The 62,723-nt window shown below is 41.4% G+C and overlaps 2 protein-coding genes across 3 annotated transcripts; both read right to left on the bottom strand.

The window, feature by feature from the left end:
• Positions 1 to 513: 513 nt before the first annotated feature.
• Positions 514 to 19,415, bottom strand: CPLX4 (complexin 4). The gene is made up of 3 exons (XM_033087812.1): positions 19,238 to 19,415; positions 14,317 to 14,404; positions 514 to 741 (listed from the first exon to the last, which is right to left on the bottom strand). The coding sequence occupies exons 1-3, from the start codon at positions 19,402 to 19,404 to the stop codon at positions 514 to 516; spliced, it is 483 nt and encodes a 160-aa protein (XP_032943703.1). The 5' UTR covers positions 19,405 to 19,415.
• A 3,402-nt stretch (positions 19,416 to 22,817) lies between these two features.
• LMAN1 (lectin, mannose binding 1) lies at positions 22,818 to 44,676 on the bottom strand. 2 transcript variants are annotated; one of them, XM_033087222.1, is made up of 14 exons: positions 44,397 to 44,676; positions 40,986 to 41,140; positions 40,795 to 40,902; positions 39,837 to 39,898; positions 38,742 to 38,841; positions 36,517 to 36,640; positions 34,869 to 34,927; positions 34,301 to 34,433; positions 32,767 to 32,960; positions 32,562 to 32,632; positions 28,003 to 28,156; positions 26,390 to 26,511; positions 26,034 to 26,096; positions 22,818 to 23,813 (listed from the first exon to the last, which is right to left on the bottom strand). In XM_033087222.1, exons 1-13 carry the CDS (start codon positions 44,632 to 44,634, stop codon positions 26,060 to 26,062), a joined length of 1,557 nt encoding a protein of 518 aa, XP_032943113.1. In that variant the 5' UTR covers positions 44,635 to 44,676; the 3' UTR covers positions 22,818 to 23,813; positions 26,034 to 26,059. The 2 variants fall into 2 exon arrangements, with proteins under 2 accessions (XP_032943113.1, XP_032943112.1); XM_033087221.1 differs by having other exon boundaries at positions 22,818 to 24,698.
• Between the last annotated feature and the right edge of the window lie 18,047 nt (positions 44,677 to 62,723).

Genomic DNA, 62,723 nt, shown 5'->3' on the forward strand with positions numbered 1-62,723 from the left:
CTCCGTTCAAGTGCCGCACTCTAGAAGCATCAGTGACGTCAAGGAGCCTGGGCCTGAGAGGTGGAGTGATCTTTGCTTGCCAGTGAGCATGCAGCCTGGGGCTCACTGAGGACACCCTGTGCTATCACGTCTTTCTCGGAAGGGACCTGGAGTCATGCTTATGGGTAGACAGGGTGAGACCTTGCCCTCTAAGGAAGGAAGTTGGAGAGGAAATCCCATGTGCTTTTGTCTCCTCTTGGCTGACCTGAAGATCGTTAAGCAGATAGGTGTTCTGCATGGTGCACAGCGGAAATTCCATACGTGGCCACATGTCTAATGAAAAGGACAGTGTGTTTCCTGCTGCCAGGTGCTAGCTACGTGCTCTGCTGGGAACATTTGGACCCAAGTTGCTGTCTACATGTTTAGTCATCATGGTTTTTCTAACTGTGTCCACTACTTACAGTATACACTGCTCGAAAAGCTGCACACCTGAGTGGTCACCTCCGCTTTGACCTGGACCCGCCTGCCTGCCACTCACATCACAGAACACTTCTGCTCGGCCGTCTGCTTGATTTCCGTGAAGGTGGCCTGGGCCTTTTCTTTTATGGTATCCAAGTCCACGTTCTGAAGATTCTGTAACTGCCCAAGAATCGAATCTTTGTCTTCTTCCTCTTCTTCGTCTTCATCTACCATTTTCCGGAGATCTTCTGGTAAATCCACGCCGTCTCCAGCCATCTGGATTTGGTTCTCATCCATGTCACTCTGTGGTAAAACAAATACCGAGATAGAGAGACCCCTCTAACACTAACAAACAAACAAACAAACATTAAAAGCAGCAGGAAGAAGAAGTTCTGTTGAGGAAGTGAGCGGCACACGTGGCTGTCTCTCAGCAGAGCCTGGTAGCAGGTGTGGAGGCTGGAGGCCCCTTTTTCAATGCATATGGGTGCATCAGAACCGCTAGCACAGTGGTTTTCAAAGTGTGGTCCCCGGACCCAGCATCCGTGTCACCTGGGAATGTGTTAGAAAGACACATTCTCCAGCAGCACCCTAGACCTGAGGCACTCTTGAGTGGGGCCCAGCAACCTGTCTTTCAAGAATTCCCCTCTGTTATGCTGATACTGAAATGCTTGAGAATCACACACCAACTTGGCCTCAGGGCAGCTCTGCAAACTTCGGTGTCTATCAGCCCCAGGCTGTGACTCAGTGGCCCTGGCTGAGCCCAGTATGGAGGGTGGGGATTGGATTCATGGTGGCCTGACAGTGGGCCCCCATTGCAGTCGTCACTCGTCAGCGGCAACTTATGCTTAACCATTGCCCCTTCCCTCCCTTCTACTAGACAGGGACCCCTTCTGGGCAGGGAGTCATGTCAACCTCAGACTTCTGTCCTTGGCACCTGGAAGCACGTCTGGCACATACCACATATCGCGTGACTCGTCGATGGCATGGCTCCTACTTAGCCTCCTGACCGTCTAGCCTTGTGTTGCCGATGCTACCAGCACAGGGTGCCTTCCCAGTTCATCCTGTGGTTCTAGGCATGGCTGTCCCCGAATTTCCTAGTGCATGGCGCCCGGTGTTAAAAATCCCTTTGCTTTGTAACGAGACAAGGGAAGCTAAAGAAAAAGTTTCTCTGGGAATGATAAGGGCCATCAACATTCCCAGATGGCTGCTGTCAGATAATTTTCTGAGGTCAGGTTGTAACAGGAGGCACACTGAGCTTTGGGGGCCAAGAAGATTAACGAGAGCATCAGAAACGAAAATGATCTAAGCAGACAGAAGTTCCCCCTCGATAAGTTGTAGCCAGCCTGGAATTTGTTAGCAAAGCACATGACAAATCACAGAAAGAGAAAACGATCATCTCAGTCTTAATCAGACCACATTGATTTGATTTTAGAAAGATTTCGACACCTGCTGAGTCCACAGGTGGAGTTAAAGTCAGCACTTCCAGAGAGAGAGAGAGAGAGAGAACTCCCCTTGCCTGGGTGCTGAGTAGAGATAATCATAAACAAATATCGGTTGTCTCTAGGTCCAAATGGGGAGCCAGGGTGCTGTGTAAACTTGTCTCTCCATCCGAAGGCCTTTCTCGTTCTAACAATCCATGGCTCCATACTTCTCCAGGCTGGAGGCCACAGCCTTTCCCCCAGAATTCCTTTTATTTTGTTCTCTGGGCAGAGTGACAGTGAGCCTGGCTCCAGAAACAGCTGGACAGGCAGATTTTGATGCACAGGAGAGAAGGCCTAGGGAGGCATGGTCCTCACCCAGCCCCTCCTGAAGACCTCCAAGTAGGACCACTCTCAGCGTCACCTCCTGAGGTCAGAGAAGCTTCTCCCTGCACTTGGCCTTGTTCCCTCAAAGCGCTTAATGGATTAATTAGTTCCTCGTCAAACTATTGTGGGGATTAATTAGTGAGCTAATCCCTAGGGGCTCTCAGCCAGTTCTCTGTGTCTGTTTATTTTTTATTTACCTACTCTAAAGGTTGCCTTCCTTGCTGATCATCCTCTGAGCATTTTTCCGGGGAGAAGAGGAAACACAGGATCGCTGCCTGGAGATTCCCAGTTCGTATAAATGCAGGACATCTGCCTTCTCTCGTGCACCCCGAAATAACATGTACATGTTTTGAAAAGGCATTCCTGAGAATTCTGGCACCCTCACCCCTCTAGGTGGTAACAAGATTTCTGTGGATGTCACCAGGTTCTAACCTGGACAGAGTGGCTGCTGTGAGCCTGGCGGGACAGACTGACTTATCTTCGTATTCCCATTGGCACAGTGTAGCCTAGAGCATTGGCTTGAGAATCAGATTGCCTGGGCATGAAGGTTACCTCCATCATCTATAGGCTGTGTGACCTTGGCCACCTTACACAACCTCTCTGAACTTCATTTCTTTATCTATAAATTGGAATTCTATTATTTGCCTTAGAATTGTAGAGGATTAATTAGATGATAACTGAATTATTTGGACTATATTAAGCACCCAACCAATGGTAGCTATTCATAAATGTAATAGCTCTCAGAGATGGACAGGGGATTTGCACTGGACAATTGTGACTCCTGCACATGGTGGTCAGGCTTAGCTTTCCTAGCAAGCTGGACCTATTTATTTCCCTTTTGGCACTAGGTCCTCAATTCTGGGAGAATGCTACCAAGAGGGCCCAGCTTCCCCTACCCCTTGTCAGGTCCATCCTAGTGTTTGTGGGACCCAGAGGATGAGTACTGATAGAGGGCCTGGCCCACGACCTGGCTCCGTCTCTCACTGGGAACCTTGTGTGGATGGTTCCCAGTATACAGACCTCCTGCCCTACTCCTCAGCCCTAGCAGTACTTGGGGTCAGCAGCTCGGTGTCCTCTCACGACAGACCTGAAGCAGAGGCCTCGGCACACCCCAGAAAGCTCTGAGGCAGAGAATTCAGGGTCCTGGGCAGGTAGAGTGTGGTCTGAAAGAGAGGTGTGGGCTCTGGGTAGGTCTGTCCTCTTGGCCCTGCAGACTTCTCACCCCAGGTAAAGGAGTGTGGCTGAGGAGGGACAGAGGGGTGCCCTCAGAAGCATGAGGTCCCCAGTTGCCCAGTCTAAAGGCAGTATAGGATGTGGTCAACGGCTGTAGTCAGAGTCCTACAATCATCATTCTTCTGGAAGGACGGTGTTGCTGACCACCTATCAGTAGCACAGATGCTTCCGGTGGTGATTCCAATACTGGAATTGACTTCCCTGGGCTGCAGCCTGGCCCATGGACACCTTATGACTAAGGGTCGGACAACCAGACAGGGCCAGGGAGTGGTTAGAGGGGTTCTGGAACCAAACCTGGGCGCTTGGCCTCACTCGCCCTGGGTCCTAACCCAGTGGGCTGGCTCAGACCTAGGACAGGCCAAGGGCCAGGGTCTCATTTGTAAAAATCCACACCCGAGCCAGATTGCTGCCCTGCAGAGATGGCCAACGACGGTGGGAAGACTGTGGGGTTTGGAGTCAGGACACATGGTTCGAGTCCCAGTTCTGTCATTCGCTCCCTGCATGATCTTGGGCAAGTCACCTTACACTTCTGGTGCCCAGCGGGAGGACCCTTCATAGGACGATTGAGCAGATTGAATGAGACATGTTATGAAACAGGCTTGTACGCGTCTAAGTGTGGGACAAACAGTAGCTGTGGTTATTAATATTTCAGAGGAGGAAAAGCAGGTTGCTGTCAAGATCCCTGCTGAAAGGGTCCCTGGGATAAAGAAGGCATGGACAGTGAAACAGAGGGTGGGAGTGTATCAGCCCTAAAGAGACAGGTCCGGGACAGAGCAAGAAACCAAGAGAAAAAAATGGGATTTAACCAGCGGATCCCAGGCAGCAGGCTGCCTAATGAACCGCCCTGCTCATGGGACTGTCTACAACCTAATAAATGAATGTCTTGTACAGACTCTCTGCTGCCCACTGACAGATTCCCCTAGTTGGGGAGACCAGGGATATTTTGACACAGTTCACACCTCAAGGAAAGGCCGTAATGCCTCATTACACCCTACAAATACAAGTGCAATTACAGCCAATATGAATCAGCTCCAGGGAGGGCGGGGAGGTTTAGCACTGAGAACCATGGCATGAATGAATGAATGAATGAACGAGTGAAGTGAAGCAGCGTACAATTAGGGGACTTACAGGCTACACTTTATTCTCAGAGTGTCTTTTTCAGAGGGCTTCTCATACCTATAATAGAAATCTTATCAATTTCAGATATTGTTTAACGCAGTTAAGAGCTCATTATTTTTATGCAGGCTGACCAGAATCAGTTTTAATCTCCTGGTTTTTAACCGGATTTATAATATTAATTGCCAGTGCTGAATGCCCCATTATTTAAATAACCCCGGACCCTGCCTTTGTTATTCCCTGTGACTAATTTCTGACTTTTCCCTGAAGGGTAAGCACGACCCTGGAGTCAGAGTTCCTATGCCCTAGATCTTGATAAACTGGCCTTCGTCTTGTAGGAAACGAGATATGATGACAGACTATCGTAGATGGTTATATTGTCAAAAAGGTGAGCATTCACCACTTGCTAGAGCCTCGTCAATCCAGGTTGGTGTATAAGCAAATACCAGTGTGTTTGATGCTACGTAGATTTGATTTGTTTTTGGTCTATATGATACCAAACAGCCAGACGAATGGATTTCGTTCCCTTTGGCGAGTTGCTCTAACATTTGGTATTTACATACTTGGAGGATCAAGGACTTCAGCAGTCACTTGTCTTCATAACCATCCCTCATTGTCCTGGTCATGAGTGAGGGTGCTGTACTGGCCTCTAGGCAAGGTGACAGCAACCTCTACTTCCTCTTCTACCAGAGCTTACAAGACATTTGGGGAGTGAGGATATAGAACAAAGAATACAGCCAGTCAACAAACACCTCCATACAAAGTAAAATCGAGCATGGCCCGTTATGCCCAAACTCAGGGGGTCTGGGCCAGACCAGGAGGGGGCGCTGTGAAGCCTTCAGGACCATGTTCCCACACACACTGATCCTCCTTCTGACCACTTGCTGCTGAAGGACAGAGCCAACTTTAGGTTCTGTGCCCCCAGGACAGTGTTTTTCAACTCTTTCTGTGCCTCTGAATCCCTTGTGAAGTGTAGAAAGACACCGATGGCCAGACCCCATCCCCAGGATTAGACTCCAGTGGTCTGTGGCGGGGGACCAGGTAGAATTTTTAAAAAACTTCCCCCAGGTAATTGTGTGAGCCACGTTGAGACACTTGTGCGGGGCTTACTGGTGGTTCCTTCTGCCATACCGCACTGTTCTTCCCTCCTTAGCTACTTAAAGAATTCTCAGAATATCCAGATTAGGATAGACGATGAGGATTTGACTTCTCAAATAATAGGCATCAGTTTATAACATTGAGAGTGTGCACGTATACGGCCCTACATGGAATGAGAATTTCTAGAAGCCGCTGAGAACATCTCACACTTCTTTCCTTTATGCAGGCATTTCATAGGGACTCAAGAAGCTCTTCGAGGTCACTTATCCAGGCCTCCCTTTACAGATGATGAAACCCAGGTCTGGTGAAGATATTGAATAAATGTAATTCCGCTTGTTAGGGGATGAGAATCCGGCATGGCTGCCAGGTCTAGCAGGAAAACATGGCCTCTGGGGTCAGATGGGCTTGGGGTCTTATCTTGCCTTGCCATTTACAGGCTGTGTGACCTTGGGAAGTCACTTTCCCTCTCTCAGCTGGTGTTCTTATCTATGAAGGGGAAATAATATCTACCTACTTTATGGGGTGGTTGTGAAGACTAACTGGGAAAGCTGGTGTGGCTAAAGAACATGTAGTACGTTCCTACTGTGCTGGACCAGGGTCCCGGGGCTCTTTCTTCCCATGTCCCCTCAGAACACTCAGTCCATGGCTCCTTCAATGGGGTGAGTAGAAGGAGCAAACTGAACTGAGGCAGGATGGAGAAGGGAAGGAACAGAGGGCCCCTGGTGCGGCCCTGATGGCCTCCCTGCCCTGCCACCAGAAACAGCTGCTCGGAAGCAGGAGGTTCCAGCATCCTGCTGGGCAGCCCCAAAAGCTAGCTCGAAGGAAGTGGGCAAAGAAAGGTTCACAGCATCACATCCTTTTCTAAGAGGCAAATTTTAAATTCAGTTCTAATGGAGCTTTCAATGTGACACGTTTAGAGACAATGCTATTGATACACTTTCTTCTATCTTCATCTTTATTCAAAATGAATAATGCCCTTATTACAGCAGACAAACACCAGGTGTAACAAAATCATATAGCTCAGCAGGGGGTACGACATTATTTTTCAATGACTAACCTAGATTGACAATTCCGTTAATAGGATTAGGGTTCATTGTGGAACTGTTTCTTCTTATTAATTTGGCTTGACTTACATATACATTTTGAATTGGCTAGGAAGAGGGGCACCTTTGTTTTCAGAAATAATTTTGTGGCTTTATTTAAAATGTACTACTTCCTCTACTTGAAGAAATGTGACATCTTAATTATAATGTAAAGTAGCCTTTGCATTTTATACAAAAATCATAATTTTGTACTATAATTTTATGATGTTAGATCTAGACTTGTTCTTTTCATGAAAATGTATTTTCATATAACTCTTATAGCAGATAGATTCTTTCTGCTGTTTTTGATACTTTGTTCTTTGCATGTGTTTCCTTCATTTTTTTTTTCCTGTTTCCCAATACCATTGATCGTTCAGCACACTTTTTATGTGTGTGTGTGTGTGGATGTGTGTGTGTGTGTGTGTGTGTAATTTCTACAAGTCAGGCACCATACAAGGCACTGAGGACAAAGATGAAAAACTCAACCCCTTTTGTTAAGGAGCACACAGTCTAGTAGGTGAGAATTAGGGTGGTAATGATGTAAGAGACATGCACCAATTATTACATAAACATGGAGGAGAATGGGGAGAGGAAGGTCATGGAAAGTTCTGGAAGAAGTGGCACTGGACTAAAGGCTTACAGGGAAGAAAGGAGCCAGGGGAGCAGGGTATAGGGGAGAAAGTGAGAGGAAGATACAATCATGGCAGGGAGAGGCAAAAGGTGAAGCTGGAAAAATAGGAACCACATCATGGTGTATAGGCCAAGGGGTTTGGACTTCATTCTAAAAAGTCATAGTAAGCCTTTTCCACAAACTATTCAAAGTGATGAAAAGTAATGACCTACAACCAAGATTACTCTACCCAGCAAGTCTACCATTTAGAATCAAAGGAGAGACAAAGAGCTTCCCAGATAAGAAAAATCTAAAGGAGTTCATCACCACCAAACCAGTATTACGAGAAATGTTAAAGGGTCTTCTTTAAGAAGAAAATAGAAAGATTAAAAAACATGAATAACAAAATGGCAACACTACAGACCTATCAATAATTACTTTAAATGTAAATGGATTAAATGCTCCAATCAAAAGATATAGGGTAGATGAATAGATAAGAAAACAAGACCCTTATATATACTGTCTACAAGAGACAAGAGACTCACTTCAGATCCAAAGACGCACACAGATTGAAAGTAAAGGGATGGAAAAAGATATTTCATGCAAATGGAAACAAACAAAAAAACTGGGGTAGCAATACTTATACCAGGCAAACTAGGCTTTAAAACAAAGGCTATAACAAGAGACAAAGAAGGGCCTAACAATTCTACTTCTGGATATTTATCTGAAAAAGCCCAAAACACTAATTTGAAAAGACATAGGGGAGATCCAAGATGGCGGAGGAGAGAAACACTGTGCCTGCTTCATTCTGTGAACAAATGAAAATTACAACTAAATTATAGAACAATCAACCTGGAGAACTATATGAAGTCTGGCTGAGCAGAAGTTTTACAACTAAGGATATAAAGAAGCCACGTCGAGACTGGTAGGAGGGGCAGAGATGCAGCACTGGCGAACCCCAAACCTCCGGGTGGCAGGTGAGAAGTGGGAGGGATATCTCAACCTCAGAGGTTCCCCCCAGAGTACTTGTGCCGGGAAGAGGAGCCCCCACAATATCTGGCGGTGAAAAACAATGGGGATTCTGACCATCGGGTGGGCAGAAGATGGTAGGAAACCCAGGCATCCTCTTAAAGGACCCGCACACAGACTCTCACACACCCAGGTACTCACCTTAGGCTCCAGCGGAGGCACAGTATCTCTGGGGTGGAGATGTTGGAGACATATGGGGGGGCAGACTGAGTTGTGTGGTTTCAGGATGACGGCTGGGGGTGGGGGTGGGGAAAGTTGACTGTTTCCCTGTGAGGGGTGCTTTTCCTGTGCAACTGGCAGGCGGGTGCCATCTTTCCTGTGCTGAGCCCTCCCCCTATGCTTCCAGCCAAATCTGAATCTGATTGGTCTGGTAAGCTCCGAAGCTCCACCCTGCTGACTCACTGGGACCCTACCCCACCCAACTCCCCCAACACTGGAAGCACTTTCTCCAAGAGCAGCCAGGACTGCCCACATTGCACTCTTTCTCAGAAAACTATCAGAGTCTGACAGATCCCAGGTGTGCGATGACTGGTGTTGGTTTGCTCTGAGACTTTTGCTGAGTAGCTTCAACACAAGAATTTACATTAATCTGGTGATCACAACTCTTCCCACTCTAGCGACTCCTTGAGACCCTGCCACACTCAACTTGCATACCACATGAGACTTTATCAGTGGCTGAACCTTAAGGGAGTTGGCAGGTAGCAACCTGGTGATTTATTGGAAGAGGGAAGCAGCAAGGGTGACTTCCAGTTGCTGGCCTGGGGGATGAACTGGCCTGGGAGCCATCAATGGATGTGAAACATACAGGAGCAGTAGGTTTAGGGGATAATGACAGAGTCCGTTCTAGATATGAGCTATAAGGTGCCCAAGTAGAGGCAGATGTAGCAGTGACATTTAGGAAGAAGGTGTGGGCTGGAAGTATAGATTTGAGAGTCATCAACACACAGATAGGTGATAGCTGAAAGTAACAGCCACATGTAGCCATCCAGAGAGAACATGTAACTTGAGTGGGAGAAGGAGCAAACCATGGGAGCACCCTGTAATATTCCAAAATTTGGGGGCAGATAGGGGAGGGGAACCCATGAAGAAGACAGAGAGGAAACAGTTTAAGAGAGAACCAGAAGGCTGATGTCCAGAAGCTGAGGACAGAGAAGGCTTCAGGGAGGAATGCTAAGCAAAACAAAGAGAAACCAAGAGGTCTAAAAAGAAAATAAGGAAACCATCTGGCTGAGTGTTTGAAGGAGGGAGGTGTCAGCAGAGCAGTGGGAACCAGTCATTTAGGGAAAACACCTAGAAAGCCGTGTTTATTCAGGAAGTGTTGTTTGTTTTCATTGGGAGAGACTTGACTCCTTTATAAAGGAGAGACCAATAGAGAGAAAAACCTGAAAATACAGGATTAACGGAGTGAGATCCAAATCCAACATCAGCATCATAGATTACTGTATGTATTTGAAGTTCTCTAATTTCTTGCAAATCGAAAGACAGAGAAAATCAACAGAGAGTGGATGTGTGTACATGAACGTGACAATGACTGATATACTTTACTATCTATACTTCAGATTATGGCAATTTGATTATCATGCTTACTTGACTCCTGATGTCATTACTGCAATTAAAAGTGGTCATCACAGAGAAAGATAAGTACCATATGATCTCACTTATTTGCGGATTCTAAAGAAAAGAATAAGTGAATGAACTAATCAGAAACAGTTTGGGAGACAATGAGGAAAAACTGAGGGTTGCTAGATGGGCGGGAGGGGTGGGGGGTAGGGGGGAGGGTGAGGGGATTGGAGGGCAGTCGGTGACCACAGGATGGCCACGGGGTTTGAAAATTAATCTGGGGAACGTAATTTGGTGGTTACCAGAGCATAAGGGGGTTGGGGGGGGGATGAGGGTGAGGGGGATCAAATGTATGGTGATAGAAGGGGAGCTGACTCTGGGTGGTGAACACACAGTGTGACTTATGGATGATGTGATACAGAATTGCACACCTGAAATCTATGTAATTATACTAACAATTGTCACCCCAATAAATTAAAAATAAATTTAAAAAAAAATAAAAAATAAAAATAAAAAAATAAAAAACATAAAAAAAAAAAGTGGTCATCAAAATACATGGCACAACAGATGGTATTGTTATTGACAGTGAACAGTAAACTCAGAGAGGAAGCCTTTTACAGTTTGTCTGCTGGGTGAGGGCCCACATTGCTCCTTCTTGGAGCCCAAACTTCTTTTCCCCAGTCAGCAATTGGGTGAAACGCTTTTTCAGCAAACACCAGCCAAATAATTTCTTTAGAAAACACAGTTCTAATTCCAAAATGGGACATCGTTAGCCTCATTAGAACTGACACCTGCCAGGAAGACATTTTCCTCAAATCTGCACTCTGTTGGGCCCAGGACAACTGTGGTGACATGACCCTGGGGAATTGTGAATGAGGTACCCGGGGCAGTCGGTCGTTCGCTGAAGGACATGTCAAATGTGTCCAGCTCCCGGTGAACTGTTCATACTATTCGTGCAGCCGCGTTCCCAACGTGGACTTTGTAAGATGGCACAGGGCTAAGAGAGGGGAAGGCTTTTATTAGGAGCCCAATAAGGCCTTGGTGACCTTTGTCTTCTGCTCAGAGCCATTTTCTTTGTTAGATAGTTGTGTTTGTTCTCCAGTCCACCATCCTGGGTGGAGATACATGGGATAGGGAGGGTGTGGGGGAGGGGAATGGGACATGAAAAAAGTACCAGGTGAACAAGAAGAAGTCTCAAGTCTCCACTGGTCACTGTAAGCTTTGTGATCTTGGGCAAGTCCCTTAATTTACATGAGTTTTATGATTGTGCTTTGAGTATACACCTATATCATGTGTTTTTGTGTATATAAGAAGTAAGTTTAGTTAAAAAGAGAAATACCACACAGACACTGGATTCCAGGAGCCAAAGCTCTATGGTGGCCCAGGAACCCCCTTCTGCTCTAGGAAGAGACTTAGGAGGTAGAGGAAGGGCCTCCAGTGTGCTCCTCAGACGACCTGCCTAGCCCAGGGTTATCGCTGATTCTTAATGACAATAGCATTTGTCCTACTGATGTCCTTTGATGACCATTTTTTTATAGTCATCATGCTGTACCTGATATCCACAGGGCTGATTTACCTTCTAACTGGAAGTTTGTTGTTTTGACCCCCTTCACCCATTTCACCCAGCCCCACCTCCTGTCTCTGGCAACCACCAATCTGGTCTTTCTATGAGTTCAGTTTTTTCAGAATCCACATATGAATGAGATCATGCATATTTCTCTATCTGACTTATTTCACTCAGCATAATACCCTCATGTTGTCACAAATGGCAGGATTTCCTTCTTTTTTAAGGCAGAGTAAGATTCCATTGTGTGTGTGTGTGTGTGTGTGTGTGTGTGTCTGTATACACACACACACACACAGAGGGTGCCAAAAAAATGTATACACATTTTAAGAAAGGAAAACTGTATTAAAATTGTAATACTCAATATATACCTATAACAAAAGATGAATACAAGTCGTATTTGACTTCTGCAATTATAAGAGGTGTTCAAAGTGGTTACCATCAGCATAATTTTAATACATTTTTTTCCTTTCTCAAAATGCGTATACATTTTTTTGGCATTCTCTCTGTCTCTGTCTGTCTCTCTGTCTCTCTGTCTCTCTGTCTCTCTGTCTCTCTCTCTCTCTATATTTGTCCATACATATACATATAACCATGATGCCCATTTTTAATTGCAGCAATCAGATATGTGATCAATTAAGTGTAGTGATCAAGATGCCATGCCGCATGAAGGAGATATAGATAATGACCTGGTCACCTGTTGTCCATCTCCGACCTAGAAGCTCCTCGCGGGCCCAGGCCTCTGGCAGCCCTCCTCTGCTGCTCTAAGGGTGCAGCACTGGCCAGCCGGCCCCTCGTTCCTTTCCTTCCAATTCACTGGAAATAGTACCATGGCCTTGAACTTTCCCAATCACCATGATGCCCATGGACACTGCCTAGCCTTCCAGGGCCTCCTTGCTTCTTGTGAAAGCATCTCAGAAATGAAAATCTACAACTTACATTCAGATGGCACTCTAGAGGGTTCTTCTGCTTAATCCAAGAACGACCTGAGAGTTATATACAGTTCCGTAATAGCCAGCAGCATGAGCCCCTCCAGATACAGTGACTTTAGATAGAGCATGAGGTTCAAAGCATGGCCTTCAGGGCCTGGGAAACGACCTTCAACTCTTCCTAATTACTGGCAGTCCTTTCAAAATCCCTCACCATCCTGGTTGCTGTGGAGTCAGCTAAGCCTATCCGTCCTGACAAACCACAGGAGGATCCCGCTGCTCAGATGGTCCCCTCCCAGCCTTGTCCTATCGGATCCCTCACTGGCGCTGTCACCTCCTGCTTTGTGACCGCCCAACCAAGCCCTTCCAGACTTGCTAGCACAGCAACCACTTTAGAATAAAACGCACAATCTGGTCTTTAGTATGAAAAGAATAGATGTCAAAAATAAAAAAGTCACTTCCAAACATTTCTGTTCCCGCCCACCGCCACTGTCCCTGCTGCAACTCACAGTCCCCGCGGAAGAACTGACAACACCCAAAGCGACGGTGCGTCTCCCTAGCGCTGCCCGCGCCCGCGCCCGCTGGGGACACTAGAGGGCGCGAGGGTCCCGATTCCTGTGCCTCGCAGGCGGCCGCTGCTGCGAGGTCCACCCTGAAAGGCCAGGGTCTGGTTCCCACAGGAGTGGCCTTTCTGCACAGACAGGAAGCGATCTGGGGGCCTGGGAAATGCGGCTGTCCCCCAGGACCCCTTTTGACATGGAGGCAGCATATTATAGAGGTTAAGAACCTGCACTCTGCCCTTCCTGGCTGTGTGACCTTTGGCAGGAGCGTATTGCTTTCTCTGTGCCTCTGTATCTTCTACTGTAAGAACCTACCTTGTCATTTGAGACAGTTAAATGAATTGATACATGCAAAGCACTTAGAACAGTGCCTGGCACTTAGAGGTCAGTGGTCAGCTGTGGTTATCATCCCCATATGTATTTACTCGTATGTAGCTCTACAATTTTTAGATAAATTTACATAAAAAGGTCACCTATCAGCATTAACTTCACTTTGTTCAGATGAAATGGAAGTTCATAGAGGTAAATGACTAGCATCTAGTCTTTATAAATTAGCTCAATGCTCTTTTCACTATATCACAATGACTCAATTAAGATTAAGACATAGGTGTATGTGTATATGTATTTATGCATTCATATATATGTATGTGTATATAGTCCCCCACTTATCCACGATTTCACTTTCCATGATTTCAGTTACCCATGGTCAACCATGGTCTGAAAATATTAAATGAAAAGTTCCAGAAATAAACAATTCTTAAGTTTAACTCTTGAGCCGTCCTGCTCCATCCCTTCAGGGACATGGATCATCCCTTTTCCTTCATCTCCACGCTGCAGATGCTCCCCCCCCATTAGTCACTTAGTAGCCAATTCAGTTATCAGATAGACTGTTGGGGTATTGTGGCGCTTGTGTTCAAGGAACCCTTATTTTACCTAATAATGCTACGTTCACATAACTTTTATTACAGTATATTGTTACGATTGCTCTGTTTTATTATTATTGTTGCTAATCTGTTACCATGCCTAATTCATAAATTACATTTTATCATAGGTATGTACGTATGGAAAAAAACAGTATCTATAGGGTTTGGTACCATCTGTGGTTTTAGGCATCCATTGGGGGTCTCAGAACGTATCCTCCACAGATAAGGGGGGGATATATATACAGTAGTCCCCCCTTATCTGTGGAGGATATATATATATTCATGAGCATGTCCCTTTGCTGATAATCAGTCTTAATTTTTTATTATGTAACAAGTGACCAGATGTTTACTGTGTTAAGAGTGTCTCACCTTTGGGAGTCTGTACTTTTCTCGGAGATGACCTCTCAGGCATGCTCTCTCTGCCTTTCTTTGTTTAAATGCAGCATCTCTTTCCATCCTAAAAGGAAAAGAATAGAAGAATGGATCAAACAACATAGAAAGCTAAGGACATTTCAGTCCCTGCTTAGAGGATCCAGACACTGGAACACAACTTCTGAGTCCCCACTGCCCACAGACATGGGAGGTGGGGCACGGGAGCTGCATTTCCAACAAGCTCCTGACAGACTCTTCAGCCCGCTAAAACACCCAGGCCTGGGCCACATGGTATTTGGGGATGTAATGTAAAGCTGTTTCCTTTTATTGTCATCCCAAGACCTCAATTTAGGTTCAGTGTCCTGTTCCCCGTTTGGAAGGAGGCATCCCAAACAAGATGGAGAGGACTGCACAGTGCTCTGGGGAACGTCTAATTGGCCTCATGACTATGCTGGTTTGCAATAAACTCCCTTGCTCATGTTGATCCAGACAGAAGCAGACACCTTTGGGGAAGTCTGCAAAGTTCCCAGTACAGCTGCCCACAGAAGTACATTACTGGGGGCTAAATGTATGCACATGGCCCTACCCTCTGGCTGTTCTGGATTGGACCAAGCTCGGTAAACGAAATCTCTTCTCTGGGAAGTTGGGATTGGAACTGAGGCGCACAGCATGGCTGGAGATGTAACAGGTGAACATGGAGGTCACGGGCTGCCGTTTTCCATCAGTCTTGGGATCTGGGTAACGGATGGAGAGAGCAGACTGCTGAGAAAGAAGAACAAAGCCACCAGACAGAGACAGAAGCAATGGCAGCAGATGGAAAAGAGTGCTCGTGGCTCCCCAACAGCTTCCATCCCTAGTTTAGGCCCATGAGGGACCTGGCAGGATTTCCGCTAATGGGTTTTGGTTTGGTGAAGCATCTGTGCATGAAACATTATTTGCATTAAAATAAACTCCCTGTTTTCATTTTCAGGTGGCTAAATTGGTTTCTAGTTCTTGACCCCAAGTTTTGAAATCATCTTAATCATTACACAGAAGGCTGACTGAAGGAAGGGCTGGGTCTGCAACACTCAGATTAAACTATTTACCACTGGGCCCTGGGCTCAGGCACTCAGAACTCAGTGCCCTCCGCAAAACCTCAGGCTTGGAATAGGCTGCGGAGAACACTGAGTTCAATCTTCTAGTTTTGGAGAGGGAAATAGAATACGTGATTTACCCAAGAGATCAGTGACCTGTGGTGCGGGCCGAAGCAGGTCTTCCCCTTGCCCAATATTTTATTATGAAAAGTTTCAAACATACAGAAAATTTGAATGAATTTTACAGTGAAACCCGTTTACTCACCATCTAGAGTCTACAACGTGCATCTACTAGACACGTTTTATCACATATCTATTTCTCTCTAAACATTCAGTTATGCATCTTATTTTTTTGATGCATTTCAAAGTTGTAGACATCAGTATTCTTCCCCCAAACACTTCAACATGCATGCCGTTAACTACGGTTATGTATTTGTTTAAGTTTTATCATCTATAGCTATTATCTATTGATCTATCTATCTATCTATCTATCTATCTATCTATCATCTATCTATCAATCATCATCTATCTCCTATTGGTTCTGCTTCTGTAACCCCTCTTAAGATATAAAAACATTGCTCCCTCCTCCCCATTCCCAATCATTGCCTGCTCCCCAGACCTAGAGACAACCACTATCTTTCCCACCATAAATTGGTTTTGCCTGTCCTAGAACTTCATATAAATGTAAACACGAATTATGCATTCTTTTGCGGAAGGCTTCTTTCACTCAGCATAAAAAACTCTTGCGATTTGTCTAGGTTTCTATTTATCAGTACCTTGTTCCTTTGCATTACTGACTGTCATCTGCTATACGAATACATCACGTTTGTTCCTCATTCTGCTTTGGTGTGCACCTGGGCAGTTCCCGTTTGGGGCTGCAGTGAATGAAGCTGCTGAGAACATTGTTGCACAAGCCTTTTTGCGGGACCGTGTGTATTCATTTCTCTGCAGTAACATCTAGGCATGGAATTGATGAGTTGTAGGGTAATTGGGGTTAGTGTAGTTTTGTTAGAAACTGTCAGACCTTTTCCCAAGTGATTATATTATCTTACATCTCATCAGCTGGAAGAATTCTAGTTGGTCTGCATTCTGGCCAACATTTGATATTGTGTCTTTTTCATTTTAACCATTCTAACATATGTGTAGTGGAACCTTAGTGTGGTTTTAATTTTCATTTCCATGATGGCTAATGGTATTAAGCTGTTTTTTGTGTACTCATTGGCTATTAGTGTATCTTTATGAAGTATTTGTTCAACTCTTTGGCTCATTTTTTTTTATTATTATTGAGTTTCAGAAATTCTTCCTATATCCTAGATCCCAGTTCTTTGTAAGACATATGTGTTGCAAATATTTTGTCTGTGGTTTGCCTATTTATTTTCTTAGTGGTGCCTTTTGATGCACAAAAGTGTTTAATTTAAATAACATCTAATTTATCATTTAAACATTTTATGGTTATTGCTTTCAGTCATGTTTAAGAAATCTACCTATTTCCAAGTTGCAAGGATGGATAGTCTATGCTTTTTTCTAAATGCTTTAAAAGTTTAGCTTTTATGTTTAAATCTGTGATGCATATCAAAGTTCAAGTTACAAATGGTACTGTAGCAATTGCACCATAACTAAGATAAAGGGACATTTTAATATGATTGAGAGACATGATGGCATAAACAGATTATTATTTTATTTATACCTTTCCAAATATTCTATTTAGGTATAGATTTCATTCTAGTACTAATGTTATCAGTAACAACAAAAAAAATCTGAACGTAGAAGTAAAATCCAAATGAATGTGCAGTAGAGTGCATTGTTAAGTAGTTTTTAGTTTACAATTAGTGGAGTCAATCCCACAACTTTTCTAAAATGATGAGGACAGGTTCAGAAGGCTTTTATTTGCTAATACTCATTTTAATGATTATACATACTATAATGTCTGTAGCTCTCTCTACATGTAACTTATGATGAACCATTTTTGATGCCTAAAATTCTTTATGTTGTATTCTAGGTGATGAAGCTCCTGAAAACTCAAGCAATGGACTGGAAGTCATGCCTCTTGTGATGGGGAAGCAGGTTGGCCCTATTGTCTTGCTACAATTTCTTAAGTTAGGTGACTACATAAATTTGTAATACACACACACACACACAGTGAAGGGTAGTTGGCAAATAACCCAATGCATTGATGGATCACACCATTTGGGCATTTTGATCTTTGGTCTGTCTAGATATGAAATTAAGGAAAACTAGGACATTAGTTAATCAAACAGATGCCATATCTGTGACCAGATTTATTGCTTAGACATATTAATGATATTTTACATGATCAGGTGCATAGTCTAAATTTCTGACCATTTTCTTTTTATAAGCCCACTTGATGTGAGAACATTGGTGCTATTGTTGTACTTTTATTTCTTCATTATGCTTGTTTTTTTTACACGCCCTGGCCAAAACTAGCCAATATTCAAGAAATGCTGCCATTTTTTTGCCCAAGTATTATTTCAGAACCAACACAATTTTTGCAGTTGCATTTATTTTTTAAACTGACTTTAATTTACTGCAGAGCCAAGCATAATATATTCTAGGTAGTTTATAAGCCATGATTTCTTTCAGAAAAAAATACAATAGACAAGGTTTCCATTACATGGAGGACTTTTGTACTTTCTTCGTTTCCTCCAGGTGATGAATCTTTTCACTTATAATCATCTTAGCGATAGGGCTTAGGCAACTATTATGTAATTGATCGTTAGCAAAACAGCCATGGTGGCAAAAAGAAATACTTCTCTCTTGTAACATATGATGAACATTTAACCTCAAGATTGATGCTTCAAATCTTAGCTGATTAAAACTCTTAAATTAATTCTATGTTAAACTGAAAAAATTACATGGAGACTGCACTTATTTGAAGATCAGTCTTCAGCAATGAAAAATTGTTGGCGATATTCAGTCCATATACTGAAATACAATGTTACCAATATTTTATTTTTATTACATTTTATATAGCCAGGAGGATGTCCTTATTTTTTGGAGGTATATGGTTGAAGTATTTGGGAGTGAAGTATCACGATGCCTGTAATTTACTTTGAAAATTGTTCTCTATCTCATCTATATCTATCTATCTATCTATCTATCTATCTATCTATCATCTATCTATCTATATCATCTATTTATCATCTATCTATGCAAATAACCTATCTATAAGCAAATATGGCAAAATGTGAACTGTTGACTTTATGTCATAGGTGGATATAGGTATTTGTTATACTGTATATAGGTATATATTCATTATACTGGTCAACTTTTCTGTATCTTTAAAATTTTCATAATAAACAGTCCACAAATTTATTCATAGTATTAGAGAAGCCAAGTCTTATGACACAATTGTTACGTTGTGCTTTCTAAGCTTTTCTGCCCACGTGACATCAAGAAGTGTGCGCTATATATTGTGTAAGGCCCTTCTAGGTGCAAAGTCTGGATTCTTACCATTTGAAAGCTTGTTACTTGCCAGGAGGGTGAATTTCTGAAAGGCTGTACAGATAGTTAAGCTCACAGTGTTTCCTCTGAACAGTCAAACTGAAGTCAATTAAAATGTGCCTAGATCCGAAAATGCTAAGCTGCACTAGAAACGACATGTAGATTCATTTTGTCTTCATTTCCATTCAGACGAAGAGGACATAGTAACTGCTGATTCCACAAACTTGTTCACTTTTACAGAACCCATTTTCCTAAGGTTAGAGGCAAAGAGCTCAAGGAAAGACACTGAAACAGCAAAAAGAGAGAAACTGGGAGCGGAAGGAGGTAAGGCCAGCCTTCATTTCTTTTTGCTTTTAAAGGGAAACGAAGCTGCATGTACTCACTTCTCCTCAATCATTTGCTTTTGATACTCCTCATATTCCTCTCTAGTCATTCCTTGAGCGGCTGCAGGATCAGATGCACCTCCTTCTTCTTTTCTTTCTTCAGACCCACCACCAAATCCTAGATTCTTTATCTGGTTACTTATCATAGTTTTCATAAAGAAAGCCATTGTTTCTGCCCCAGAAAAAGAAAACCAAAACTCAGACAAAACCTAAATTAAAAAAAAAGGACACAAATCTCCAAATATCTGTTAACGACAGCCACACACTTAAGAGCAAAGAACCTTGCTCGTCCTCATCTCTGCAAGGGCATAAAGATAGAAAAGGGTGGCTTGTGGGCTGTAAGCTGGATTAAAGAGGTGAACTACCTCGGAGACAGAGGCAGATGGTCCAGATTACTAAGGCATACAATCAGATGGAAACAACTGCTTTCTGAATTAATACACTAAGCTAATTTCAGAGGGAAAGACATCCTCCCCATTATCTACCCTTCCCTCCCCATCCGTTTCTAAATTTTAAATTTTAAGCACAGCAGGGCTTCATCCAGAGTCCTGCTTCAATTAAATTAATCAGAGCTGACATTATGTGGCGGTAGTGGAATTTCCAAATTCCAGCCTTCGAACACAACATCCTGTTGAAAACTGACTCCAATGAGACGCAAAACCCAAAATGCTCATTAAGCAAAAATAATCCTTTGACCCATTATTTCCTCTCATTGGATTCGAAGCACTATGTGAGGATTTGCCTTTAGTTTGTTTGGATTCTGAACTGCTTCAGTGATTCTGGTGTCCCATATGCAAATATCCAACTGAGCCGAGTTCAAAGGGCCGAGCAGTGGGTCCTTAATTTACATGTGCAAGATTACCTCAGCTTTCTGCCCTGAAATGTGACGTTTCTGCATGGAAGTGATGCGCTCGGCACTTCCAAGGCTCCCACCCAGAAGGTAAGGACAGATGTGTACAGGGTCACCTTTTTCTCTTACATACCGTCCACTTCCTCAGTGCTCTACTGAAGCTCACTGGTGTACTTGGAGAAAACCTTTGACAGTGTTTTGTCACGCAGCAGATTCTCCATGGTGGTGGTTTTCCGCAGGTCGAGGGAGGAATTGAGTATGGCTAAGACTTTAGTCTACGTTAGTATCTTTCTAATTAAAGCATCCAAGGCGGTACGCGTGTGGATGGGGGAGGGGTAAGAGATGTCGGCTCTTTGTAAGCTATGCTTATTATTTTATCATAGGCAGGAGCCCTCTCAGGAAATAGATGACTGTCCTTCAGATTGTACAGAACTATATGATCTGGATTTTTGCCTCAACTGCTTGTTTTATGTATTTTGAGATCTGCTTTCCCTTTTATTAACCCATTTTAAAATGTTGCTAACATGGTCTCAATTTGAAAGACGAACAGATTTAGGGTGAAGTAGAAGTGCTGTTCAGAGCTGACTGAGAAGGTACAACGTAGCTCCACTTTCGCGTTTAGGTGCATTGCTTAGAACTCAGCGCATTCAAACCGTTATCGCTAAGTTACCATTTATCACAAATTATATTTCATCTTCATTGACGGGATACTTATTAACAAGGTTTTACAGAACTTTTCAGATAGAAAGCCAGAGCGCCTGTGCTTCTGTCTGTTGTTTTGTTTTCCCAGTTCTGCACAACTCTCTCCTTTAGAAAATACTGTACAGGTGTTCCATGACATGAAAAAAACGCTCATTTTCCAAAGACAAGGACAATGTGATGAGGGTCTGTCCTATATAATAGTTTTGGTCAGAAAGGGAAATCCCCAAAGCCAACTTGGATTTGATAGGTCTGAATCAGGTTAGTATTATCCCTTAAAGAATAAAACCCCCAAATAATAAAAATCCATTTTATATTTTATTGTAAATTATTATTCATATTTATTGTGAAACTCTGTATTAAAACTCCATTTGATTAGGAATTAGGAACTATTATTAATGGTGATGGTGTCAATTCTAAACTCTAAAGCCAGTTTGTAAAGCAGCCGGTCCCGTCCTTTCCTGTGTGTGTCGGGGGCGGGAGACCTTTAGGTCATAGCTACACTCCTGTGACAAGTGAACATTCCCGCTATTGCTTTGTTTTAGAAAATCAAGTCTCTCATTGTCTCCCCAACAGATAATTCCACTAAAAATGGAATCATGTCTTTTAAAACTTTTTATTCCTCTATTTACTAGAATGGCCTTTCAACTTGGACAGCTAGCAACTATTTGCTGCTGTGTGTAGAACTGTTCACGCCTCCAGAAGAGGAAGGTAAGTGTCATGCAGGGAGCCATGCGGGTCTCTGGTCCTGCTCCCCACACAAGAACGCAGGACATGGTGAGGCCAAAAAGGAACACCCACGGAGCCATAGGTAGGGGAGTCATACCACTATATTCTCGCTTAGCGGCTGGGTTGGAGACACAGGAAGCAGGAGCCACACTATCCGCAACCTGACGTCCACTTGTCAGCCAACCAACCTCACCTGCCAGCTGCAATCCGTCGTGCTAACTGCAACCTGCTCTTGCAGGCTCAGCCACCATCTCCTTGCTAGCCCCCATTTGCTGCTAGCGTAGCCACAGCAGTTATATTAGTGGCCAATGGCTCACTGGTTATAGCTGACGGCCAACTAGCCACAGCTGATGGCCATCCAATCACAGTTGATGGCCATTTACTACCTGAGCCAGCACCTTTCCACGTGAGGCCGAGAGCCTGGAAACTGCACTCCTAGCTCTGTCCCCACAATAAGTACCCCACTTGTGAAATGGGCCCACTGGGTGTTACCTCTCCAAAGGCTTCTCATCACCTTGAATAAGATCCCAGACCCTGACTATGGCCTGCAAGGCCAAGGCCACGTCCCCAGTGCCCAACTAGTGTCTAGAGCTTCCACAATCCCTCGTTTCCACCGTCCCACCCCCGTAGGCTCACTGATCAGGCTTTAAGTTTCCTTTGATTTCTTTCAAACCTATCGATTTAAATCTTTTATTTTATCCAGTATTTCTCAGAAAAGGATCCATTACCTTAGTCTAGTCTACCAAATTCTGAAACCACATTAGACTCTCTTACGTTACCAACCCTGTGAGATAAGTATTACGAAAAAACTGAACGTTATCTTTACCGAATGGCAGAGCCAAGATTCAAACCCAGGTTTGTCTCACACCAAAGCTTTATGACACAGAATTAGAATTACTTGGTTAAATGGTGCTTGCCAAAAAGATTAAGAGATTTTTTTTAACTGCCGTTAGTAATGATTAAGAGTTCCAGCTTAACTATACTTTTACCAGTATTTGGTTATTAAAAGTGAAAACATTAAATATTAGGTTGGTGCAAAAGTAACTGCGGTTTTTGCAATTTTTTTAACCTTTTAAACCACAATTACTTTTGTACCAACCTCTTTTTCATTACCAGCAAGGGAAGCATTTATCCAATGCCATTTCTCTTCTCTTTTTATGCTTCCATGTGTTGATTCCGTAGGTATCAACAGACCAAGGACAGAGTGCACGGCACATCCTGAATGAAATACTATCACAAATCAGGGCCTATTTGCAAAATAAATGGCGACTTATCACCCACAATCAATGAAGGGAAAGTAAATTTACTAAAATATTTCTTTATTTGAATAAGGTCAATGTCATTTCTTGAATTCCAGCTAGCATCAAATAACAATCAGCAGAAAACATTTGACAAAAAACGTTATCCAATTGAAATTAACAGTGGATAGAAAACTCCTTTGAACTTTAAAAGAAATATATTAAACAGGCAACATACAGATCTAAAAAGTTGCAAGTGGTGATTTCACATTCGACCTTATAAATACAACAAAATCCAATATAATCATTTGTTCACTATCTCCCTGCGATAAGCACATGGACAGGAATAGATAATCACATCTTAATATTCACAACTGTTATTATTATGTTCTTTACAAAGACTGTGTCTCTGTGATGCAGCGGGTCCGGCAATCCCTCATTCAAGTAATTTTTGTTTTCCCCAGGTTATCAAAAAGTACAATTGTCTGAGATAAAATGTCATAAAAATCGCCACCAGGAAAGCAAAAAGCTTTAGCAGGCAGACGTGAAGATGGGAGTTTTCATGGCTTGAGCATGATCTGAAGATGATTTTGTAAGTTTAAAAGCCATCAACCAAAGTACCAAGAGCTACAGGCAACAATCTGTGTTTAGTTTCTCATTGCTACTAAATCAAGAGTTTTAGTAAAAAGAACGTGAAGTAAATTTTAAGTATAAAAGAATCAGTGCACATTTGCTAATGTCATTGACAATGAAAATGTTATATTATGCTCTCAGCTCAGCTTTAAATCAACAAAGCATCGCTAATTTTTTTTCACTCCCCATCTTAGTGGTTCTCAAACATCAGTGTGCTCAGTCACCTGAGGTGCCTGTTGAAAGTGATATCCTGAAGCCCCACCTCTGAGTTCTGATTCAGGTGGTTTGGAATGGAGGCCTGGGATCTGTGTTCTTAACAAACGTTCCAGGACCCGGATGGTCCACGGGCTACACTGACAAATAACTGGTATCCCTTCAATACATAACGAAATGTTGTTTGTTTGCAGCTTCATAGTAAAGTGTCAAGCTGAATAAAACATCCAAACAGAACACAAATAGGTACATTAAATAAGGGTATCAGCCATCATGTAATTGCATTTCTTTTTAAAAGCATCATAAGCACAACTTACATTAAAATTTTAAAACCAATTTTGTTTTAATCCAAGGCACCTGTAAAATACTTGCTGGTGTGAGAGAAGTTAAATTCAATTATACAAAACAGTACAGAAATGAAGGAATCCTGGCAGTGATTGAGTTTTCCACAGAGCTAACACTTTTCTTTGAAAATGAGATAATGTCAACGATTGTGAGGAAAATAAACCAGTTTTCAAATAATATGATAAACACCCTGTGCGAACTACGTTACTAAGTGATTTTTAGCAAATTAAACTACTAAGTAGAAAAGATTCATGCGAGTGCTCTTTCATAATAGTCGTCTCCTTTTGTATTGGAAATGATCGGAACAATTCCTCTTGAATTTTAGCCTGAAAAATGCACCCTGTATAGATTTACTATTCCTTTAACAAGTTCGGGCACATGTGACCATGGATTTTATAATACTGGATACTTTGAAGCCTTTTATCACAGGAGGATTTCCCAAGTTCATGGTCTACAACTTAAATATTCTTCTGAAGGTATTAATTTTTTTCTTGAAATAAGAGTAAATTCTGTGATGAGGAGGTCTCTGAAATACGAATTCACAATGTTAAGACTACGAGGAAGAACACTAGCGAGGCAATTTGCGTGCGGAAGTGACTGAGTAGAGTGACACCTCATTAGAATGTCCTCCTTCAGTGTTCCGGGACAAATGCTAACAGAAGGAGCAAGGCCAGCACACGCAGCACAAGGTAAGAACTGCTGTCATGTAGAATTCTTCATAGTCTTTGTATAGATGTTAGGCACTTAGCCTGACCTGTAAGTGACATCTTAGAGTTCATTTCTCAAAGTTTGGAAGAATTAAATATACTACTTTATAAAACAGTATTATTTTGGATTCTACGACAAACAAAAGATAACCACTTTTGCTAAAAGAGGTAAAAGAGTATTTTGGAGCCAGCAAAAATAAGTCCATGTGAGCTGTGAGAATAAAATTAAGTGCATTTAAAAATTTCACTTACAGACTGTTTCTATAACACCTATTAATAGAACTATGTACAAAGACTATAACAACCCCTTCCAGTCTGACATTTCAAGGTTAAACTTACTAACAAGTGCTTCACAATATCCTCAGTTCTGGTATTTAAAGAAAGAAACCAGAATTATTAACTCTATTTTCAAATTTTGCCTTCAAAAATCCTAACACTGCTTCTAATACAGCCTCCGTGATTTACACGCACATGCAGAATGACAAACACCAGGTTGTATGGAGCAATGTAAAGCTGGATGTAGTGTGGGGTTTGCGAACTAAAGCGTCCTCAGAAGATGCAATCTGAGCTGAATTTACATGTACAAAAAGGGACAGATAAGTTCCTTAAATTACAAATACAAACGCAAAAATTATTTTTGTAATATTGAACTGACATCGTTAGAATGAAGACATTCACGAATATGAGCAATCATGAAATGAACACATTACCAGGCAAAATACCCATACAAACTCTTATGAGAGGAATGTGTTCACCTAAATGGGTTTTTAGGTAAAGAGCAGCTCTTAAGTTTTCCCCAAATCTTCCTTTAAAAGTGAAATATATCACTGATAATCAGAGGGGAAAAATACTTCAATAAACTATCTGAAGCCTATTATCCAGATCCTACTGATCTCAGACAAAATGTTCTTTGATTTCAAAGAGAGTAGTATGAGATTAACGGATTGCGGGATTGGGTCTTAGAGTAGGAAATTCTGACCTCTTTAAAAAAAGACTGGCTACAAAATAATCATGATGGGGAGCTCTTAGTTAGACCTCATATTTTGGGGGGCAGGAGAGCAAGTGTGTTCATGTAAAATAAAGAAACCTCCAACATCTGAGGCTTAGGGGTAATTCTCATATCTGGGCGTTGTGCCCATTTTCCATTATTTACTCTATTATTTATCAATTCTGTTCAGTGGCTATATTCTATTGGCCAGAAATTCACCGAAATGTAAATAGATTTTATGTACTATGCACAAATTTACATGTGGTTGTCTTTAAGGTTTTATTTTTACTGCAAATCAATGTTTAAAGTTGTTTTATACAAAATTTAATAATTTAGCCTATGAAGCAATTTAAATACTTAAATTCCCTCAAAAAGACATTCTGTACATACATACATGATGTACACATATGAAAATGGTGTTCAAAAGAATTTTTTGGCAGCTGCTTCTTGTTGAGTCCTACGAAAAAACAGAAGGAGAAAAACTGAAGGAATTTCTATATGCTTTACTTTGGAAAGAAACAGGATTGCTTAAAATTAAAATATACAGTCTTTTGAATTACAAAATACATTAGGATAAGCATACATTTTATACATGCACCCCCACATGAACTGACATAGACTAGAAACATTTGCTCTGCATAAATCTAATTTATAGGCATTGAAAGTTCTATGATCAACCTAGAAAACTTTACTGAATATTTCAAATTAAACAAATACAGAAAAATGTTGGGTCGAATTTTAGAGGCTTACCTGTACATGATATAACCAACGAATAACATCGTTTGTACCACTACAAATATAACAAAGTGCACCGTCGATAAACATGATGGAAATGGTGGTAGTTCTGGGCATCTCAGTCTTTCATTTGATGGCTATAAGGCAAAAGGCTTTCTATTAAAATTAGTTGAGTTAGTATTTTAGAAAAAGAAATAAATGTGAAATCTTTACAAAACTCATGGTCTACTCTATAAATTCAACTATTTTCATTCATTCACCCCATAAATACCTTCCATCCCCTTAATTTTTACCACTAAACTTTTTGAAAGAGTAGTTGACACTGGAAGGCCTCCATCTTTTCACAGTCCAGTCGCTAACTCATTGCCATCTGGCTCCTACCTTCATCAGAGTGACGATGATTTTAGTGTCCTTGAAGGTCCACAAATCCCCTGGACACTCCGTTTATACTTGCTGTACTAATTATTAACAGCATCACCATCAACAGGGTAACCACATTACTGTCTGAACCGGAACACTTCTGGGTGCATTCTGCGTCACTCTCGGAGCGTTCTGCTTCAAACAACCACTTGGTTGCCCTACTATGAACTACCTGGCAAACATAACGGCTTTATCTCAGCTCTGACACTCCCCAATCTCCTAGCATTCAACATTACTAATTAGCATTCTGAAAAATGTTTCCTTTTCTATTTCCATGAGTGTTCCTTCCATTATAAGGAGGTATTAAATATTAGGGACAAAGATTTCATCAAGGAATCTTGGCAGATGGCTTCTAACATTATTTGTTTTCAATATGCTGACATCTACGAGATAAAGTTCATCAGGACATATATACTACCCACAGCAAATCTGGCCAAAGTTGGGGCGGAAAAGACTCAAACATAATTAACAAATAGGTAATAATGTTTTGGATAAGAGATAATGGTCAATAAGAAAACCATTAAGCCATATATTGAAAATCTGGAGGAGAAAGAGGCAAGTGCTACAAGCATTTGTGAATTTTTAAAGGGTTTTTAGCCAATAATTAAGCCAATAATTAAGAAAAAACTTAAAAGCACCAAGTGTCTGTCTTTTAATATTGCCTCTTCTGCATATTGTACTGCACAAAAATGTTTCCTATTTTTAATATTTATTACCAATCTCCAAAAATGCAGCTGAGGCTTACACTATAAAAAAGACCTAATAAAGTAAAATAAAAACAAAAAACTTTTTGAAAAATGAAACAAGATAGGAAAAGCAGCTGGAAGAATCTTGCTTAAGGAAAGCTGCTATCAGTCAGCCAGCTTCAGATCTGTGCCCAAGGGCAGAGACAGAGAAAGGAGTTACCCAGTAAGTGTGCACTCAGCACGCATCAGTCTAACAAAACGGTTTGTCAAGAGACATTTACCTTTTCAAAGCTATTTACATATATAATTACCAGTAACAAGAGACTTTTTTTAAAGTAAGTTTACAGAAAAGAATCTAGAAAAAAAAAGTCTGAGACTGGCAACTCCACTATTTGGGACAGCATTTTATTAAAAAAAAAAAAAAAAAAAAAAAGGATCTGGAAGCGCGAGGCGGCACACAAGGACCTAGGGAGTAACCCCACCGTGACTCTTATAACAGCGCATGCGCTCACTCCTCCTTACCACGTTGCGCTGCACGAGGTTCTCGATGTCCCGCTTCACCACGTGGAGGTGCTCTTTGATGTCGTTGAAGTGCTGGGTTGACTCATACACGCCCCCTGCAGGTCCAGGATGCTGTATGCCACTGACCAGTCTGACAGTTTCACTCATGGAATTCCTGAAACAGAAAATCCCTTTAGACAATGGAATCGCTAGAAAGACGATTCTGTCACAGGTTTCAAATGGTTAGCTACACATCTAAGCCCAATATATCAGATCACTTTTAAAAAAAAAAAGGATGAAAGAAACTCAATATTTTAAAAACCTGAATTGTCTTCAACATTGGAAAATAATTTATAAAACTACAAATTAACATTACACCTTTATCTTTTATCTAACCACACAGAGACAATTTTAAACAATTTGTTAAAACCAACATTATAAATGGGTATTGGATAACAAAATGGGTAACAGTTCATTTCAAACCTTTCTGGGTGTTTAATGCTGTGTAATAAGGAACTAGCCCGCCAGGCCTGGGCTGCCCAAACCCTGCACTTTCCAAACCTTTTCAGGACTGGCCCCTGCCCAGCCCCTGCCTGGGAAGGGAGGCTTCTAAGCCCCTGTAATATACTGCCTGATGAAAGTGTCTCTGTCTCTGCCCCGCCTTAGCCCAGCCAGGGAGCACACGCTAACAACGTGATTTATGGTTTTGTTTGTCTGCGGCCTCAGGCCCCTGTAGTTTGACCTCTAGGGGGACTGGAGACTGAGTAGTTAAGGCGAGTCACATGGGTGCTCCATGCCTGAGTGACTGACCCCTAATACAAATCCCAGACACCGAGGCTTGGCCGAGCTTCCTCACTTGGAAACACTTTGAACATGTTGTCACACATCACTCCGCAGAGGAATGAGCACTGTCCATGAGACGTCATGGGGGGTGGGGACACAGCTGAAAGTTTGTGCCTGGTTTCTCCAACTTCACCCTATTTACCTTTCTTCTGTGCTGATTTTACTGTACATCCTTTTGTTGTAATAAACCATAACGGTGAGGACAACAGCTTTTCTAAGTTCTGAGTACTTCTAGCAAACCAAAGAACCTATGGATGGTCTTGGGGACCCCGAAGTCAAATATAATTTTCCCTTGTAATCCAATCAGATGGCCCCTTTATACAAACCTGCTGCTTCAACCAGAACCCAACTAAAAAGCCATCTGCTTCAAATAGGAAGGAAATATTTTTTTTTGGCATATTGAGTGGTGTGGTAGTCGCCAGCATGGTATCTTTTTTAAGGTAATTTTGACCTCATACACTATTTCACCTTATACACACTGACTTTATACTATAATCACCATGTAAGCTGTGATTCTACTATTCAGATGTCAGATACGAGTTCTACCACTGAGTGTGTCCTTTGGATATGAGTCTGTAAGCATGGTAGGGAGAGCCTACAAATAGGTTGTTTTGAAATATGGGAGAAACACGACAGGGCTACTTAGTTAAAAAGAAAGGAATGTATCTGAGTTTCAATATACTACCTGAAAATGTCAGGTTAAGGTACCTAAGAGTACTTAAAAAGCTCTATAAATGGCAAATAATTCATGTTATTAACACTTACAGTATGAAATATCTTCAAACCTGGGGATTTTTTGGTGAGGTAGATAAAATAAGATTGGACTAGAAAATGTTCACAACTGTGGAAACTGATTTCATGGATATACAGAGGTTCACTATACTCTCTACTTCTGTGTATGTTTGAAAATGGCCATATGTCTTTAAAATCCTTAAGAGTTTCCATATTCTCTTTCTAATACTTTCTCCTACTACTCCCTTTATCTGTCTTGGCTACTGCCATTCCCTGAAAATATCCTTCACTTATTTTAGCTTCTGTGTCTGTCTGTTCTTCCTGACCTCTTCCCTCCAAGAGCTACAATGGAAAGCCCAGTTCAAATGTCCATCCTCAACACTCTCCTTTCCCGAAGCTTCTTTGCCATATGCAACCACTCCCTAAACACACACACACACACACACACACACACACGCACAGTCTCTTAGAACCATAGTATTCACATACCCTTCATACGCCCAAAATATAAAGTTAAAAAATCAACCAGATATAGAGGAACACAACCACTAACAAAAAGCCTAACTATGCTATAAATAAATAAATATCATAACCATACTGAAGAGAGGGGAAGAAGAGAACTACACTGAGTAACTGTTGGAAGATAGTGTCTGGTCTAGATACTGAAGAGGCTAGAGGCAAAAGGAACTTTTCATGAATCCATCAGTAAATGTGTTTCCTACAGGGATGTAGGATAACAATCTGGAACCACTTTATGTATACACTAAAACTGAACCAATAAGTCAATATATTATAGATCCTAAGAACCAGGTTTCTCCCTATTGGAGACAGAATTTTCAAATAGGGGAAGGGGGAAGGCTAAAATCAACCCTGTAGTGTTCGGTTCAGTCCGGTGCAAATAGAATCCAAAGTATCTGAATAATCTCATGGTTTTTTAAAACAAATGACAGATTGGTGGATACAAAAATAGTGCTGTGTAGGTGTGTGGGTTAGAATACACTCAGAGGTTCCCTCGCTCTTCCCACTGAAAACGCCCAGAAGCAGTGGCACCCCCGCAGTAGTGAGCACACCTCATTCCCAGATCTTGGTTTCTAAATACTTTTCTTCAAGGAACCAGGGCTCATTGGAGAAGTGGCTGATTCTACAGCTGGGGCAGAGAAAGGACAAGAGCCTGAAACACAGTCTAGCACCAGAAAGGGAAACGCATAAAAACCAAACACAAAGGCCAAACTGAAGAAGGTCCTAATGACTGAGCTGGGACAATGTGAATAAAATAAATAACGGCAGTACTGGATTATAAGTCACAGAACAAACATTCATGAATCCATACTGATTTAAGCAACTGATTAAATGAATAAATGGCGGAGAACAGACAGCTAGCCCTTACAGAATGCTATTAAATAAATGTAGAAGGAATGATGAAAATAGAAAAATCAGCCACTTGGTAAACACCACATTCTTATTTCGGGTAAGACATCAACAGATGCTAAAATTAGTGAGCAAATTAGTGAGCACAGTCTCCAAGTATCTTTCCCAAAATATTAACCACCAAAGGAAAGACAGGAGGTTTAAAGTAGAGAAACTGGGAAGAAAGCTTCATAAGCAAATGATCACCGCCACCACCAGCAGTAATGCAACATGCCGACACCATGAACGTGGCACACTGTTGTATTCTCGTCACAAATGCACAACCTCCGTCCAATCACTAAATACCAGACGAACCCGAACTGAGCAACAATTGACCAAACAACTGATCCGTGCTCTTGGAAATTGTCGTGGTCATGAAAGACAAGGAAAGATGAACTACTGCAGACTGCGAAGTCTACAGAGAAATCACTAAATGCAATGGATAGGACCTAGGGACAGGAAAATGGCGTCGGGGAAGACTGGTCAACTTTGAATTAGATCATGAGTTTCATTAGCAGTACTGTACCAATGTCAGTTTCTTGGTTCTGACAATTGTCCTATGGTTATGTACATGTTAACATAAGAGGAACATGGGTAGGGGATATACGTAAACTGTACTTTGAACAGTCTGAAGTCTAAAATTAGATCAAAACCAAGATTAAAAAAATAATGTTACATGATCTAGTCTATTTCTAAAAGAATTTAAGTATTCATTTACCATTATTAATATTTTAATCACAAGTTTACAAACTGACGATCTTTAAAAATTCCAAACCGTACAAATGAAAGAAATATAAATTTGCCTTTACAAGTTGGGTTGCTTTTTTTTTTGGGGGGGTTGCTTTTTGATCTCTAGGTGTTAGGCATTTTCACCTTCTATGTAACCCAATCCTGTTTAACTTTCCAGTCCTAAAGAACTCACCTTGACATTGTTAGTCAAGGACGGTACTGGTTGGGGCAGTGCTCTAAAGAATTAGTTTATGAAATATGACGTTTGGCTATTTCTCTGGTCCAGGCACTGAACGTTATTACCAGTGCATAAGTCGATCCTTTTTAGAAATTTATCACTGAATGTTCTAAGGACACAGTGTCTCCTCCCTGCTCCAAATCTTTGTCTAGTCTCTCTTAAGGTATCAGATAGAATGAAAAAGAGGCTGTCACACGTAGCATACCTCCTTCAAAATGCTTTCATTCCATCAAAAAGATGTTCCTGCATAAGGTATGCTTGTCTTATAGCCCTACAATGGTATGCATGCTTATTCCCCTAGTATTTGTCAAAGAATTATTATGTATTACCCATATTTTCATATTTTAGAAATGTATGAATAGTCCTGGCTGCCAAGTCATTGCAACAAACCTGTTTTTTCCAAAGATGCTTTTTCTAGCTTAGAACAATGAAAAAATGTAGACATATTTGCAGTTTCTAAATATCAAAAGTTCCTGTACTTTACACTCCCTTACTTATAAAATGAATCTCGAACGTGATTCTTACCTGCGTGCAGGAATTTTACAACAATAAAGTGCTTGCATATCTAGAGAAGTCATGAATTTAAAGTAAAGACAGCATATGACACTCAGACGTGGTTTTGTATACTTACTTCATTTCATTTACTTGTCTCAGAATCTCATGCTGAGTGTTCACAACAGTATCCAGCTCTTGCTGAGTGATCTGGGGGAAAAACAAACGATGACCAGCCATTTCAACAGTCCACACTCTACAGGATCACACACCATAGGAGCCTTTCTTTACCACTCTTCTCCACCAAAGGCTCACTAAGGCATCTGCATATTTAGAAAGCTCACCTGTCCATGCTGCCCCGGGCTTCCTGCCCCTCTCTTAGACATCTCCTCTGTCAAGGAAGAGACGTATTTTCTCTGTTCATCAAGGATCATATCTAACTGGCGGTTCAGCTGCTTGATTTCGAGATGAATACGATTCTGTCCTTCAAAGATTTGTCTCAGCTCTCGATCACCTACACTCTCAAATATTTCATCTGCTGAAATGGAAATGACAAATCAAAGTCAGAATCACCCACACGATGTCGCCAGGGACCCAAGCCCCAACATGCACTAAAATCAGTGCAACACAGTGGTATCACCTCTCCAATAGTGAACATGCATGCAATGAATTCAATCATGATGAAATTACTATCCGTCCTTGCCATCTCCGGTGGTTGAACATTTATTATAGGTTCAGTCTGAATTTTTTCACCTAAGAATCATTTTCTCCTTCAAATACCCTGTGTGAGTTTATTTATATGACTGGGCAGAACTCATCTGTGTTAGTAGAAATCAGAATAATGGTCGCCTCTGTGGGTGGGGGTTGACTTGAAAGAGGCATGAGAGAGTATTTATTCTGCAGTGATACAAATATTCTGCATACTGATCTGGGTGATGGTTAAATGGGTGTATGCATATGTCAGAATCCATCGAATTATGCTCTTAAAATCTGTGCATTTCACTTACGTAAAAGATTAAGAAATGGAATGGCGAAGAACTGATTTTCCTTATACCTGACCATGCTAAAAACAGGTCATTTCATTCAAATACTTACTACAGTACGCTTCAGGATATACTAACAAATCACATGGGATGTTTAAAACAAATGCAAAGAAAGAATAAAATGTATCTTTCATTGTTAGCTTCATTAAGTCTGAGTCATACTGTTGATCACTTAGAGAATCACATACTACAGAGAGAGTTCAATTGTGCTGATGGGGAACAAACGACCCCGAGAACAAACGTTAGCAGACAAAAGAGTCACTCTGTTTGGCCGTACCATGTTTTACTTTCAACACGGAGCACATGGAAGTTCTTAATTACAGTGACTTAGACTAACATTTTAAAATTCTCAACCTTTAAAGCCCAGAATTCTGTTGCCTAGTAAGGGGAGGAGAGCAAGATAACCACCTCACAATACTCTCCCAAGAGTGTTGACAGTTTTCAAGTATTATCTCTATAGTAATAAGGTCATTGTGAGCCACTGAAAGGAAAGAAATACACCGTGGATGATTTCATTCAGCAAATATTTACTGAGTCTCGGCTATGCCTGTACAGCATGGTGGTTGTTTTAGGTTTAGGGGACACAGCAGTGAACACATCGAGTTCCCTGTCCTCACAGAGCTCGCACTGCAGGGGGTCACTACACCACACTCTTACTGTAGAAACATCAACCTCCAAGCCCTTCAGAGACTGAAGATTTGCTCACAAAGTGCTTCCAGAAATTACTCGCAATGTGCCCGATGAGACAGAGAGCATGACATGCACGAAAGGTGAGGGGACACACAAGTGCCAGGACTCCTGCTGCGGCCCTGAGGGCAGTGTCGCTACAACTCACCAGGTTGCCCCTGAAGGTCAGGGTGATCCTTCTGGAATTCCTCTTTTTTTTTATCCAATTCTTGTTGAAAGTGCTCAAATTCCTCCTGATATTTTTCTTTTTCTTTTTCTGAAATTTCTTTATCTGGTGTAGGCTTTTTTGGAGTTCAAGAACAGATCACATTAAAAAATAAATTAAAAAAGTTAAGAAAATAATAAACCTCAATATTTTTTTTTCGCATTTTAACTACTACTAGTTGAAAGGTTAACATAAAAATGTTATTTCTTACTTAAATCATAACCAATTTACTCTTGCTACTAATAATTACAACACAAAATAATAGCCACTACCATTTACTGAGTGCTTGCTAGAAGGGCACAGTCTTATCTGATGCGGACAAATGTCACAAGATGGCCAGTACAAGCATCTCAGTGTCTCAGTCAAGAAATGGAGCGTTCCAGAGGCTAAGGAACTTGCACAAGATCATATGGCAGTAACTGGCAGAAACAAGATCCAAACCCGTCAGTCTCCCCAAGTTTTCAGCTACTAAACTGAAAATAAACTTTTGGAAAAAACTATTTATACTTACTGGCTCTTTCCCAGGCACAGTCAGCTGGAAAGTCAGAAAAGAAAGGACATCATGGTCATCTACAAATTAAAAAAATTAAAAAATCTGAGAAATTCCATAATAGATTATTTTTATGGTTGTGAATTTACTTTATAGGTAGCTATTGTGTTAAAAAATACTAAGGGAAATAACAAAAAGTAGCTCTAATTTGGTAAACACAATGGTGCTGTGAGCTTAGAGACAAAAATTCATCTGAACAATTTCATTAGAAATAAGTGCAAGTTCACTTTCTAAATCCTAACCCAGAACATTTAGCAGTGTTCAACACATAACAGATGCTTAATAAAGGTCTGACAAGGGGATGAACAAACAGATGACCAGGTCTGAACAAGCCTAAACTCCTAACGCAGGCACCAAGACCCTCCCAGTTTTCCCCACAAATCTTCACGGACTATGTCCCAGCCAAACAAGACAAAACTCTTGTCCCTCATTACTTGATGTACCTATCCGTCTCTGAACATTGCTTACAGCACTTGCCTTACTTTGTTAGAAACACGACACTCGTCTGTCCTGGCTTACTGGGACAGTGCTGATTTATCCACGTTGTCCTGGTGGTATTAATAGCATCTCCTTTTACTCTCAAAGCACCCTGATTAGATAATATGATTACTCTCTATACACGTCATGCAAATTTGTTTCCCTTGCATAGCAGGTTATTAACAATTTTATTTATTTACAATCATATAAAAAAATCAGATTAATTTCAAGCTGTTTAAGCTGAAAACAGGGACCTAGCAGATCAAACTTTGTAATGTTGAACTAAAAATACCAAATCCTGACTAGTTACAGCCACAAAGTAAAAGCAATAAATTCCAACTGTGCAGCAATCTCTAAGCTTTCTGCCACTACTGTGGAGACCTAGACATGTAGCCAGATTAAAGAGAAAACTGTAATACTACAGTGTAGGTCAGGGAACTGGAGGAGAAGTTGTACAGCAGGATAGAACCCTGGACCCAGGAGCCAGGAATCCTCTTCCACCAACTCCCACATTGCTCTGACCATTACTGCTCATGTGATCTTTAGAAAGTCCTTTAATCCATGATTTGGCAAACACATCTAAAAAAGGGGTAAATATAATCTGTCTTCCCTCACTCCCTTCCTGTGTTGTTGTAAGGAACAATTCATATATTTGAAAATAATAAAATTACATAATGTACAACATAACCACCAGATAGTGTCAACGTCAAACGGAAAGTTCATTTATCACCACACGTGGAAGAAAAAGCAGTCAATCTTGTTTCAAGTTTAGTCCCCAGTCATATTTCCTCAGGCTACCAAATGCATTTAAATGTGCTGTGACAACTCTCAGGATCCTGAAACATTTCGCAATGAATCTTTTATAGCCTCAACTTTAAATGCCTCCTTCAAAATAAAACAGCACCAAAACTGATGCTGATTTACCTAACTGTACACAGCCCCAGCCTACTGGATACCTGCAGAACGTAAGTAGAGAATTAGCAGTCCCCACAGACCAAAAGATTGGCTTCACAAGCCATGGGAAGCTTACAACTAGTCTTAAAATGTTAAAAGTAAACAAGTATCCAAAATATACTATTCCCAATAAAACTCAATTCACAAACTTTTAATATTAAAAGATAGCAAGATTTACCTGCAAGACCTCCAGTTGCAGCAGAGATTCCAAAATGCCCTTGTGCAGGGATAATCATATTTTCCACTTTGGCACAAAACTCATAATCATTTTTATCTGGTGTGAATCCATTATTGATCATTACCTAGAGAGACATACCGTAGCTATAGCTTTTACAACAGACATTGTAAAAAAGATTTCAAATAGTCAATTTATGGCCAATACTATTTGATCTTTATATCTGGTCTAATAACCAACTATCAACTTTCTCTCATTATTATAAAAGGTAATCCCTTGTCCATTAAATAACCTCCCTTACTTGGTACATTATACAAGATATTTCACTTAAGAAAGTAATTTTTGTCCCTCTACGTGTCAAAGACTTAAAGAGAAAAATCTGATAACTTCCCATGGAAATCCTTCTAAAATAGAATACGGTTCACCTTCTCTCCAGAAGACTGAGGAACCATGGTTACTTTCTTTGAATGGTTCATACAGAAGAGAGATCAGACTTGTTCTAAAACCCCAGTGGCAGAACTAAAACGAATAGGCTGAATTTACAATGTTTACCACAGCTAGCTGAGAATTAAACAGATGCCTCAGCAGACAGTGAGCTCGTCTTCAATAAATTAGGAAGGTAACTGGACTGTCATACGTTAGCAGAGACAGCAAAAGCGACAGAAGTCATATTGCCAAAAAAGGCAGAAAATGAAAACACTAAAAAGCCCCGTACTCTTCTACTCTGCAGAATGGGTTTTTGAAGTAATGACCCTAAAGGTCTTAAAAGAATGTCGGAATTCTAAGAAAGCACAGGAATCGCCTGACCCATGGACACTCTTATCACGATCCCAGTCCGGCCGCAGTCTAGCCTCTTCCATGCCTTTCACTTCCAGCAACCCAATCGCTAGCCCCACCCTAAGTAACAGTCACTGACATTAACGACGGAAGCAGAAGGAGTAGGTACGAGGCACTAGTCAGAGAACTTCCATCATTACTTTCGGGTGCAAAGTTTTGTCAGTTGTAGTTAAGATTAAATCACACAGAGAAAATGTTCCAGTACTCTGTCCAAATTTTCAGCAAGAGAATTAGATACCTGTCAATATGAAGGGTTAATCTCCATACAATGTGGGATGCAAACTGTGAACTCTCTCTGACTCCACAACTGCACTCACCCTCCCGCCCCCAAGCATCTAGTAGTAACTGCTGTGGTCTACCTCCTAATCACTGCTCTTCTACCTTAGCTCAGACCACAAGTACAACCTTGCAGTTAAGATACTGTTGGGTTCAAATCAATTCTGTTACTTGTTTGGTATGACACTGTCCAAGTTAGTTGAAACCTCCTATATTCGATTTCCCCATGTGTAAAATGGGGATGCCCACCCCACAGGGCTGGTGGAAAGAATAAAGGAGAAACTGCATGTGAAATATTAAGCACTGGGCGTGGCCCATTAAAGGGGGAGGAGTCTAAGAGGTTGTATCTTTTGCTCCTTTCACAAATGCCATGATAAGAACACTGCTGTCTAAGCCTTCTTCCTAAATTGCAAATCGTAGCATTTCAGTTTCCTGCTTAAAACTCTGTAAACTGTTCTTTTTAAGATAAACTACATGAGACCTACAAGACTTGTTTACAGCCAACCTTTCACCTCACTTCTTCCAATCTCCTCTAACCTCCAGCCACACCAAAGCACTTGCTTTTCCCCAATCTTTCAGCAGTCCCTCCTGACGCCTGTTTCCTTTGCCTGGAATATGCACCCCAACTAGGAAATTCCTACTTCCCCTTTAAGCCGCAGCTACACTCTGAGAAACTGTTTCTGCCCTTCCCCACACCCACCTGGCAGGCACAGGATTCTAACCCATTTATTTCTTACTGGTACCTGTGTTGTAGTATTTATCACATAGCATAAAAATGTTACATAAATATCTCCACCATTAGACTACAAGCTCTTTGGAGAAAACGACCTTTGCCTTACTCATATTTATATCTCGAAGGCTTGGATATGTACACAATGTGTGGCACACAGTAGGATGCTTACACAGTTACTAAACACAAACCTAGTGGCAAGGTTTCACAACACATGCCCACTTACACCAAGCTCTGAAGCCACTTCTGTCCTCTCATAGTAACACTGATTAAGTACAGGAAAAATGTCCAAATTCAAATGCATTTAATTTCGATGAAAGATTCAAACTGGAAAGTCATACCAGAATACTGTTCCCTTGATTATCTCTAAATGAGTGTTACTTACTGCCAGCGTTTTCTGGTAATATATAATCTTTGCCCGGACAGGGTAGGGTTTATTACGGAAGTCCCTCTGGCAACTTGCTAAAGCTTGATTAGCACCATCACTACAGTGTGAGGGAAAGGAAAACAAACAAGAAACTGAAGCTTTGCAATATTTAAAAACTCACTATTTAAAGTGATTAATGTCTAGAAAGGTTAAAATAGTATCGAGTTATGACAAAGTCTTGGGATATTTGGTTACTTATTCAGAAGACACAAAGTGGACTCGCGAGTTTTTCCTGGGCATCCCGTCAGGGCTCTGGGTAACACCAGGAGCCACTGTCACCGTCCGCTGACAGCAGGGCAGCCTACGACCCGTCTACACGCGATCAGAGTCCTGTACCCTGGCACACAGTCAGAATCACATGTGGAGCTTTAAAAATGCAGACTCCTAGGTCCCATTCTAGAGCAACTGAAGCGGAATCACAAGAAGGCCTTGGCACCTCTATTTTAAATAGCTCCAGCGTGAAAAGTCACTAAGACAGGAAACGGTAAATAGGGTGTGGATAAGAAATTTCCTTACAGTTCACTGGACGGCTAGAAGGTAATTCCTCCCACAACAAACATGTAAAAAATTAAAAAAACATAGATACCTAATTCATACACATTACAAATATACTAAACACTTAGAAGCTTTGTAGCCTACCGAGAATCATTAAATACAGCAATACTAAGGTTGAATAAAGTGGCGTAAATTTCTTAGTCATTAGTTTAGTCAAGGTTCTGAACTTTAATTTTGAAAGACCCCTTTTAATAAAGATGAAAAGACATGACTAGTGGCATCACTGAGAGCCAGGAACATTTTATAAATCTTTACAAGTATTATATGATTTTAGGTTAAATAAAACAACACATTTTTATGTTTGAAATATAAGGTGGTCCACAGAAAGAACTTTAAAACAGAACCAAATTAAAATAAGACCTTTCCACCAAGCTACAATGTTACTTCACCTAGATAATGTTATTTCACCTGGAAAATGATCAGATTTGAAACAATGCATTTTATGAGGTTTCCAAAAAGAAGCTGAAATCAGGAATAATTTAAAAAACACCCACTTACTTTTGATGGTCATAATGGATTTGTCCATTGTTGCCTATAATTATTATTGCAGGATTATTTTTCTGAAAATAAAGAGAACATAGTTGTTTTAAAATCCTTAAATCAAAGAATTCTAGATCATTCTGGATGTGCTATAAGGTCTCTTGATCTCTAAAATTATAAGACTCAAAATTTGCAAATAATTAATAGAAGAGATTTCCACTTACTTAGAAAAAACTTAGCAAACTGTTATAATCATTCAAAACCGGTCACTTCACACCTCCATGAAGACTCTTTGAATAGTCCACCACAGCATGTATCTGAGGACACACTGTGAGCATGGGACAAGTGGGGGACTTAATTTAAGGGAGCTAAGTAACACGGCTTCAGCATTCAAAGAGTTATGAAAGTTCTTTACGTTGCCAATAATGACCCGGTATATAAACTACCAGCTCAAGCAAAGATCAGTCTTAAGGCTGCTCAAGCACAACTTAATGTCTCTGAAGTGTAAGTACATTTTGTTCTTAGCTGTTTTAGGAGAGATCAGAGAAATTGGCTGATTAAAAACTGATTAACATATGAAAAGAGATTCATATGTGAGCTACCAGCAGTAACGCACATGGGTATGTTCACAAAAACAAACTATTATGGTCTAGCCTAAACACTACTGGTTTCACTGCCGACGTCAAAATGACTCATGTTTATCCATCAAAATTACTATGTACAAAGTGCTGGGGATGGGGGCCCTGCAAATTTTCGGAGTTAGGGCTCCATTATGACCTCAAGGTAGACTATGACAAATCATGAATTCAGAGCTTTACATTTATAAATTCCCAGCTATATAAAGACTAATCAGCGTACTTAGTTTGGGAGTTCTCTACTCTTAAACTGACAAACGTGTTAAATAAGGTGTATGTCTCACAGCTTAATTTATTAGCAGAGATATTAAAGTGGGCAACAGTCCTGACAGGAAACATACCTTTCCATCATTGTCAAAAGAATCAAAGAATATTCCAACACCATTCCACATATCAGCTGATCCAAACACAGGACCCTCCAACCCTTGATTTTCTGTGTACCAAATTGCCTGTAAATTTATAACAGGGAACATTTAGGGGCTGGTGGTATGTGCATTTGTATGTATTTTCAAAGTTAAAGAGATGATCATACCAGGCCATCAGCTCCAATTCGACCTCTTCCCGTCACCCGAAATGTCACCTCAATTTCCCAGTTCTCAAAGGCTGCTTTTGTCTTTGTCCACACAGATCCTCTTTGGCTTTTTAAAGATGGTGCTATTCGAATTTGATCTGAACTTGGAATAGCATCTAGAACAAAAATCAGGGAAGAAAAGCTTTAAGTTATAATTAGGTAAAACTCAATGAATCATCACCAAACTGTTACATATATTTAGAGATCTAATTTTAACTCACTAACCTATACAATTATTTTGTCAGGAAATATTTCATGTTGAAAGTTTCAACTTTTAAATTTTAGGGCTTTCTAACAACCCCCCGCCCCTTTTGAATAGTGCAATATCACTGCAAAAAAAATAAATAAATAAAACTGTAACCATATACTAAAAATTTAAGGGATAGGAGGGAGAAAATTATGGCTTAAAAGGCAAACCAAATATTTGATTCTCATATTATTTTTCAAATGCCTCAAGAATTTGCATACAACTTTTTAAAAACTGATGTATTTCACCAATTTGCCAATGTTAGAAAGCTCAAACAGTATGAAAAGAACATACCACTAGGAATCAAGAGACTTATTCCTAGTCTCAGTTCAGCTGTGTGACTTTGAGCCAATAATTCTCTTACTCTCTTGGGCTCACCATATGTTCACCTGTAAAATGAAGGGGGCTGGGCTCAATCACTTCCATAAAGACCCCAACAGTTATATGCAAAATTTTATGCATATATATATTCTTCTAGGGAGAGGGTCAACTGAATTTCAAGTCAATGAGCAGTTCTTCAGCATCAGTAGCTTTTCAGAGAGAAGTGATCCTCAAAACGGTGGCCTGCATCTCCACGCTGGGTTCAAGTTCCAGGTCTCCCACTTCCTAGCTGTCTGATCGTAGGCAAGTTACCCCACTTCTCTAACAACCTCATAGGCAGATAAGTGCCTATGTAAGCGCATGTAAGTATCTCAACAAACGTCAGCTACCCTTATTATTGGACTAATTATTAAAGCAACTATCAGGCCTCCATTTGAACAATTCTAGCACACCCTCTCAGATGTTAACCAATTCTGACATGCATGCTGGGAAATAATTGTATTGTCTCTGTATAGGTAGAAAAAAAACTTGACAAAAAGAAAAGCTGAGATACTTCAGTAAGATCAGTCACTGTCCCCCTCAAACACTTAAACGTTGGGGGCAGGCATCCTCGAAAGAGTACTGGATATCGAATCAGAAGACCTGGATTTGAGTGCTGTTCTACTGACACGAGCTGTGTAACCTTTTCCAAGACCTTAACCTTTCTGAACATCAGTTTTTTTTTAAATCTATAAAACAGATAACACCTGCCTTGCCTACTAAGGATCAAATCAGAATGAAGGTGAAAGAGCTCTGAGAGCTATAAAGGGTAACAAATTGTTATCATTTTTTGCCCTTATGGACCCAGGGGTGTGTACTGAGAGTACAAAAGGACATTACATAGAGGTACGAAAAAGAAACACCACAGATTTGCTCCTAATTTAGGGATGAATGTAAAGGGCCATGTTTAAACTAAATCTTAGGTTTCTCTACTTTTCAAAATTGTTTTAAATAATGGATCTCAGGGCAAAATTAAAAGGTTTTTAAAAATGATCAATGGAGTTAAGAAAACAGTGAGGATGTGAAAAATACAGTGACAATTAAAGCAAGGAATATCTGCAGCAGTGATTCCCAGAGTCAGGAGATGGAAAAGTCATGGCTAAAATACTAATCCCTTCATTTCAAACTCAGTCTAGCCATACGACTTGAATTCACCTAGATACATTATCTGACGTTTCTGCAGCAGACAAACTTATTTAGTTACAGGCTCTGTAAAGAAAGTCAAGGTAACTAATTTGAGTCGTTGATTAACATTCCTTGTTGCTTGAGTATGTGGTGCACGCACAAAAGACAGAAAGAAGAGCAAGCAGGCAATGGAGAGAAGCAGAACTGAAAAAGTGTGAACCGCTACTGAAAAACGCATCATCACTCCAAAAAGAAAAACAAAAAACCCCCCAAACTTGTGTTTGGTACTTCTGCATCATCTTTGTGTAGGAAGAAGAGAACGTTACCTTGATCACAAATGCCCAGGAATATACCCTAGATGAGTGGGCACATAACTCATGTCTGCTGAGTAACAAAATAATTGCACTCGACTTCAAACACTTAATGACTTGGTCATTAAGTCAAATTGAAATGTAAACCTTTTAATTAATGATAATTAATTTTAGGGCAACAGCCCTTCCTAGAAGTGTGCTTCCTAGTCAACAATTACTTTCTAGAAATGGAACATTTTGTTTCAAGTATTGGACAGTCTAAAATGATGTACACAAACCTTATATAAATGATTTCTGAATTACACGTAAAGATGGAATTCCAAGTGCCAGATCTTCTCACCTCATATAAAGGCACTTGCCACTTGTTTCAAAGGGTGCATCTGATGGTCACTGAACAGAGCTCACAGCATGTCAAGTGCTATGGCTGATTCCTTAGCCAGCAGTGACACATCAGCACTAAAGTACAGATGTTTCTTTCACATATGTAAATGTCTAGCAAGGCAAACTCTTATCTACTAACAGTGCCAAACACAGAGTGAATAAAACATGGAGCACAGGTTATTTCGACTTTTCCAAAAAAGTTAACAATGAAAAGGCTGTAGATATAATGCTATTCTGAAAATAATCAATACCAAAAAATATATCCCTTCTATTAAAGGGACAAGTATGACTATTAGTTACATAATGTGTTAATACAAGAGGAAAGATCAAAGACTACACCAAGTCACCGAGAGAAGCAAATTTAAGGTATCGTTCCAATAGGGTGAGAAGAATGTCTTCTGCAACAAAAACTTAAAAATTACTCTAAAACCAACATATATCATCTTTAGAGCTGTCAGGGGGAGGGATCGGGTACAAATTGGAACATCAACCATGGCTAACACCACTTTAAAAAAAATATGCAGGGGAGGGCCGAAGGGGAAGTGGGAAAGGAGGTGGGGGGCTGCGTGAACAGGTCTCAGATTGGGATAGCTGGGGTTGGGGGTGCGGGACGTTTCCCCTAGAGACGTGGCGTTAGGGTGAAACCTGATATCTACAAAAGAGTTTACGTGAGTGCTTGGAATTGTAAGAAGTAACAAAACACCTCTAGATCAAACGCAAAGAACCGACGAGATCAAAGGGAAAACAGGCGGAAAGGGGGCTGGACAGAATCGGGGGAAGACTGGGGGGCAGGTGGAGGAACCTGGCGGATCGGAGCCGACCTGCAGGAGGGGGTGCTGAGAAGGGTCCCCTCCACCGCGCATATGGTGTGCAGCAGGGAGAAGGTAAAGAGGAGGAGGCGCCAGGCGAGGATGGGACCCGGGCCCCCCGCCCTCTGCCCCGGCTTACTCCCCGCGTGGGCCCAGAAGGGCACGGTCCCGTCGCTCTGCACCAGATGCGGCCCCTTGAAGCTGTATTTGTATTCGAATCGGCGATGTGGCAGCGTGGCTGGGGTGCCCGCGGCACCAGGGGGCGCGGGGTCTCCTCCCACGCCTTGGCCCCAGACGTAGTGGCTACACGACAGCAGCAGGGCGCAGAAAAACGGCCGAGCTGTGGCCTGGGGACCCCTTTGCCTGGATCCCGCCATCTTGGATTCTGGAAAGCACAGGCCTGCGTGAGGGGGTGGGGCGCGGGAGCTGAGGACGGCCAACAGGGCGCTCGCTGATTGGTGGAACCCGAGAGACCCCGAGGGCAAGGGTGAGCCCCGCCCTCGGCCTCCGCTATCCCGGCGGCCGCTGGACCTGCAGCATCTGCGGGCGGGGCCACGCCAGAGGGGGCGGGGCCCGGAGGCGGTGCCGTCCTCCTCGCGCTCCTCTCCTATCCCGGGTGGGGAAGGGTCTCCAACTTTCTCTTCCCGCGTGACAGCGAGTGTTGCAAGAGCCGACGCAATGCCTACTTGCGAGAAGCTTTCTCCTGCCTCTTAACCTTCGCTAGAGGTGGAACTTGCGAGCCCTAACGCCTATGGACCCACCACATCAGTCCTCCCAGGCTATAACAAACCTTCCCAGTATTAGAAGAAAGGCGTTCCTTTTGATGTGATACCAATGGTTCAGTAGCTGGTTTTCATTAGGTGTTCTTTGCAGAAACAAGTCTTTACAGAAACAAAGCATAATCCCAGCCCACTGACCGCCACCTACCTGTGTTAGGGCATTTCAAACTGGGAACCAGCCATGCACAGGGCTGCAGATCCCTAGGATCGTTTTCTTAGTGTTGAATCAGGGGTTTCTGTGAATATGTCACTCAACATTTACCTCTCTCAAAATTTAATTCCGAGGTCTAAGAATGATGGCCCGGGAAGCCAGAGGAGCCCCCTCACCTTAAGCGACTTTTTGAGCCTCTTCTGTCAGGCCAAGTCTGCCTGTCTCCAGAGTTCTAGTTTCCGAGACAAGACCCTCCCTCATTGAAGCCATCGTTTCCAGCTTTTGTTATCTACAATGCTAACTGATACCAGAGTTTCCATGTATTGAGTGCTACTATGTGTCAGGCACTGTTCTGGGTGATAAACATACATTCATTCATTTAAGAGAAAATTAACCCAATGTGTTCATTTAACACCAAGGCTTTGCACTTGTTTCATTCATAAGAAACAATCCCCTTTCTCAAACTACATGTCTACCCTCCCTAAAGTGACACGTTGGACATCTTAACTGCTCTTCTAGTTTTCACCAATTATAAATCAGTGATGAAGCACCAAGAATTTGGAGTCAACTGTGAGTGAATCCTGGTTTTCCCCATGTGTGGTCTTGGGTAAGGTGTTTAACCTCTCTAAAGCTTGGTTTCCACATCTAGATAAGGGAGACTGATAACAGTACCCCTGTCATTCCATTTTAGAAAGAATTCAGTGCTGGGTACCCAATAAACAACCTATTCTGGTGGCATTTTTTTTTTCTAGGGGTTTTTTTTTGTAGGGCTCAGCTCACAGTGGCCTCTGTGGGGATCGAACCGGCAACTTTGGTGCCACCAGCACCGTGCTCTAACCAACTGAGCTAACCAGCCCCCACTCTGGTGACATTTCTTCACCCCTCCACTGATAGCAAAGAGAAGCCTAACTCGGTTCCACAAAGCCAGTCACATCATGGCTGCATTCATCACAACACACAGTCCATTTGTTCTTCCCGTCTCTTATTTTCTCCTTAAGAAAACACAGACAGTACCGTCAGATTTGGACAGTGGACATTGAAGTATTTGCTGACTTTATATTAACATAAACTGCCTAAATTCTTTTAGGTAAGTAGCAGACATTTTATAAAGAGCCTAAGGGTCAGAGCAGAGCTAATATTAATTTGGTATATTTTAACTGTATATGTTATGGTAACTTGTGCTAAAGAATTTGCCAATTATAATTAAATTTTCAGTTTAATTTCTTCATGTTTACCTTTTAGTCAATGAATGAAAAAATATAGGTAAGAATTGCTTTGGATACAATTTAGGTTAGGAAAGAGAAGGGAGAATGATGCTATCTTTGACCCAGTATGTGTTGATATTCGTTGCCTATCTATTAACATGTTATGTATGGGTTAGGGATCCATAAGCTTCCAAATAATATTCATCTTATGCTGTCAGTGTATGTGAAGATGCTTTTCTTGGTCCTGCTATGTTCAGATAGAGTAATTGACCCCATTTCAACCATAACTATATATTTTTTTACTTGGTAAATGTAAAATTAGGGCTGACACTTGAAAGAAGATATGTTGCTTGTTATAAAACAAAACTATTTAACTTTTCATATATAAGAAAAGGTCAGCAATGATATGCCCCTTTATACCTCCATTGGGATGAAACATTATCTTTCATTCCTTTGACAAATTTAAGGCACAATTAAGAGGGGGAAACGGGGGCAATAAAAGCAGCAGGAGAACAGAAAGCAATAGAAGAAAGAAATGTTTGGAGAGGGGAGGAAAATGGTCGTGTCTGAACTATGATATCCTGTACCGTTTTGAGCACAGAATAAATATTTGTAGATATTGATTTCCCAATGCAAAACAACAAAGGACAGTCGAAGGGAGGTTAAGCAAAACATTTAAACTGGGCATCAAAGCCAGACCCAAAGGAAAGGGACATGTACATAGAAAGGCAACAATCGCAGCCCTCTGCTGCATTAAAGAATTGAACCAGAGCTTTTAGGGGCTTTTTTATCCATTCCCTAGAGACGAGGTCTTTTACACACATTTGGAATGCTGGAGCGTATTCAATATGGAAGCTCAAAGAAATCTCAGTGATATGTGAGGCAATAATGAAAACTTCTTGTCAGCTACTAGCTAGCTCAGCGAGTAAAGGATTTGTCCTCAAACTCAAATCATTGGAACGTGGGATATTTTACTCAAATCAGAGTTGGGCTGAAATGTGACATAATTTAAGGGGAAATGGTTTCTAAACAAAATCTAGCAGCGCCTGAAACCTACTTTAGAAAGCAAAAATTTTAGAGACTTTAGCTTATTAATTAATTCAGAGAAACACGTGCTGATAATTACAGATTAGTTTGCTTGGTCGTTAAAACCACATTGCTCTTTCCCTTGTTATCATAGTTACAGTATGCAATTGAAATAAATAAAACTCCATTTTAAAAAATTCCTGACAGCGTTGACCAATGTATAAGTTAATATTTCATGAAAAACAATGCTTCTTTAACCTTTCCACTAAATCAAAGTGGTTTTCACCCAATTTGTTATGAGTGAAGTTTTACTATGAGTTTTAAAGCGTGAGTGTAAACCATTTATTTAATCACCTATACCATCCCAGAATTCAAGGTTGCTTCAATCTTAGAGAATTTATTAATGTAATATACCACATTAAGCAACGATAATATCTCAATAGTAGCAGAAGAGAATGCCATTAATGTAAAATGGCATAACCAATTTAGAAAACAGTTTGGCTGTTTCTTAAAAAAGTGTAATATATATCTACCACATGAGCCAGCCATTGTACGCCAGGTGGTTACCCGAGACAAATAAAAACCTATGTCTATACAAAAAAAAAAAAAAAGAATGCCATAAAATAAGCCTCATTAATGGCAAGAAATTTCAGCAATTTAGGAATAAAAGAGAATTCCTTAACCTAATAAAATGATTTCTCAAAAACCTAAAGCAAACACTATTCATAAGGTAAAATATTAGAAGCTATTTTTAACTTAGAAAAAATAAATTTTTAGTTAGAAATAAAAAGACTATTTTTATTACCTTTATTATTGGGTATTATTTACTGTTTTATTAATGGTCTTATCTAATGCAATAGCCCAAGAAAATAAAGGAAAAAAAAAAGGATTGGAATAAAAGGAATAAAATGTCCCTATTTGTAAATTATATTATTATATTATTGTCTTCATACAAAATTCAAGAGAATTCAGACAAACTATCAGAAGAAACATCAGTAAGAACAAATCAGAAAATATGAAAGAATGCCATTTGTCATAATAAGAACTATGAGCTACCAAATAATAAATCTAATTTTAAAATGTACAAAGCATCTAAGGAAAACATTATTTATAGATATAATAATTTTAAATCAATAGAAATATATACTATGTTCTTGTTAGACAAGACTTAAATAGCAAAAATCATAATTCTTTCTCCATTAATTTATAAATTAAAAGCAATTCTAATAAATGAGGAAAATGAAACTTGACCAGCTGACCCTACAATTCATGTGGAAAAACAACAGGCCCAAACCAGCCAAGACTATTGTGAAAAACAGGATCAAGGAGGAAGGATTTTTTTTTCTGTTAGATTGTTCTATCAACTCCACTATCTAATTATTATAATTTGATAGTGAACACAGGGTGGTATTGGCACAGGGCTAAATAGTCTAATAGATCAGAGGTAAGCCTATAGACATACACATGTATGGGAGCATTGATATTTTGTATTACAAAGTATTAGAAATATGCTGGACTATTCAATAAATGAGGTTGGGAAAATTAGCAATTCATTTAAAATAACAAAATAAAATAGATCCTTATTTTCCACCGTACACAAAATTAAATTCCAGGTGAATTAAAGATCTATATGGGAAAAAGCAAAACTATAATCATTTAGAAGAAAATGTAAGTGAATGTAGTTATGACTTCAATGTAAGAAAACATTTCTTTCAAACAAACACAAAAAGTTCAACTCATAAGAAGGAAAGATTGATAAATTTGCCTACTGTAAATTCACAAAAACCTTCTATTCAACAAAAAGCACACTAAACAAAGTGGAAGAAAATATTACATACAGGAAGAATATCATTTCAATACACAAATCCAGCAAAGGATTAGTATCCAGAACACAAAAAGAACTTGAAATCAATAAGAAAAAAACATACAACCCAATTTTTAAAACAAAAGCAAAAGATTAGAAGAGGCCATTTTCTCAAGAGGGAATCTGAATTGCCAAGAAATAAATGTTAGGATGATTATCCCGAGTAATGTGAATTAAATGAGAGAAATTCGAACTAAGACAATGACACAGCATTTCCTAGTCATTAGACTAGTAAAAATTGAAAAGTATGATAATATCAAATATTGGATAATATGCAGAGAAATGGGAATTCTCACACACTCCTCTCATCAATGGCACACATTCTTGATGGCTAAAGTCAGGGATAAAAATCTATGGTCCATGAGACACTTCAGTAGCCTTAAAATAGATCCTCATTTTTGCTTAAGCTATCTGGAAGGGATTTCACTTAGTTGCAGCAAAAATAGTGTTCAAACTAAGGTTACATAATTCACTGTTTGCATTAGTGGATTAACCATTTTTGGAACCTTATAACAACTTGGAATCAATCGTATTTGACAAGAGTAATGGAAATGATACTGTCTGGTAGCGCCTTCAATGTGTGATCATTTGTCACTCATGGAGGTGCTCATTTGTATTCGCTCATCAAACGTAAGTGAGTGCTCCACTCTACTAGAGGCAAGTCGGGAGGAATACGACCTCCTTGGAGATTTCAGGTAAAACAAGTAGAAAATTATTATACGTATTTTATTAAATGGGACGCTTTAGGCTGCAATAATAAAAAACTCAATTCAAAACGGCTGAAACGATAGGGAAACCTGTTGTCTCACAGAACTATCGTGAGAGGTAGGACTGGGTGCAGGAGGGTACAGCCAGGCTCTGTTCTGCATCTTTGACATGTCCCTGGCTCTACCTTGCATTGCCTTTGTCCTCCGAGTTCTTAGATGGCAGCTCCTTCCTCATGCTCCACGAGAGGGAGAGAAAACCTCTCCTCCAACCCTGGAATACAATTTCTGCCCTTCACGCTAATCAGGTCAACTTAGGTTACATGTCCCTCTGAAATGAAATGAAAAATGTGTTCATTCAGTGCATGAACAGGGGAAGACCATGCACTGAATCCATATGTAATGCAGGGACTCAGCTCCTGTTCCCCGCAGAAGAACGCCGGGTATGGAAATCTGAATTGCCAAGAAATAAATCTGAATTGCCAGGATATGGTGAGGCCAAGAAGGAACACCAACGCAGCCAACAGTGTCTCCTACATATGTTTAAGCAAAAACATGATAAAGGTTTATAGATTTTATAGATTATTTATGAAGGATGCAAAATGCAAGAGTGATCTAAGTTAGGAGAACATGGTAACATGATGATAACAACAAAGAGTTTTCAGTTCAAGATTATACCATAGTTCAAACAATCAGACAGTTTTTAATCAACAGGGAGACAAGATGTGAGTTTTCTAAGGAAGGTGAATGTGGAGTTGGGTCTCGTCTCTATATAGAATAGCCGCCCCCCTCTCTGGATTATCTCTCCTCCTCATTTATGGAATCATTCATAATTGTCTCTGCAAAGCTAGTGTGTAACTGCTAGGGCAGGGCTACAAAGCAATTTGGTTAAAATTCATCTCAGGATAGATTTTAATTAGGGTACCTTTTCATAGGTGAGGCTATGATCAAGGAATGTTTAATTTGTTAATTTTTTATATCAGTGGTACCTGCACCTATTAGCCAAATAGGTAAGCCAGGGTAAGAAAAATAAAAAGGTGTTTCCCAAAGTGTGCTCTTTAAAACTCACTGGTTCTAAGAGATGCTACGAGATACTATGAGAATCAGAACTCTGTAAGCAAATAAGTTTGAGACTTGATTTTTCATATGCACATTAAAGTGTTAACAGTTCATAGAAGTTCTCCAGTGGTGAAGCCCAATTAATTTTGTTTTCATACAACATTTCCCAAGGTTACTTGATCGCAGAATCCTTTTTGTATAACACTTATTAATATATGGCAGGACTTCTGTCTTGTGAAACATACTTCAGGAAATGCTAACCAAAACTGCTTGAAAATACTGGCAAAGAAAATGTTTCCATTGGTAACCACTCCAAAATTTACTAAACTTCTCTTTCAAAGTTGTTCACTCTGGTGGCTAATCTAAGTGTAGCACAGCCTAAGTCACTTTCCTGGTTTTTTACACATACCATAATTAAGCTATGAGCAAATGGAATAAAATAATTCTCATATGACTTTTCTGCTAATTCCTACTCTTCTGCCGTTGGACAAAATGAGAACTGCGCGAGGCCTGATACACAATAGATGCTTAAATGTTTTTAAAGGTGGACACAGTTGAGGAATATAATCATGAATAAACAAAGCTTTATATGTAATCAGTCAAGCATTCTGATTGAATAGGATTTCAGCAATTTGCCAGCGACTCCCTCAGAAATCCAAATAAATAATTTGAGGTTTGTAATCACCAACGATGTTTATTTCTAACACATTCAATTCTGTTCAGTTTCCTAAACAGTTTTTGGGTGGATGCCTGTGAGATTCCAGGCTCTGAACTATTTCTAGTTTGATACTTTAATGTTGAGAACTATTCATAATATTTAAAATTTAAGACTTTTTTTTCTTCTTAACTTCTGGAGCTACACTTCAGAATTTCATTATTGTCTGGATGAATAAAAACCAAGCAATGCTAAATGTAAGCTCTCATGATAATTTGCAATACTTGCGTTTACACATATTTTACTTACTTGCAAAAACCATTTGAAGTGGTATTTCATTAGATGCATTCTAAGAGTCCCTCCTTTCCACCAATCTCCCTTTGAGGCCATATAATGTCAGGGAGGACACTCTAGTGCCCAAACTTCCCTCCACCCAAGTGTTTACTTTCTGGTTTTTAAAAATAGTTTCTTTAGTTCCCTTGCTTGCCCAAAATTGGTATATGAAACCTTGTAATTGTGTAAATGCCAAGAGCAAAAAACCTGCAATTATGATTAAAAAAAAAAAAATGTGTCCTTACATTTAAAGCCGTTAGCAAAGACGAATCGATGCAGGATCCTGCACCAGAATGAATATGTTCGATGTTGACATAGTGAATTGTCCTGAGAAGATTAAACCCCAAAACTAGAAAAGCAGGCAGAGGAACAGTGAGTGACAAGGGCTTTATGGGGGGGCAATGCCTCCCCGGGGGAGAGTTCATCTTCTTACTCAAAGAGACGCCTTCAGGGATCATGGAATTTGAATTCCCTGTGAATTCAGTGTCATCTTAGCTTGACCAGCTCTGGAAGAACATATTAACCTCCGCTTGTGATTTTCAGAAAACCATTCTAATTTAGCAAGTAATTAAGGGTCACATGGAGGATAAAGAGCTAGATAATCTTGGATTACCCGCAGGAAGCTTTGTCTCCAAGGCAACCCCCCTGATGGAGGGGCCGTTAATGCTAAGGCCAGTCGGTTAATGAACTGGGAATGGTAACTGCCTCCCAGACCCATTTGGCCCAAGGAATGGAAATAACAATTGTACGGCTAGTGAATGATTCAGTGATAGAAAAGAAATGCTTCAAAAGTCAGCGGAGGCAAAACATTTAGAGAAAGGATATAATTGTCACTGTTCTGCTAGACCAAGCCTATGGATCTAAAATTAGCTTACCTTGAATTCAAGCTATGCCAATCTTTATTTATGAATTTTAGGTTAGTCTCCAGCTGAACCCTCTGGTTTCAGTGCTTCCTATGACCTAATTACTCCACAGCCTTGTTTCTCCAAAGGGACAGCCTCAGTAACCACACCAGGCTGGGAGGTTGGCCCAAGGGACATTTGGAAGAGGAGACAAAAGTGGCATTGTCCAACAGAGTCTTTGATTTCTCATGCTGGGCTAAAAAAAATAAGATAAGGTTGCACAGATAAGCACCATAAAAGGAGTTGAGACCAGGTCGGTAAAGGTGGAAGAGAAAAGTGCAGACGACCTAATGAGAGAGCTGTGATAGATGAGAAGAAAACAAAGGCAGCCCCACACAGAACCCTCAGAGGGACGGAGGCGAAAACTCAAGCGCACACCCCAATTCCTTAATGCTTCTCCTTTTTATCAATGGCCACGTTTGGGGCTCACATTCTCCATGAAGCGTTCTCCGACTCTGTGAGCCCTTATTCACTTCCCTTCGAAGGCTCGCTGAAACCCATTGCACACTCAGCGGTAGACGCCTTCAGTGCTTCTTAGTAGTCTCTCCTACCATCCTATCTTGGTTTTGTGTCTCTTGGTTTCTAAGTCGCGGTGTATTTATTCAGTATTCTAGAAACATTTACTAAGAATCTGTTGTGAGGTGGGCACTGTGCCAGGTGGCGGAGATCCAAAGATGAAGAAAATATGGTGTCTGAGAGCAGGATCTCACAGACTAGTGAAGGAAGCAGGTAAACAAGCAGAACGTGCCATAAACTCAGAGATGTAGACACAGCTGGACATATACCTGGTGTTGTATATTCTTGGATATTCAATAACAAGAAAGAGAGTTAATAACCTGAAAGAGGATTTATTGCCAAGGCCAGGAGCCTGGTTGACTAAAACAGCAATAGAAGAGAGATTTTTAAGAAATACTGGCAGCGCAAATTTTCAGCTTGTCATCACCAAATCAAGAAACATGTGAAAAGCAGAGGGTAGTGAACTTCTGGGGTAAGGCAGAAAAGGGTAAAGAGCACATATTAGTGGAGATTTACTGCAACCTCCTTACCAGGAAAATAAGACCAGCGTGCTGTGTTTACAGCATTTGACAAGGTGTGCACATACACTTCAGAGCTAATTTTTCCACTGGGACCGATTTGAGTGGGTGAAAGAGGAAAGTGATCCAAAATCAATCAGGTTGAGATGACAGGAAATGGAAAGAGACAACTCACTCTAAACGTGACGCTAAATTGGAAAAGGACAGAGTTCACTGTCTAGTTAGGGAACTGAGCTTAAGATTCCATGAAACAGAGATGAAAGGCGGATGGGATTTATGAAGGTCGGAGGTTTATTTAGGAAACTAATGAGAAAGGAATGAACACCAAAAGTTGACGAGAGAGAGAGAGAGAGAGAGAGAGAGAGAGAGAGAGAGAGAGAGAGAGAGAAGGAAACCTATCTGATAGAATAAAGCTCAAAATGCTCTTGGGAGTTGAGACCCTAAAAAGATCACTGAATGAGAAGCAGGGGCTCAGAGAAGGTTCGAGGAAATTTGGAGTCTTCAGGCCCAAAGACAAACAAAAAACAAGCTGCCGGCTCCACCAAGGGAAATAGAGAACACTTCCTTGTACAGTGGAGATGCGAGGACAACATGCCACTTTCCTAGCTGGCCCAAGGGAAAATCCTGCTGGAGCTAGGTGACACTCAGCTGAGCTGTTCAACAGCTGTGTGCGTTTACAAAGGGAACTGGGACAGGCAGAGATAAAGGGCCTATCTTATTTTCCTTTCTCTCAGTATCTGTAAACAGATATAAAAGCTCTGGGATGGGAAGGGAAATAGATTTGGGAGCAGAAAAAATGAAGACGCCAAAGGGGAGGTTGAGATAAACTGAAGCCATTTGACAACTGTTTAGATGGTCTGGATGTGGGAAGGTGCTACATGCCTATAATTATGATAATCACTTATAGCCTTCTCTGGTTAAATTTCATATTTGCGTGGCCACACCTGAAAACCGTGGCGATGGGCAAGAAGGGCCTAAAACTGTAACCAGCACATTGATTCACGAATACTTCCTTTATTGCACACTTACATGTCCTGAGCAGTGTCTAAGCATCAGGGATAGAGAAACGAACCAGACAGAGACCTCAATCCCACAGTGTTTTACACGCTGGTGGGGGAGATGGACAATGAAAAACGACTGACCCATTTTTAAAAAGAAAATTTCAAACAGTGATATTGATAAATGCCACAAAAACAAACCATAATGACAACACAAACCGAGAAATGGGATTGGGAGTGACAGGTGGGGTCAGGTGGGCAGAACTCTTGGCACTTTGTGGGGAGGGCTCTGGGAAAGCCTCTCTATGGGGGAAACATTTAAGCTGAAGCCTGAGGGATAAAGGGGCCGCCAAGTGAGGATCAGGGGCAGATTGTCCCAGGCAGAGGGGACAGAAAGTGCAAAGTCCCTGGGGCAGGAAAGCCATGGCTTGCTCAAGGAGCAGAAGAGAAACCCAGAATGACAGGCATGTGGTCAGAAGTTGGAGAACGGTGGTAGAAGAGGGGTCTTCTACACACGATGACGAATTTGAATTTTATTCTAATTGCAGATGGCAGCTACTGGAGCGCTTCCAGCAAGGGACAACTGTCATCTTTCTCTGTGATCTCTGCCAATAAATGAAGCTCGTGGACCAGCAGCAGCAGCGTCCTGTAGAAGTTTGTTAGGGATGCAGATCTAAGATCCCACTAGAGACTGACTGCATCAGAATCCATATTTTAACAAGATCCCCAAGTGCTGTGCACGTACATGAAAGCTTGGGAAACACTGCTCCAGTCATATTTGTGCTTTAAAAAGGCCCTAAGGAACACCTCCTTAAGATGGTTAAAATTTCTTTCAACAAAGGAAAGTGGGTGTTGGTTGAGAATGTGGAGCAATCAGGACCCTCACGCGTTGCTGGTGGGAATGTGAAATGGCGCAGTCACAGTGGGAACCAGTTTGGCCATTCATCAATAACTTAAACATAAGTTACCATATGACCCAGCAACTCCACTCCTGGGTATATATGCACAAGAACTGAAAACAGGTGTTGAAAGAAAAACTTGTACAGGAATATTCAGAGCAGCACTGTTCACAAGACCTGGAAGGTGGAAACTGGAATGTCCATTGACTGAGAGAGGCTTAAAAAAAAATGTGGCACACCCATAGGATGGGATATTATTCAGCTGTAAAAGGAATGGAGTACTGATTGTGTTCCAACATGGATGGACCTTGAAAACATTATGCTCAGTGAGAAAGCAGATTGGTGGGTGCCCCGGAGCCGGAGGGAGGGACAATGAAAGGTGACTGTGTAGTGGGTGCAGGATTTCCTTTAGGGGTAATGAAAATGTTTAGGAGCTGGACAGTGATGCTTGTGCTAGACTATAAATGTGCTATGTCAGTAATGGTACATTTTATGGTATGTGTATTATACTATTATTAAAAAAAAAACAACTGTGAAGAGCAGGAGATGCACCAAGTGGCAGTTCCTCAATGGCCGTTTGTGCCTGGAGTGGGTGTTTGCTAATTGTTTTAATTTCATAACATTCCATTAATGACCAGAATACTAAGGCTTCAACATTCACTTCCATTGCTTTTAGAAAGCATCAAGCTAAGACTACCTTGCTGAAAGTTAAATTAAAATGAACTTGGCTAAAATGAACTTGGCAGAATCACTTCACATGTCTCTCTCAAGCTAAAATGCGTATGTCCCAGACCTCACATAAAGGAGTTTTTCCAATAAAGCCAAGTGAATAATTATATAACTAAGTTCATTTTAATTTTGGTCTGTGCAAGTTACTTTATCAAATTAATTTGTAAAACAAAACAAAAAAAACACAGCGTGTTAGATCATGTGTTCTGTTTTTTTAAAATTATTATTAAAAAATACAGTCGCTGCACTGATAGAGGCCACATCGATTGACCCTTCTGCTAGAACGTAGTGCAGCAAAGGCAAGCAGAAGAACTGAACAGTTGCTAAGGGCGGGAAGGTGAAAAAAGTACAAGAAAGAAAAATTGTGGGGTTGGGGGGATCACAGTGCAAGGCCAGAGAGAGCTCTGGGGACAAAAAGTCAGTTTCAGTAGCTGGATTCATGTATGGGTGAACCCCAGAACATACAGAAACCACTGAGTTCCCTTGCCACTCCATGTAGCATGGCGCAGACACATTCTCAAGTTGTGTTTCCAACTCTGGAATTAACTTGGGAAATGTAGGACAACCAATGCTGGATTTAGATTATGAACACCTATGAAAAGAAGTTTTGCATATTCATTCACTCTTTTGTTTCCCCATTCTCCACCCCCCCACACACTCCTCTGTCCAATCTCCTGGTCACCTACCACTACTCCGTGTGTCCTGAGAAACAGGAGAGCATGAAAGTTCTGCGTCTGGCGTGGTCTAAATATATGCCGCCACCATTTGTTGTGTATGGGCAAGCCACTTCCCCTTTTGTGCCTCCGTCTTAAATGGGATGATGATTCAGCATTGTGAAAATTAACTGAATCAATACATGGAAAAGCCTAGCAACAGCTCTTGGGACCTCGGAATCACTCCCATTTGCTATTATTGTTACTCAGCTGGGCACTGGGATCCTGGAGAGAGTGAGAAGTTTTCCCTTCTGTAGCAGAGCTCACCTCTGGTGGGGAACGAACTGCCATGCTGCCTGGCACACAGGAAGGACGAGGTGGCTACAAAGTGCTTTGGGATCCCAGAAGGACTTGAATTCTGCCCAGGAGGAAACATGAGGGTTCCAAGACCAGGTAGCATCGGAGCAAATCAGGACAGGAATGACAATCATTGCAGCCAAAGGCAACAACATGTGCAAAGGTCGGAAGTGGGCGACACCTGGCTCCTTGAGGAGCTGGGACTGCTTTCGTGAAGACGATATCGGTGTGACAGAGGGATTGCTGCAGGTGAGCTGGAAATCCAGCGCTGTTAGCTTCCGGTGGCTGCCAGCAATCCTCGGCATTGCTTGGCTTGTGGACACATCACTTCAATTTCGGTCTCTGTGTTCATGTGGTCATCTGCCCTCTGTGTTTCCGGGTCTAAATCTCTTTCTTCTTTAAAGGACACCAATTATTGATTAAGGTCTACCCTATTGCAGGATGACCTCATTTTAACTTGATTATATCTGCAAAGACCCTCTTTACAAATGAGGTCACCTTCATAGGTCCTGGGGGTTAGGACTAGAACAAACATTTGGGAGGGGAGGAGATACAATTCCACCCATGATAGGGACTGACCAGCTGGAGCAGGGGAGACATGCACACAAATATACCTTTTATAGGGATCACTCCAGAGGTTTGAAGTGAGGAGATGAGAGGATCGTAAGACGCTGGAGGATGAGTTAGGAGTTTATTGCAAAACAGTAAGTGAGAACTGCTGCTTGGACAAAGTCCATGTCTGAGGACGCCAAGCCAGGAGAAGAAGCACTGGCCAACCCAGCTGGAATTTTTGGCAAGAATAGTTCATAGGCAGTGGGATGTGTATTCTTCCATTAGCAGCCACTCACGATGATTTCCTTGATCCATTATTTCCATTAGGCTTGATAAGATGGTGATATTCTAACCCCGTCATTTCTTCATTTAATAGTTGGATGTTTCTATAAAAAGAAACTTTCATCAACTGTTTACTTTGATCTACAGTTTATATATACAAGGGTAGGAAAAATGCTTGATTCCTTTCGTGCTTTTCTTTCTTTAAAAAAAAAAACCCACAACAGTTTCAAACTAAAGGGTTAGTTTCCAGGCATCTTCCAGAAGGTACCTATATGTTTTTGTTGTTGGCTGTCATTATACTTCTGTTTGTTGTTTAGCATCATTTTGAACTCACAGTTTTTAACAAATTGGATATGTTTTAATCCACTGCGATTATTATCCTTAATGCTCAAATCATTCCTGTGGGACCCTCTTCAAGCTGCCTCTGGAGTCCTGTTGATACAACCCCAGTAATCTTTGATAGTTGTCTTGCATTCTGGTACAAATTTTTGAACTTTTCTAATTTGACAGGTGAGAAATGGTATATCATGGAGTCTTAATTCACATTTGCTTTATTAATAGTAACATGCAGGAGCTTTTCATGTATTTAACTGGATGTATCTTCACTTTGCAGCTGACCAACACATGGACCAGGCAGGTGGCAAAGTGTACCAGATTGTAAACCAGGAGCCCCACTCTCTTATCTTGCCATTGGCATGACCGGTAAGGAAGTCGCTTACCTTTCTGGATCTCTGTTTCTTCCTTATCAAATTGGGGTGTGTGCTTCTACGATCTTCACATGTCTCTCTCAAGCTAAAATGCGTATGTCCCAGACCTCATATAAAGGCGTTTTTCCAATAAAGCCAATTGAATAATTATATAACTAAGTTCACTTTAATTTTGGTCTGTGCAAGTTACTTTATCAAATTAATTTGTAAAACAAAACAAAAAAGGCGTGTTAGATCATGTGTTCTGTTTTTTAAAATTATTATTAAAAACTACAGTCGCTGTACTGATAGAGGCCACATCGATTGACCCTTCTGCTTGTTCTTTCAGAAGCTGCAGCCAACTGGCAAAGAGCTTCCTGCTGAAGCCCTCAGGTTGCTACCTGTCCTCCCCCCCCCAAACTCCTCACCCTCCATCTTAGGGCTGCTCATTAACTCATTAGACGCTGCTTTAATAGCAGCGGGCGTTGGGGGGGATAAGGGGAGATTCTGCTGTCTGCTGACTATAGCTCAGAGTTGTCGAGACACCTGCCTCAGTGTTACCTGGAGACCTTGGTGAATGACTGTCCAACATTCACCAGCTGCTCTGGCACCACACACTGCTTTTCCTCCATAGCACTTCTCACAGCACCAGGAGTCAGAGCGTTCCTTATGTAAATCTTTGTGTAACTAATGCCTGCCTCCTGCACTGGACAAGAAGCTGCATGAGGGCAGGCTGTGTCGGGCTGTGTTAGTTTTGGCTCACTTCTGGATCTTCAGCACTCAGCTCAGGGTTTGGCACTTGGCAGGCACGCCCGTATTTGCTGAGTGCATTGGTGCATGAGTGACCGAATGAGTCAGTTTGATGGAGAGCCACTGAGATACACAGAGACTTTCCTCTGGGTATTCAAATTGTCCATGTAAGATGAAAGAAGGTTTTCCCCCCAAACTGGGGCAGATGTGTAGGTCTAGGTGTCAGTATATGTGTGCAAGTGCATATGTGTGTATACAAAGGACATTGGAGCTCTCCTGTTCCAATCTAACATTCTCGCGAGAGTCAGAGGAGGAGGCTGGCCAGGTCCTGGTCCTGTGGGGCTGCTGAAGCCCTGAGCCAGCAGGTTGAAGATCTGGAGTCTGGTGCAGACTCGGCCACTCCTGGTGACCTGGGTGATTGTGAGCCCATCAGTTTGTCATCTGCAGGAGAGTGGCATCTGCAGGGATCTTTCCAGCGTGGTGAATCTGAGTTTCATCACAGATTCTGGGGAAAGTTGGGGATTATGGGGAGTGTTGTCTCAGGGACCTAGAGCCAAGATACTGGCAGGCTGCCTTCTCAGCCCGTAAGTGACATAAATGATGCTAATTCTAAATATCTCCCCCTAAACCAAACTCTTCCTTCGATTTAGTTTTCAAACCAAATGTGGCATCTCTTTCCTTGTACACCGTTTTTGCCTTTTAGGACTCTGTCTGCTTCCCAGGGTTGCCCCTTTCACTGTCTCCTTGAGTCAGCTTTAAGTTACTGACCCCTAACTCTGGACGCCAGGCACCGTTCCAAGCACTCGATATGCATCAACTCATCTCACAAGGATAAAATGCAGTCGCACTGGTGTTGGCACATATCACATGCTCATGTGTGGGGAAAGAGCCCCAAAAAGCAGTTTACAGGCTCTCGGCCTCACATAGAAAGGTGCTGGCTCAGGTAGTAAATGGCCATCGACTCTGATCAAATGGCCATCAGCTGTGGCTAGTAGGCCGTCAGCTGTAACCAGTGAGCCATTGGCCACTAATATAACTGCCGTGGCTATGCTAGCAGAAAATGGGGGGCCAGCAAGAAGATGGTGGCTGAGCCTGCAAGCGGCACAGTGAGGGTTGAGAATTGTGTTACTCCTGGTTCCTGTGTCTCCAACTCAGCCACCAGCGAGAATATAGTGGTGTGACTCCCCTACCTATGGCTCCATGGGAGTTCCTTTTTGGCCTAGCTATAGCCTGTGTTTTTTTTTTTTTTTTTAAAGATTTTATTGGGGAAGGGGAACAGGACTTTTAATGGGGAACAGTGTGTACTTCCAGGCCTGTTTTCCAAGTCAAGTTGTTGTCCTTTCAGTCTTAGTTGTGGAGGGTGCAGCTCAGCTCCAGGTCCAGTTGCCGTTGCTAGTTGCAGGGGGCACAGCCCACCATCCCTTGTGGGAGTTGAACCAGCAACCTTGTGGTTGAGAGGACGCGCTCCAACCAACTGAGCCATCCGGGAGCTCAGCGGCAGCTCAGCTCAAGGTGCCGTGTTCAATCTTAGTTGCAGGGGGCGGAGCCCACCATCCCTTGCGGGACTCGAGTAGTTGAACCGGCAACCTTGTGGTTGAGAGCCCACTGGCCCATGTGGGACTCGAACCGGCAGCCTTCGGAGTTAGGAGCATGGAGCTCTAACCGCCTGAGCCACCGGGCTGGCCCCTCCTGTGTTCTTATCTGGGGAGTGGGACCAGAGACCCCTTATGACACCCCGCATGACACATGGCGTAGTCGGCAGGATACCCTGCACTACATCATGTTTACAGACCGACCTAAGGCCTGTCACTTTCATATTTTTTTTGACTGATAGGCTAGAGCATGGCTGGATTTTACATTAAGGCAGAGTGGAAAAGACAACTTAAGCACTTGAATATTTAGGTGGGAATGGAAGACTAATTGCAGGGTTACTGCCCTAAAGTAAGTTACAACGGGTCATGAAATTAACCTTTAAGAAGTGTTTGATGACAATATGAGACAATATATAAAGTGCTAAATCTCTTGGCATACCGTGTAAATCCTCCAAGAAGCCGGGGAAGGGGCGATGAATGGGAGCCCGTATAACCGGCATGCTTGATGCTTATCTCCGAATCTCCGTGGCGTCCCTGCTTTTCCCCGGGTCCTGTTACACAGCAGGAGCAGGCAATTCCGGCCCCTGTCCTTCAGGTGTTTCTGGAAGCTCACACGTTCACAGCATAAGTCTCCTCCATGCCACTCACTCCGTTCTGATTTCTCTGCGTCTTAAAAATTTCAACAAAAGTTACCTTCACTGGAGATAATAAAATGCTATTTTTCAGATGATAAAAATTAACCAGGTTCAGTTCCAAAGATTTGGAAAGCGCAGAAGAGTATACAGGAGAAACAGAGCACACAACTCTTGGAGGCATCGTTGGGAAGTCGAGTCTGCCTTCTTTTCCCCAATTCCTATTCCTTGAAGACATTTTCATAAGCATGTTTCTTTCACTCCATGCCTGTGATGTACAGGAAGGTCTGAGACGAAGCGTTCACTCCATGGCCTGAGGAGACGGCAAATTACATTCAATGAGAAAAACTTTCACTCTGAGAGGAAGGACAAAGGTCTGCATGACTGTCATGCAGGGTCTCAGCTCCTGTTCCCCACACAAGAATGTATGATACGGTGAGGCCAAACAGGAACAACAACGCAGCCATAGATAGGGGAGTCATACCGCTATATTTTTGCTGGTGGCTGGTTGAGACACAAAAGCAAACATCTGCCAGTACCCCAACAGGGGGTCTTCCTGCACCCCAGTCTCGCTGGTGGCCGAGTGAGACACAGGAAGTAGGATCCACACGATCTGCAATCCGT

Source organism: Rhinolophus ferrumequinum, chromosome 19 (assembly GCF_004115265.2).
Source record: "Rhinolophus ferrumequinum isolate MPI-CBG mRhiFer1 chromosome 19, mRhiFer1_v1.p, whole genome shotgun sequence".
NCBI classification, from domain to species: domain Eukaryota; kingdom Metazoa; phylum Chordata; class Mammalia; order Chiroptera; family Rhinolophidae; genus Rhinolophus; species Rhinolophus ferrumequinum.

Coding starts and splice junctions, on each gene's coding strand:
- CPLX4 (XM_033087812.1), bottom strand. CDS start 19,404: ATGGCTTTCTTTATGAAAACTATGATAAGTAACCAGATAAAGAATCTA. Junction 14,405..19,237: donor AAGCAAATGATTGAGGAGAA/GTGAGTACATGC, acceptor TTTTCCTTTTAG/GATGGAAAGAGATGCTGCAT. Junction 742..14,316: donor AAAAGTACAGACTCCCAAAG/GTGAGACACTCT, acceptor GTTTTACCACAG/AGTGACATGGATGAGAACCA.
- LMAN1 (XM_033087222.1), bottom strand. CDS start 44,634: ATGGCGGGATCCAGGCAAAGGGGTCCCCAGGCCACAGCTCGGCCGTTT. Junction 39,899..40,794: donor CTTTTGACAATGATGGAAAG/GTATGTTTCCTG, acceptor CTTTATTTTCAG/AAAAATAATCCTGCAATAAT. Junction 32,961..34,300: donor TGACCTTCAGGGGCAACCTG/GTGAGTTGTAGC, acceptor TTTCCATTTCAG/CAGATGAAATATTTGAGAGT.